This window comes from Miniopterus natalensis, chromosome 1 (assembly GCF_054644295.1).
Source record: "Miniopterus natalensis isolate mMinNat1 chromosome 1, mMinNat1.hap1, whole genome shotgun sequence".
Lineage (NCBI taxonomy): Eukaryota > Metazoa > Chordata > Mammalia > Chiroptera > Miniopteridae > Miniopterus > Miniopterus natalensis.
The window spans coordinates 152,640,487-152,712,575 of NC_142081.1; the positions used below are offsets into that span (position 1 = coordinate 152,640,487).

The 72,089-nt window shown below is 39.8% G+C and overlaps 1 protein-coding gene and 1 non-coding gene across 2 annotated transcripts; both read left to right on the top strand.

Annotated features, from left to right (window-relative positions):
• Nucleotides 1-1,566: 1,566 nt before the first annotated feature.
• On the top strand, nt 1,567-38,529 carry LOC107529729 (broad substrate specificity ATP-binding cassette transporter ABCG2-like). Its single transcript, XM_087816197.1, has 16 exons — nt 1,567-1,727; nt 3,788-4,010; nt 6,837-6,896; nt 7,506-7,620; nt 8,209-8,361; nt 10,636-10,793; nt 17,354-17,505; nt 19,093-19,197; nt 20,774-21,021; nt 25,616-25,698; nt 29,024-29,113; nt 30,674-30,798; nt 32,248-32,402; nt 35,150-35,239; nt 36,098-36,180; nt 38,161-38,529. Exons 2-16 carry the CDS (start codon nt 3,808-3,810, stop codon nt 38,306-38,308), a joined length of 1,968 nt encoding a protein of 655 aa, XP_087672323.1. The 5' UTR covers nt 1,567-1,727; nt 3,788-3,807; the 3' UTR covers nt 38,309-38,529.
• Nucleotides 38,530-46,155: 7,626 nt separating this feature from the next.
• LOC148094445 (U1 spliceosomal RNA) lies at nt 46,156-46,319 on the top strand. The gene has a single exon (XR_015716497.1). It is a non-coding gene; the product is annotated as a U1 spliceosomal RNA (small nuclear RNA).
• The last annotated feature ends 25,770 nt before the right edge of the window (nt 46,320-72,089 follow it).

Consider the following 72,089-nt stretch of genomic DNA (forward strand, 5'->3'; position numbering starts at 1 on the left):
GCTTTACTAACAGTTGTTTGAAATACAACGTTCATTTGGCCTAGTCCAAAGGTTATTTTGCCCAGTTTAAACATCCCAAAGGTTCAAGGAGCAAGACATGCAAGGCGTTTCCTCTCCAATGGCTGCTCTAGTTCTATTTTAAAATGGCTCCACTTAGGCCAACTCTTCACAGTTATAAATGGAATCTCATTTTATTGTTGCTTTACTGAAGACAATACAGTTTCATTATATATATATACATATATATACATATATGTATGTACACACACACACACTACATATGTGTAACATTATTTTAATCCTCCCCCGAGGATATGTTTTTATTTATTTGAGAGGGAGAGAGGAAGGGAGAGGGAAAAAGAGAGAAACATCAATGTGAGAAACATTGATCAGTTGCCTCCAGCACACACCCAGACCAGGCCCGGGACTGAGGCTGCAACCAAGGCACGTGCCCTTGGCTGAAATCAAACCCAGGACCATCCAGTCTGCGGGCCAAAGCCCAGCCACGGAGCCAGGTGGCTAGGGCCGGATATTATAATTTTTGTTTGTAAATGCAAACCTGAAACTATCTAGATGCAAGCACTAATTTCCGGGAGTAGATACAGCAGGTGGATTTTGGCACAGCCACACGCACTCATAAAGCCTGATAACCAGCGCTTGTCCTGAATCTTGCAAATCCCTTTCCAACTTTTCCCTAAGATCAGTGTCTTGCAAAGAAGTGTTTATTACAGGACTATGAAGACTGCATTTAAACTGTTTTCAGTAATACTTTCATTCAAAAAATTTTCTTTCCAACCCCCACCTGCCCCATAGATTTCGCTCCTGTTTTCCTGGGCCTGGGGCGCAGGAACCTAATTTCTGAGAAGCGCGTTAAACAGAGGCCGCCACTGGCTCTGGACCGGCACCAGGAGAACAGCCTTGGCGCCAGCGACCCCCGGTGCTTGGGCGCGGGCCACCTGCGGTGACCAAATCCACCCAGGGCGGACGAGGTGTTGGTGAGCTGGGGTGCAGTCCTGTGATTACAGGGCTCGTCCCCAAATGTCCATTTCCTAGGAGCCCTGAACAGAGTTTTCGGCTTGTCCCTGAGTGTTGCGTGACCCGGACCCACGGGGGGTGGCGGCGGCTCCCGCGCGGAGCTCGGTGCTCGCTCGACCAGGGACCGGGGCTCGCTCGTAGCTTCTGGCGGCCAGGGGGCGGCGCCACGCCTCCCGCCCTCCCGCGGGCGCGGACCCCGAGCGGGACCCGGGGGAGGGGCTGCCCCGCGTCTCTCCGCCCCGCGTCTCTCCGCCCCGGGCCGGGCCGTGCGTTATAAAGCCGCGTCCCGCGCCGCGCGCTCTCTCGCAGCCCCGCTAGCGGACCGCTGCCCATCGCCCCGACCCTGACGGCGACTGCGACCGCGACCCCGGGCCGGCACCTCGCCGGGTGTCCCCACACGCGTGAGCGCTGGGCCCGCGGGGAGCGCGCGGCGCGTTTGGCGGGCTGTCCGCGGGGCCGTGGGCGTTGGTACCGGGACGCCGCCTCCTGCGGGCTTTTCGGTCCCGAGTCCCGGTTACAGACCGAGTCCCGAGCGCGCAGCAGGGAAGGGGGAGCCCAGGATCCTCCCGCAGAGACTGGGAGACGCAGGAAGGAGGCCCCTGGACAGGAGCCGGGAGATTTGGAGAAGCTTCACGTCGGAAGGCACAGTACAAATGCTCGCCGTCCTTGTGAAGTAGGACCTGCTTCCTTAGGTAGGTGGGGAAGGGCTGGCGGACTCACCTCCGCGCTCATAGGGCTGATTTTAGTGCCTGCCGCCGACCACATGGACCTGAGACCCGAGCCCTTGACCTGCTGAGTGAGTGGTGACTGCCCTTTGGGACGCCTGTGGCTTGGACGGTCGGTGGGTGTTGGGAGTACATTTGGTAGAAAATAGAAAACTGTTCAGTTGAGATGACTAGGTTCTAGTTAGTTCCTCCGAGTTTAATTTGATACTGAATATGAAAGACTTAAGCATAATACCCTCCAGAGATCCATCCAAGTTGTTGCAGATGGAAAGGTTTCATTCTTTTTTATTGCTGAGTAATATTCCCTTGTATGCATGGACCTCCTCCCTCTCTTCCCCCTTCCTCCACCTTCCCTTCCTCCCCCTCCTCCTCCTTTTTATTGATTTTAGCCCTATCTGATTTGCTCAGTGGTTAGAGCATCCCCTGGAGAACTTGTAGGGCTCCTGGGTTCGATTGTGACCAAGGGCATGTACCTGGGTTGCAGGCTCGACCCACCCGCGGTGCTGGAGGCAACCAATTGATGTTTACTCTCTCTTTCTCTCCCTTCCACACTTTCTGTAAAGCAATGAAAAAAATGTCCTCAGGTGAGGATTTTTAAAACAATTGATTTTAGAGGGAGAGAGAGAGAGAGACATCGATTTGTCGTTCCATTTATTTTTTAAAAATATTTTTTATTCATTTTTAGAGAAAGAGGGAGGGAGAAGGAGAGAGAGAGAGAAACATTGATGTGAGCTGCTGCCTCCGGCGTCCCCCAACTGATGATCAGATGGGATACCCTGGCATGTGCCCTGACCAGAATCGAACTGGCACCTTTCTCTGCAGGGGAGGACACCCAAGCAACTGAGCCACACTGTCCGGGGCTGTTCTGCTTATTTATGCATTCATTGGTTGATTCTTGTGTGTGCCCTGCCTGGGGGTGAACCCACAACCTTAGCATAGCATGGCCAGGCTCTAACCACTGAGAACCTAGCCAGGGCTGGTTTGATTTTCTTAATCGTTTTTATACTTAATTCTAAATCTTCCTGGAATTTAAATATGTTCACCCATTAAGTAATGTGCCATTTCAAACAATTTTGAAGTTTATTTTCTTAGCTGATTGGAGGAGCATTATATGCAGTGATATAAAGCTTGGAGCTATAGATTCAGAGAAATTTCTCTTGTCCTTAATTGCCTGGCTAAGCCTTCTTTTGAAATGCCTATGTGATAGATTTTAAAATTACAGCCCCCCAAATATAAAAAACAATAATAGGAGGTGAAGGTGATCATGTAGTCTCTCCCTGATCTTGAATCATATAATAATATTCTTTTCAAGCTAAACAGGTATAACTCCCTCTCATCTTTTTCCTGTTTCATAAGTTTTGAGTAATTTTCATACACTATTCACTTATTAGATATGTAATTGATATCTAGTTGGAGTTTATGTATTCGGAGTTGTGTCTGCCTCCCTGATAGGAGTTCCAAGGTTTTTCTTATCACAGTGATATGGACTGTTCATTGGAAATTGAGCTATGTATTTCAGGGCAGTTTAAAATGGACTTGTTTTTAATGTTAATATATCTTATTGAACCCAATAAATCCAAAATCTTTTTACTCAAACATGTAATCAATATAAAAATGATTAATGAGGTATTTTACATTTTTTTAAGATTTAGATCTCTATTCTTTTTACTGTTTTTAATTGAGATATAATTGACATATAACAGTTTCAGGAGTACAACATTAATGACTCAAAGATTGTATATATTGTGAAATGGTCACCACAATAAGCCTAGTTAATGTTCATCATCACACAGTTACAAGTATTTCTTTTCTTGTGCTGAGAACTTTAAAGATCTCTTAGCCACTTTCAAGCAGATAATACAGTGTTGTTAACTATACTTACCATGCTGCACATTACATCCCCAGGACTTACTTCTTTTATAATTGGAAGATTGTAACAAAGCAGACTTGGTTTAAGTATATTATTACCTAGTATTTACAATCTCATTTTCTGGACTATGAACTTACTGTTCCTTTTCCCTCTACAGAAAGGCAGAAGCTCTTCCACATGTCTTCCAGTAATGACCAAGTTTTTATACAAATGTCACAAACAAACACCGATGGCCTCCCCGGGATGATCCCCAAAGACCAGAAGACGTTTACTGAGGGAGCTGTGTTAAGTTTTCGTAACATCTGCTATCGAGTGAAAGTGAAGAGTGGCTCTCTACTTAGTCGGAAAACAGTTGAGAAAGAAATACTGACGAATATCAAGTATGTGCGTGAACTTTTGTTTCAGTAACTTTATTGACAGCAGTGAACTTCACAGGTGTTGCTCTTACAAGTACAGTGGTGCCTGGGTTTTCGAATGTAATCTGTTCTGGAAGACCGTTCGAGTTCTGAAACATTTGAAAACCGAGGGATCCACAGCCGACAGCTGGGCCTCAGGGCCTTGCCCTCAGTGGAAGCCGTGGGGCATGTACGACTTCCGAAGTGTGTTGGGAAACCGAAGCATTTCCTTCAGGGTTTACGGGGTTCCTAACCCGAAATGTTCGTCAGCAGAGACATTCGAAAACAGAGGCACCACTGTACAGGTGCATGGACATTTGTGTACATATCTTTACAGATACATAGACACATACTTTTGTTTGTTTTCCTCAACTGTGAGTGCAATGGTTGGATCACATGTTAGGTATAAGCCTAATTTTTAAAAGAATGGCCAAACTGTTTTTAAAGTGGTTATATCATGTGCATCAACATTTGTTTGAGAAACTGAATAGTTAATGTGTCACTTAGTTTTTCCTGGGCTAAGCCTTCTGGTTTAGTGGAAAGAGGACTGGTTGTGTGACTTACAACTTCCCGATTATGGGGACAGAATTGTAGTCTGTGAGCTTCATTATTCTAGTCTGTGAAATAAAAGATCTGTTACTGTATGTTTTGAGTCAAACACTTTAGGTATGCAATTTATAGCCTTTATGCTCTAGAAGCAAGAGTTAGGAGGTTGAAAAGACAATATACTGTGAAAGTCCTCTGGTTTTCAAATAGACTTGTTTTAATTTAGTGGCCTGTTTATATAGTCGTTTATCATCTGTAACAATTTACCTAATGCTTTCCCACATTATACAGATAGACAGAAACTACTAAATAAAACACTAACTTAGCTTAAGTTATGGAGTGGAAATCCAAAGTGGTCTTTTCTGCTAGTAGCAGCTAACTGCTCCCAAAAGCCTAGGAAATGACCAGTCAGGGAGAAAATTTTTCCATGTGGCTGGGGAAGAAAGGACAGGGACCTGGTATTGATTGAGTGGTGGTGAGATCAGGGTCTGTGTAGAATTGGATAGAACTTTCTTCAGGCAGCGGCACATACAGTCATGCCTACTTCTTTGTTGCTTTCTGGTATTGGTTAAGAAACCCTGACCAGGAAAGTAAGGAGAGGAAGGTAGGCACAAAGCTTTTATCTTTTGCTACATGCCTAGATAAAAGTGGCTGACCTTTTTGAAAGCTAACAATGTTTTTGTGGAACATTACAGTCAAGAAAATGTTGGTCACTTCAGATTTTGTGCTAAGTGGAAGGTAACGAATAATTTGAATATGTGCAGGTTGGATGGATTTCAACTGCATACTGGGTGAGTGTTCATTTACCTTGCTTATGTTTCAGTAGATTAGTAACTCAGGACACTAAAAGTGTCATCTGCTCAAGGCTTCATCATGTTTTTTCTATGATTCATTAGAACATATTCCTGCAGTAGATGAATTCTTTACTTGCATTCTTGGGTTTATAAAACCGGGGTCAATATTTTTTCACATTGTTTTCATTAATTACAGTGGACATATACTATTATATTAGTTTCAGGTGTACAACATGGTGATTAGACATGTATGCCTGTTACTAAGTGCTCACCCCAATAAGTCTCATAGGACTCCTGGGCTGAAGCACTGTGTACAGCTGCACTGTGAAGTTTGTCACTCACCACAGCTGTATAATGCGAGTAGTTGCCCCCGTGAAAGTCATTGTCTGGGAATGAAATAGCCTTCTGCTCTGCACCTTCCAGGGGAATGGGTCCTGTGTCCTCTGGGGAGTAAAGTTGGATTTACCTCCCAATTCCACACAGATGGGCGTGGACGCCGGGGTTTCCAAAGGGCTTCCTCAGGCCTCCATTGCATCAGGCCCCTGTGGCTGCGGTGGGCCCACCCTTTCCTCTCCTTACTCCAGCGCATTCTCCTAACCATTCTAGCAGTTGCCTTCGGGGTGAAATTCAAATTCATGTTTGCATTCTTCCAGGGTCTCAGCACAGTCAACTCTGCCTTAATTTTTTTCCTACCTTCCTCCTCTGTCTGAATATTCTCTACCCACCGTCATCTACGGAATTTGTTTGGAACATGCAGTGTCCATGCCATGTGTGTACGTCCCTAAAGGTCATCCCCAATAGAAAGTGGCGTCTCCCCCGTCGAAACAGAATTTCCCAGGGCATATGTTTTACTTTTACAACTGGAGTAAGAATTTTGTCAGCATTAGGAACTGGTGAGGTTTTCTTTTTAATGCCCAAGGTGTTTTTTTTAGTCATTGAATTTCTACTTCAGATATATTGTTCCTTGGTCTGACTAGATTTGAGTGGTGAGAGCACTAATACTGGTGGTTCTAGAAGCCCATCGACTGCCTAATTATCTAGAACTGGACTGGGCAGCAGATCAGGCGACCTGAAGTAATTCTCAGCAATCACTACTCGAGACCTGCAGTGCACTTTACATTATGTCAGAGAAGTAAGTGTAACAGATGTTTCAGGAGAATCTTTTACTTCAGGGAACCTTGAAAGTTTGTGTGCCCTTTTCCAAAAAGTGTAAGTGGTTTAGAAAATAATTGAAAGGAATTTAGAGAGACCTGAGCCATTTTTCCTATAGGTGCTGACTAGTGATGACATCCTTTGTATACTAGACTTGTATTAATTGACATTTTGGTTTCTCTCTTCCTTTAAAAGTTGGTTTGTGCTTATTTCCTGTCTAATTTCTTCAACTTGCATTGAGTGTACTAAATGCAGACCCTAAATGTTTAGGACTAGTTTTAACCAGAACCAGTAAACCGGCCTGTTTCTGCATTTGCAGTGGGATCATGAGACCCGGCCTCAACGCCATTCTGGGACCCACAGGGGGAGGCAAATCTTCGTGAGTATAACAGAGAATCAGTAAGCTTTCCCCTTGCAGTTTAATGTGCTTTCAAAGCTGGCTTTTACGGGGGCAGGTAGTAGTTGAGTCTTTGCTGCATGTGTGGTCTGGGCCTAGGCGCTATGGATCACATGCAGCCATCCAGCCGTGGTTCTGCCCTGAGGAGCAGGGAGTCTTGTTGGTCAGCTTTACTACCAGGATGTGATCGGTGATTGGCATACAGCTGTCAGCTATGGTTTGAGCTAATGGGGAGGAAATTGAAGGGGATGACAGTGAAAGTGGGAGATGGAGCAGAGTAATCATGGAGTGAGTCTCAGTAAAGGAGCACATTGCCTGTGTTGTGATCCCAGAGGTCAGGCAGAGTGGAGGGCTGTTTGTGAGTTCTATACTGGATCAGCCAACAATGCTTTGTTTTCTTGTTTTTGGGCTTTATTGTAGCACAGAGTTAGAAAAAGGAACTTGGGAATTAAAAAAAAAAAATGTAGTTACAGTTCTACCGTAGAATTTCTTGATCATTTTATTTTCTAACTTGAACAGAATTTGCATTCAGAGTGGCTGAGAGATATAACCTGAGTTGGAGAAAAACACACCATATATGTCCTTTTACAGGTTGTTAGATATCTTAGCTGCAAGGAAAGATCCACAGGGATTATCTGGAGATGTTTTGATAAACGGAGCCCCTCGACCTGCCAATTTCAAGTGTAACTCAGGTTATGTGGTACAAGTAAGTATTGGTCCATTTCCATTTTAGATTTCTCCTCTTTTCTGTGGGCAAGTGCCTTGCTGGAGTTCAGTTTGCTTTCCATTGATTACATGACATGAGCCTAGAACCGGCTTTTTAAAAAATACCAGCTTTTTAAGTCTTCCATAAGATATAGAATAGTGTTAAATGAAAAGGCAGGGAGAATCTAGAAAATGAACCTTATAAGGACAATAATACCAATTCTAGTTGTCATATTTCCAAAAGATGCTACTGTTTTACTTTTCCCCTACCTTTAACTCTCTCCTTCCCTTAGTTTAGAAAAGTTTTTTGACAAATGTTTGTGTAAAGCAGTCTGGAAATGTCTGCTAGTAGTAATCCTAATTACCTGTGTTCTATTTGGGTATACAGTTAGGGAATGAGAATTATTCCTCCAGGCTTTGTAGCTATCTGTATATGGAGTTATTTTTATATTTGTATAACTGTGAGTTCATCATTAACTAGAGCTTCCCCTTGGGTATGTCATTTTTGTGGATTAAGTTGTACATACTGACGACTGATGTTACTTGAAAAGACCTGATATGTCTTGTTAAAATGCCTTTTTGCCTTAAGGATGATGTTGTGATGGGAACGCTGACAGTGGGAGAAAATTTGCAGTTCTCAGCAGCTCTTCGCCTTCCATCAACTATGAGTAATCGTGAAAAAAATGAACGAATAAATTTGGTCATTCAAGAGTTAGGCCTGGCTAAAGTGGCAGATTCCAAGGTAATAGGCCCTCCCCTGGGTGGGTGGTGTTACTCTTATTTGAAAGTTTCTATAATGTGTGTGGTCATAAGTGGCTGCTTTCTGTAACGATGGGAGAAGTGACTAGCTGCATAATATGAAGGTGGAAATTAACCGGGAAAAGAAAATGAAAATGACTGAATCCTGCAGGTGAAGTGTGGCCGTGTGGGCTGGTAGGTAAACGTGCTCTTGCAAACACCAGGCTCCACTTCCCTGTGATGACAGCGCTTGCTCCGCCCCCACACTAATTGTGTTAAGTCCTGTCTCATTCAGTATCTGTTCACTAACTTTCCTGTTTTTGTTTTCTCTTTCCTTTTTTAGCTAGCCTTCCTCTCTTCCTCCAGGGGACTTTGTCCTGTTACTTTGGAGGTATATTTCTGGAATTCATAAATGAGGAAAATCCCACGGCTATTGCTCTATATGTTTCACTTTGCTGTAATTTTGCTTCCAACATTATTTTCAGTCCAATTAGCATTTGCTTCTAATTTGTGTAGCGCCCAAGTTGTTTTCCTATAGCCCTTCTTAGGGCACTTTGTCTCCCACCCCTCCCGCCTCCTCCTCCCTCCCTCCCTCTCTTGTGCCAGTGTAGCTTACAGACTGCCGTGTGCCGGGCTCCCTTGGGTGTTACAGGTAACAGCTGTGGGCAAGAGACACCAAAGTAGCTCCCTGTGTGGTTTGTGCAGGATCAGGAAGGGGAAATGAGATGAGTGAGGGAACGATTTACAGTTGGTGAGTAGACGTGGAAGATTTTCTGGGAAGACATTTGAAGTTTTGGGTGGAGATGAGCTTCTCAGGTTGTCATGGCTCTAGTTTAATTCCCTGGGCTGCCCCTACTCGAAGGTGATGGAGATGGGGTATTCTGCTGGCTGCTGCTTCATATGATGCTTCTGACAGACTTTATGTAAAGTGTATTTTGCTGTATTTTATTTGGAAGAATAAGTTTGAGCTGCTACCATTTACCACTTATTTTCATTTTATGAGTGAGTGGGCTCCCTTTGCTGGGGCTCTGTTTATGTGATTCTGTCTTTCCACTAAGGTGGTTTCCTGCCTCTACCATTAGGCTCTCATTGCCTGGGTTCCTTGCATGGATTTCCAGGGAACATGAGCTGAAGGCAGTTGTTGACTGCCAAGAATTTATTTATCTAATTGATCAAAACAATAGATTGAAGATGTTTTACCTGTTATGAAATTTTAAACATAAGAGACATGTAGGGAGAATGGTCTGATTACTGTAGTAATGACATGACTGCAGTATAATTAATGCAGTGGTATGATTGCGAATAACGTTCACCTAGATTTCCCAGTTGATACTGAGTTATTCAATCCTGGCTTCAGGTTTTTCTTTAAGGAAAGTTATAAATATCATTTTTTGCCTCTGAAAACATATTTTTATTTTACAAAAGAAGGACATTTGTCTACAAGACTACAATATCATTACCAACTAACAAAATTAATAATATTTTAATATTAGCTATATAGAGTCCATATTTTTTCACAGTTTTCCAATAGTTTCAAAATGCCTTTTATAGCTCTATCATTATGGGATCTAATCAAGGGCATGAGTAGCCTTTGACTATTCTCTGTTTGAAGACTCTTACTAGAAGAGCTGTTTCCCGCCTCCTGCTTCCTCTCAAACCTTCCTGCTCCCCCACCACACTCAGTGACACTGACTCGTTGGAAAGACTGAGCCAGTCACTTGTAGAGTGTTCTGCCTTCTGAATCTGCCTGAAAGAAGGGGTCAGGAATTCTGCTGTGAGTAGGGTAGAGACAGGGTCGATTTGGGAGGCCTTACAGTGATTTAGGAGGTGCTAATGTGGATGGTAGAAAGTGCACTTTCTTAGCTGCCAAGGCCCAGCTCTTCTTGTGAGTCCACTTGAGGATTTTTTTGGCGGGAGAGAAATGTAAGTACATTAGAAGACTAATAAATTATAGATGCTTTCACCTATCCCTCTCCTATTATTATCCCTTTTTGGACTGTGATTTCACTGTCAGAGCCCTGTATTTAATCTCTAACTTCTCATTTTAAAACTAAATATTTGACTTGATAAGGAACACATAGAACTGTTTAAAGCATGGGCTTCATATCACGCTTAGCCACATACCAGCTCTAACCTGAGGCTCAGTTTACTTGTCTAAGTAAAGAGAATCCCACCTCTTCTCCCACATACTCATTTATTTGCTCTTCAGAATAAATGAGGATTTGAGATAGAGTGCCTCTTGGTTGTTTTTGTAATCGTGATAACATTTGTGTGTTAGGTTGGAACTCAGTTTATTCGCGGTGTGTCTGGAGGAGAAAGAAAACGGACTAGTATTGGAATGGAGCTTATTACCAATCCATCCATCTTGTTCCTGGATGAGCCCACAACTGGTTTAGACTCAAGCACAGCGAATGCTGTCCTTTCTCTCCTGAAGAGGTAAATGCGATGGGAACATTATTTTATGTTCAGACAATATCTGATGACCTGCTGTGTACCAGGTAGTATTCTTGATGTTTGGGATGCAGACAAACATTTCTCTCTTCTTTTTTGGGGGGAAACAGTCAATTAACAAATATGAGTTTCAAGGAAAATGAAGCAGAGTAAGAGTATAGGGAAGGCTGATGCGGTGGGGTTCAGTGGTGCTGTATCATGTAGTAGGATGCTCAGGGAAGACCTCAGCAATGTGCCCTGTGAGCTGTGAATGAGGTCTGGATGTCTGGGGGAGAGATTACTTTGTGTTTTTTTGGTGTTTTTTTTTTTTTTTTGTGGCTTAGACAATAAGGAAATATATTTATTTTCACATAAAGGTCTAGAGTTTCGGGACTGGTAGGACACCAGGATGCTTATTTGTACTATTTGTATCTTTCATTCTTATCATCGTAAGTCTAGAATGGTTAGTCCGGCTTCTGTCGTCACATCAGCGTTCCAGATGAAAACAGGGTAAAAGGTGGGCATTAGCTCGCTCTTTTTTTTCTTTTTATTGAATTTATTGGGGTGACAGTGGTTAACAAAATTATATAGGTTTCAAGTGCACAATCCCACAACATATCATCTGTATATGCCTCTTAAAAAAGGCATTTGGAAATTTTCATTTGACTCTGTTTATATCCCATTGTGTAAACTTAGGCCCATAGACACATCTAGCTGTAAAGGAGGCTGGAAAGCTGAAGTATTCCAGGTGAGCAGGTATCCAAAAAAATTTGGATGAGGTTAACATTAAGAAGAAGAAGAGAACAGTTAATTGGAGTACAGCTAAGTCTCCACATGAGAACTGCTATTGGTCTTTGAACTTTGGAAAACATGGAAAAATTACTATGGTATCCGTTGATAAGTCTTCATTTTTTGTTGAAGACTGAATCACCACCTTTGAAGACTGGAATCTCAACAACAGCCCAATTACTCAACCATTAAGTGTTTGAAAATTTAAATGCATTAATTTTTGTGTCCTACCCTTTATTTTTTTATATTTAATAAACCTTATTTTATTATCTGATCACTTTATTTATTTATTTATTTATTTATTTAATTGACTTTATTGTTGAGACCATTACAGATGTCCCCCTTTTAACCCCACTGATCCCCTCCACCCCACATCCATCCCACCCCCAGGCCCTCCCCACACCAATGTCCACGACCATAAACATACAAGTTCCCTGATTAATCTCTCCCCACACACACACCCCTCCCCACCTTCCCTCTAAGATCCCTCAGTTTGTTCCAAGCTTCTATGTCTCTGGATCCATGTTGTTCATCAGTTTATTTTGTTTATTCCACATGTAAGTGAGATCATTTGGTACTTCTTCTCTGACTGGCTCCTTTTACTTAGCATAATACTCTCTAGTTCCCTCCATGCTGTGCCAAAGGCAAAAAGGTCCTTCTTCTTCACAACCACATAGTACTCCAGGGTGTAAATGCGCCACAGCTTTTTTATCCACTCATCTACTGATGGGCAGTTGGGCTGTTTCCAAATCTTAGCTATTGTGAATTGTGCTATGAATGTGGGGGTGCATAAGTTCTTTGCAAATGGTGTTTGGGGTTCCTTAGGGTATATTCCCAGAAGTGGGATCACTGGGTCAAATGGCAGGTCAATTTTTAATCTTTTGAGGAAACTCCATCCTGCTTTCCATAGTGACTGCACCAGTCTGCATCCCCACCAGCAGTGTACTAAGGTGCCCTTTTCTCGACACCTTCTCCAGCACTTGTAGTTCGTTGACTTGTTGATAGTAGCCATTCTGACAGGTGTGCAGTGATACCTCATTGTGGTTTTAATTTGCATCGCTCTGATGATTAGTGACATTGAGCATTTTTTCATATGTCTCTTAGCCATTTGTATGTCCTCTTTGGAGAAGTGTCTATTTAGGTCCATTGCCCATTTTTTAATTGGATTGTTTGTCTTTTGTTAAGTTACATAAGTTCCTTATATATTGTGGATATTAACCCTTTATCTGATGTGTCATTGGCAAATATGTTCTCCCATACAGTGGGCTCCGTTTTTACTTTGTCGATGGCTTCCTTTGCTGTGTAGAAGCTTTTTATTTTGATGTAGTCCCATTTGTTTATTTTTTCCTTAGTTTCTTTTGCCCTAGGAGATGTATCAGCAAACATATTGCTACGAGAGATGTCTGAGATTTTACTGCCTGTGTTTTCCTCTAGGATTTTTATGGTTTCATGCCTTACATTTAAGTCTTTTATCCATTTTGAATTTACTTTTGTGTATGGTGTAAGTTGGTGGTCTAGTTTCATTTTTTTGCATGTATCTGTCTAATTTTCCCAACACCATTTATTGAAAAGACTATCTTTATTCCATTGTATGTTCTTGCCTCCTTTATCAAATATTAATTGACCATAATGGTATGGACCAGTTTCTGGGTTCTCTGTCCTGTTCCACTGATCAATATGTCTGTTCTTGTGCCAGTACCAGGCTGTTTTGATTACAGTGGCTTTGTAGTATAACTTGATATCTGGTATTGTGATCCCTCCAACTTTGTTCTTCTTTCTCAGGATTGCCATGGCTATTCGGGGTGTTTTTTGGTTCCATATAAATTTTTGAAGTGTTTTTTCTAGATCAGTGAAATATGCTGTTGGTATTTTAATAGGGATTGCATTGAATTTATAGATTGCTTTGGGTAATATGGACATTTTAATGATGTTAATTCTTCCAATCCATGAACATGGTATACTTTTCCATTTTATATCTTCCTCTATTTTCTTTTTCAGTGTCCTGTAGTTTTCTGAGTAAAGATCTTTCACATCTTTGATTAAGTTTATTCCTAGGTATCTTATTTTTTTAGTTGCAGTGGTAAATGGGATTGTTTTTTTAGTTTCTGTTTCTGAGAGTTCATTATTGGTATATAAAAATGCCATCAATTTCTGGGTGTTAATTTTGTATCATGCTGCCTTGCTGAATTCATTTATTAAATCTAATAGGTTTTTGGTGGAGTCTTTAGGATTCTCTCTGTACAATATCATGTCATCTGCAAATAATGACCGTTTTGTTTCCTCCTTTCCAATTTGGATGCCTTTTATGTTTTCTTCTTGTCTAGTTGCTGTGGCTAGGAGTTCCAGTACTATGTTGAATAAGAGTGGTGAAATTGGACACCCCGTCTTGTTCCTGTTCTTAGGGGAAATGTTTTTAGCTTTTGCCCATTGAGTATGATGTAGGTTTGTCATATATGGCCTTTATTATGTTGAGGTATGGTCCCTCTATTCCCACTTTGCTGAGAGTTTTTATTAGAAATGGGTGTTGGATTTTATTGAATGCTTTTTCTGCATCTATTGATATGATCATGTGATTTTTTTTTTTCAGTTTGTTTATGTGATGTATCACGTTTATTGACTTGTGAATATTGTACCAGCCTTGCACGCCTGGAATAAATCTCACTTGGTCATGGTGTATGATCTTTTTAATATATTGCTGGATCCAATTTGCTAATATTTTGTTGAGGATTTTAGCATCTATGTTCATCAGGGGTACTGGCCTGTAATTTTCTTTCTCTGTAGTGTCTTTATCTGGTTTTGGAATCAGGCTAATGCTGGCCTCATAAAAAGAGTTTGGAAGTGTTCCTTCCTCTTAGGTTTTTTGAAATAGTTTGAGGAGGATAGGTATTAATTCTTCGTTGAGTGTTTGGTAAAGCTCCCCTGTGACGCCATCTGGGCCAGGGCTTTTGTGTGCTTGGAGCCCTTTGATTACTGCTTCAACTTCATTAGCAGTTATCAGCCTATTTAGACTTTCTGACTCTTCCTGATTGAGTTTTGAAAGGTTGTATTTTTTCAGGAATTCATCCATTTCATCCAGGTTGTCCAGCTTGGTGGCATATAGTTGTTCATAGTTTTTTTTTACAATCTTTTGTATTTCTGTTGGGTCAGTTGTTATTTCACCTCTTTCGTCTCTGATTTTGTTTATTTGGGTCCTCTGTCTTTGTTTCTTGTTGAGTCTGGCTAAAGGTTTATCAATCTTGTTTATCTTTTCAAAGAACCAGGTCTTGGTGGTTTCATTGATCTTATGTATTTTTTTTTAGTCTCTATGTCATTTATTTCTGCTCTAATCTTTATTATTTCTTTCCTTTTACTTACTCTGGGCTTTTCTTATTGTTCCCTTTCTAAATTTTTAAGTTGTAGGATTAGAGAGCCTATTAGAAGTTTTTCTTGTTTTTTGAGGTAGGCTTGTAGTGCTATGAACTTCCCTCTCAGGACTGCTTTCATTGTGTCCCATAGATTTGGAGTTGTTGTGTGTTCATTTTCATTTGTTTCCAGGAACTTTTTTATTTCTTTCTTAATCTCTTTGGTAACCCATTCATTGTTTAAAAACATGCTTTTCAGTCTCCATGTGTTTAAATGTGTTTTAGTGTTTTTATTGTAGTTGATTTCTAGTTTCATGCCATCATGATCCAAGAAGATGCTTGATATGATTTCAATCTTCTTGAACTTATAGAGACTTGTTTTGTGTCCTAACATGTGGTCTATCTTTGAGAATATCCCTTGTACACTTGAGAAGAATGTATATTCTGTAGCTTTGGGGTAGAATGTTCTGTAAATGTCGATTAAATCCATCTGATCTAGTGTGTCATTTAGGGTCACTGTTTCCTTGTTGATTTTTTCTCTGGAACACATATCCAGTGAAGTCAATGGGGTGTTAAAGTCCCCGAGTATGATTGTATTGCTGTCGATCTCTTCCTTAAAGTCCTCTAGAAGTTTTTTTTTAATAAATTTAGGTGCTTCTATATTGGATGCATATATGTTTATCAGGGTTATATATCCTCTTGCTGGATTGATCCCTTTAGTATTATGTAATGACCTTTCTTGTCTCTTGTTATGGTCTTCATTTTGAAGTCTATTTTGTCTGATATGAGTATTGCTACCCTAGCTTTTTTTTCATTTCCATTTGCATGGGAAATTTTTTTCCATCTCTTCACTCTCATCCTGTATGAGTCTTTTGTTCTGAGGTGGGTCTCTTGTAGACAGCATATAGTTGCGTCATATTTTCTTATCCATTCAGCCACCCTATGTCTTTTTATTGGGGCATTTAATACATTTACATTTAAGGTTATTATTGAAGGATACTTATCCACTGGCATTTTGTTTCTTTATAGCTGTTTCTCATTCTCTTTATTTCTACTTCTAATTATAGCAGTCCCTTTAACATTTCCTGTAATGGTGGTTTTGTAGTGATAAAGTCTTTTAACCTTTTTTTGTCTGAGAAGTTCTTTATTTCACCATCCAGCTTGATTGATAATCTTCCTGGATAGAGTAGACTTGGTTTCAGATCCTTCTTCTGCATTACCTTGAATACTTCATGCCATTCTCTTCTGGCCTGTAGAGTTTCTGATAAGCCAGATGACAGCCTTATGGGAGTTCCTTTGTAGATAACAGCTTGCTTTTCTCTAGCTTCCTTTAAGATTCTCTCTTTGTCTTGGATTTTTGACATTTTAATTATGATGTGTTTGGGCGTGGGTCTCTTTGGATTCTTCTTGCTTGGCACTCTCTGTGCTTCTAGAACCTGTGTGCTTTTTTCCTTGACCAGGTTAGGGAAGTTTTCTGCCATTATTTCATCAAACAGGTTCTTTAACCCCTGCTTACTTTCAACCTCCTCTGGCACTCCTATAATATGAATATTGTTATGTTTTATGCTGTCCTACAGCTTCCTTAGACTGTCCTCCTGGTTTTTAATTGTTTTTTGTTTTTGAGTCTCTAATTGAGTGATTTTTTTCTACCCTGTCTTCTAATTCACTGATCTGATCCTCAGCTTCCTCTAATCTGTTGTTTATTCCTTCTAATGTATTCTTTATTTCTGCTATGTCGTTCTTCATTTCTGACTGGTCATTTTTCATAGTTTCCAAATCTTTTTTCATACTGTTGAGCATCCTTACAATCAGTATTCTGAACTGTATATCTGAGAGGTTGCTTATCTCTGTTTCATTTGGCTCTTTTTCTGGAGACTTCTCTTGTTCTTTCATTTGGGGCTTGTATTTTGGTCTTCCCATTTTGGCTAAATGTTAGGTAGACCTGCTAGGGTTCTCAGTCTTTTTGGAGGGTCTCTGGTACAGGCCAATGTCAGATGCAGTTTGTGACTGGCCCTGAGTACCCTGTTTGGGGCTATCAACAACTCCAGACTTGAGGTCTCCACTGCTGGAGCTAGATGCATTTGGACAGGGCCAAGATGCACACCAAAGTCTTCTTTTCTAAGGCCCAGGTCCCAAAACAGATCAGGCAAAGACTCAAAGCACCCTGAGGTCTGCCTCAGTCTGCAGACTTGTTAATTTGATTCTCTTAATGAGCCTCAGGCTGTAGAAGCTCCACAAGGTGCGGGAGCTGGTTGTTATCAGTCTCTTAACAAGCTTCAAGCTATAGAAACTCCTCTGGGCAGGGAGAGAGACTCTCCAGCAGGGTGGGGCAATTGCTTCAGGAATAAATGTGCTAAAGGCAGGAATAAAGTTTTTTGCTAAGAAGTGCAAAATTCAGATGTTTAATGACTCATTATTTTCTCACTTTTACCTTAGGATGTCTAAACAGGGACGAACCATCATCTTCTCCATTCATCAACCTCGTTTTTCCATCTTCAAGTTGTTCGATAGCCTCACCTTATTGGCCTCAGGAAGACTAATGTTCCATGGGCCTGCTCAGGAGGCCTTGGGATACTTTGCATCAGCTGGTATGGTTGCCTTTTCATGCAGTGAGATCCTTCATTCATAGAATCCTGAAAGAGGGCAGAGGAGGTAGACGGGATACTGCTTGATCTTTGAGTAGAGAGAACATGGGCTCCACCACTCCAGACCGTCTTCGGTCAGTTTGGTGCTAGAATTTGTCTTCATTTTGCAGCACTGGCTTATTGTTTAGATCACTTTCTTGCCCTGTTTGAATGTGCATGCATACTCTATGTATGCGTAGGACTGTTTCTACTGGCCTGTACTGTTCTTCTCTTAACTCTAGTGCCCTTTTCCTAATAGTTCAATAAATATATTGGCCTTATAATCAGTTATTAGTCTAACTGAACATTTTGAAGGGCCTAATACTGCCCTTCACCTCCACACCTCCTCATTCCCCCAAATAGTTTGTCTTCTTTTTTTAACTGAATTTTTTGTTTGTTTTTTAATTTTAATTATTTATTTATTTTTAAATTTTATTTATTTATGAAATCATTTGTCTTCTTGACCATATAACAGATCAGGCTATGTCATTTTTCCATTGCATGGGTTTGCCTTGATGAGGTTTCATGGAGATGCTGATTCATTTTGTAGTAGCATTTGATTGAAGATTTCATCCTTGAGTGGATATGAGTGACTTACCAGTCAATAGAATGGCTACTCCTGAGTCTGACTTCAATGGGCCAACATTTCTGACAGCTCTGGGCTGCCTGGTTGTATTTCAGATGAAAAGTCCTAATTTTTGAATGACTCATGCAGTCTTTATTTTAGAGATATATAGATATTATTATAGGTGATGCTCCATGACCCCAAATATAATTTTAAATATTTTCTAGCTATCTTTGAAAATTTGTTTTTGTTCATTCTCTATCATTTAACGTACATGTGTCTGAGGAGTCTAGAGAAGATGAATCTAAGAGAAGACTACAGGCCAAATTGAGTTTAAATAATCAGGCACAAGAAGTGAGGGAAGGTAAAGCATTCAGGTGTGTTATGTTGGTCACCTTTTCTTGAGAAAGCTGCTCTGGTGATTTGTTCTCTATGCTGGGATTATAGCAGCATAAGAGATGATAATCCGGACCTGAATTTACTAGGTGGAGAAGCAACCTGTTGCTAAAGTGGGTGCTGGCATTCTGGCAGTCCGTAGGTGAACCCAGAGAATAGGACACACCCCGGGCTGGCTTTGCTGGTTACCTTGCTTTGAGGAGCATTAGTCCTACCTACAGCTTTTTTCTTTTTTCTTTTTCAACTTCTATTTTTCTTGTACCAATATCTATTTTTTTGAATACATACTGCTAAGCACCAGGACATATTGGTATTTGTTTCAGGTCTCATGAATTACATTGGGCAATGCTTTCTGAGAGTTCAAGGTTGGTTTGGAGTATGATTTTTGCCAGGAGATAGAATTGTTGGCATATTGTATGACTAAATACATAAAAAGAAAGAGAAAACTAATGAGGAGAGAAGAGAGAAAGGAGAGAGGGGGAAGCCATTAGATTCTGTCTCTCCCAGCTTCACCTCCCGCATCCCCCGAAAGTGAGTCTTTATTTCCTAAGACCATCGTGTTTGTGTACCTGTGTTTTCTTCTTCTGTAGGTCACCACTGTGAGCCCTATAACAACCCCGCAGACTTCTTCCTGGATGTCATTAATGGAGACTCCTATACTGTGGTATTAAACAGAGAGGAGGAAGGTGATGAAGGTATGTGCATCTGTCCAGAGTCACAGATTATCCCCTAATTGAATTGCCTGAAGTTCAGCAGTGTGGCAGCTGATTAAAATGTAGCTTTGTGAATTTATATAACTAATACCAGTTGTATCTGTTGAGGCCCCGCTTCCTGGTAGACCACCATCTCCTTGTTGGTCCCACACATGGTGGAAGTGGGGAGGGGGCTCCTGGGGCCTCTTTTATAAGGGCACTAACCTCACTCACAAGGGCTCCACCTTCACAATCTAATCACTCCCCGAAGTCCCTACCTTCATATACCATCACATTGGGGATTGGGTTTCAGCATATAAATTTGGGGGGGACATAAGCATTCAGTCTATAGCACCAGTCAGCACAGATTTTGTTCTCCATAAGTGCTGTATTTTTATTTAATTTATAAGTGATCATTTATATGATAGTGACAGTTCTAAGGGGAATTTCCCTTAAAAAATATGCTCATGGTGCCCTTGCCGGTGTATTCAGTGGTTAGAGCATTGGCCCGAGCACCAAAGAGTCTCAGATTCAATTTCCCGTCAAGGGAACGTACCTGGGTTGCAGGTTCAATTCTCAGCCCTGGTTGGGGTCCATACAGGAGGCAACCAGCCAATGTGTCTTTCTCACATTGATGTTTCTCTCTCTTTCCCTCTCTCTCTCATCCCCCCTCCCTCCATCCTTTCCACTGTCTCTAAAAATCAATGGAAAAAAATATCCTCGTGATTCTTTTGAAGATTAAGAAAATAATAATAAAACATAAAATAATAAAAATATGCTCATGGTTTATATAGTGTTTTGAAATAAGAAACAGCAATGTATGCATTTGTACTTAGTAGAAAGCAGGATGAGGTTTTTCTATTAGGAATTACAACTTATGTCCTGGCTGTTGTGGCTCTGTTGGTTGGAGCATCAGGTACTGTACACTGAAAGGTGGCAGGTTGGATTCCCAGTCATGGCACATATGTAGGTTGTGGGTTCAAACCCCTATCAGGGTGCATATGGGAGGCACCAATCAATGTTTCTCTCTCACATTGATGTTTCTCTCTCCCTTTCTCCCTGTATATTTTATTTATTTTTTAAATTTAATCCTTACCTGACGCCATGCTTATTAATTTTAGAGAGAGGGGAATGGAGAAGGAGAGAGAGAGAGACAGTGTGAGAGAGAAACATCTATTGGTTTCCTTTCCATATGTACTCTGACTGGGGATTGAACCTCTAACCCAGGTATGTGCCCTGACTGGGAATTGAACCCTTAACCTTTTTGTTGTACAGGACGACACTCCACCCAACCAAGCCACCCATCTGGGGTCCTATGGTAAGTTTATTTAGAAAGAATCAGGATACAAATATAGTTTGGGAAAGGTCAGTGGGTTTTCTGTATCCATAAGTGCATAGAAGTAGTCAGGACAATTAATTATATTTTTCTGATGTGTAAAGCAATGACAGATGTAATAATTTTCTGTACTCAAGCTTTAGAATTTAGGTGTTAGGGAAGAATCTAAGAAAGAGGTTCCAGAAAAATGGGCGAAATCAATGATTTTGTTAATGTTTCCCTCTGTCCACTTTTATTCCAAAGCCAAGGAGACTGAAGAGCCTTCCAAGAGAGAGAAGCCACTCATAGAAACATTAGCTGAGTTTTATGTCAACTCCACCTTCTACAGAGAAATGAAAGCTGAGTTAGATCAATTCTCAGGAGTTGAGAAAAGGAAGAGCTCAGCCTTCAAGGAGATCGCCTATGCCACCTCCTTCTGTCATCAGGTCAAATGGATTTCCAAGCGTTCCTTCAAAAACTTATTGGGTAATCCCCAGGCCTCTATAGCTCAGGTAACCTGACAAATTCTTGTAATTATGCTGTGAAATACTCATGTGAAATCATTAAATTCTGATACAATCTATTTTAGGATTATGGTTATCTTCTACCCACCCTTCCACTTATTTATCCTCTTTCTATTAGGGATATAGAAATAGTCAATAGAACAAATAAGACACGATTAAATTTTACATATAGGAAAAAAGTTTAAGTTCTTTTGGACTACCTAATGCAGAATTTTTATTGATTTAGACAGGATATAATAGTTCATCTTTTTTTTCTCTTTTTTCATTTTTTAAAAATATATTTTTATTGGTTGCAGAGAGAGGAAGGGAGAAGGAGAGAGCGATAAAACAATAATGAGAGGCATTGATCCGCTGCATCTTGCACACCCCCTCCTGGAGATGGATCCTGCAACTGAGGCATGTGCCCTGCTTGGAAATCAAACCATGACCTAGGTGGACGCCCAACCACTGAGCAGCTGGGACTGGGCTGTAATAGATCATCTTTGAAGAGAAAATACTTTTCAAAAATGGTGAAATACAGGAATCATTTAATCCCATTTGTGGTTTTCTGGTAGCTGCACATGTTCATTTGCTAATTTATTCAACAAGTTCCTATTGATCATTTGCAGCATTTGGGAGCTTGTACATAGCAGTGAACAAAATTGGTAAAAATAAAAATTCTTGCTCTCCTGGAGCATACTTTCTTTTGAGGAGAGACAGCTGTTAAATTAGGGTGTCCCTACTTTGAATTATACACATACTTTGAATTATTTTAAAGGCTGTGTTTATTAAAATACATTTCATTTTCAAAATGGAGCTATCAGCTGTTAAAGTGTGTATATATCTTTGGAGACACCCGGTATATAGTGTGATAGAAGGAGAAATGGGCCATGGAGAAAGTTTAAGCAGGTTAGAGGAGAAAGGAAGAGAGAGAGAAGGGAAGGAAATGGAAAGTGGGGGGGAAAGGAGGGTTGGTTGCATTTTAAATCGGGTGGTCAGGGAGGCCTTCGCTGGATGTCAGTGAGTGACCTGAACCTGGGAGGGGCCACCACTGTCTGCGGGCAGAGCCTGTGTCCCGGGGCTGCTCCTCATCAGGGACCTTCGTGCACTTAGGGCTCTAATCCAGGAGAGCAGTGGGCACCTCAGTCAGTGTGCCGTGGACACAAAGGTAGTGAGCAGACTCCACTTCCCTTAAATAAGGCTGTTCACTGTCACATTAAACTGCTCTTCATTGAGATGAAATAATGCTCTTTCTCCTTTGGGCTGGTCCGTTGATAGTTGTTGATTGTCGCTACTTTGTGATTTTCTGTTATTCTCAAGCTCTCGGTCGTATAAAATCCTAGTATTTCCACTTTGTTTGTGATCATTTCTAAGGATATTAGCCAGTTACTTTTGGGGTGGTTAATGTTATCATCGATCATGGAATTTCTGTTGACTGCTAAAAGATGGTACGTAGTTGGCTCTAATGAACCATTGCTGACTTCCTACCATGAGCACCATAATTTTCATACTTTAGTACTATTGCCCTCTGAGTATTAATACTAAGAGCCTAGATCCCTATCTGAGGTGTTCTCCTAATTGCTCCAGACATGTTTGGCACTTGTTATTTGGCACTTCTGTCAGAACATGAGCACTTTTGTACACTGTCAACCAAGAGTAAATTTCTATACTTTTAGAGTGCATTTGATGTCATTTGGAAACAAGTCTGGTGCATCGGGTCAGCCTGGTTACCCATTGCTCAACAGCGAGACGATGTAATGGGTGGAGTTCATTCTTCAGTGTGATTTATGCATCACCTTTTTTTACTTGGAAAATAACTTCAATATCTCTTGCCCGTAAAAGTGTTTTTTAGGTGTCTTATCCAAGTCACACACATTATAGTTCTGGGCAGAGTGTGATTGGAGTGTGAAACTATTTCTACTACACCACCATTCTGTATCTTTTGGTGCTAGACTCCCTTCAGGTGCAAACCCAAGGCTAGTACCCCCAGGTCACATGTGCAACCTATTTGCTTCCTCAGTGAACACAATTCCAGCAATGATCAGAGCCCTGGCAATCTCATAGAACAAGACAGAACCTTGTATCTCTGAGCATCTGACTGGCGGGGGTGTTACAGCTCTTGCTCAGATTTATGGAATATTAGCTTAGGGTAGGAGTAGGCAAACCTGTTTTATAAAGGGCCAGATAGGGCATATTTTAGGCTTTGCACGCCGTGTGGTCTTTGCGTCATGTAGTCAACTGTCTTTTTAGGGAGAAAGCAATCATATTAATATGTAAAAAAATGTGCATGGCTGTGCTCCAATTAAACTATTCATGGACACTGAAATCAGAATTTCATATAAGTTTCAAATAATCTGTTAGTATTTGAATATCATATAAATTTCTCCCTTTTTTTCAATCATTAAAAAAAAAGGTAAAAATCAGTTATCTTGTAGACTGAAAAATAGGTGAAGTGTCCTGTTTGGCCTGAGGGCCATAGCTTATTGACCACCGTTTTTGGGTTTTTAATCTTGCCTGTATGTCATTTGCTTCTTGAAGTATTTGAATGTTTAGCTATAAAAATGTTTTATGGCTTTCTGCTGATAAATCTTGTATCTGTAGTCTTACAGCTGTACTTAGGTTTGAACTAGTCATTTATATGAGTCAGAATTTGCCTCTGATAATGCATTTTACCAGAGATTGTATTTGGAAGATCTTAGATGGAATAGATTATCTGTATAAGAAGATTTAATGTTCACTGAAAGTGCTATGTGTATTCTGATCAAATCAATTTGGAAAACATTTTTATATATCTTGGAGATTCATTGTTTCTATTAGCATGGTAAACATTTGAGTATGGATTAATTTTTGTAGTGATGGCCATAAACATCCCTCAGAACTCACCTCGAGAAATGTTCGTAAGCACATTTGAACAAAGATGCAATCACATATTTAGGGAATTTTTTGCTTTCTTTTTCTGTTCAGACCGGAAGCCAGATACACAGATACATGGGTAGGGTCCTCTTGTCTACTCCATTGCACAGTGTTTGTCTGTTGTTGTTTTTTTATTTTTATTTTTTTATTTTTAAATATATCTTTATTGATTTCAGAGAGAGGAAAGGAGAGGGAGAGAGAGAGATAGAAACATCAATGATGAGAGAGTCATTGATCAAGCCCGCAACCGGGCATGTGCCCTGACCGGGAATCGAACCCCAATCGCCTGGATCCTAGGTCGACGCTCAACTGCTGAGCCACGCCCGGCTGGGCTGTTGTTGTTTTTTTAATAGAAGAAAGAATAACATAGGTACACCTTGTAAAAGCATAAAAATATTGCAGGATCAATCATTTTACCAATATGTTTGAAAGCTGACTTTGAAAATATTTTTAGAACTTTGAAATCTTTAGGAAACATCCTATGATAATACCAATACTCTGTTAGTTTAAAATACCAAGTTTGCATGCAAAAGAAACAAAGCATGGGGAGTGTCCAGTTTAAAAGTCAGAATATTCTTAACATTGTACTGTGTGAAACACAGACTTGTATACATGTTGATGGAGGCATCATCACTCACTCAGAAGCTTGATCTGTCAATATGAAGCACAGTATTTTCTGAGGGTAATTAAAATATGCAAGCGTAATAGATGTTTTTGTAAAATTGCTTACTGTCTTATTAGCAAAGGAATTTTTAAGGCCATCTCAAATCATGTTTCCAGACTGTGGTTTTCATAAAGCAGCCTTCACAGATCATGGTCCTGCTTTCCAACTTGGTTTGCTCATGTCTAAAGAGCGCTTGACAAGTTACTTCAAATCTGATACCATTGCACAGTTGTAGTACTGAGATTTGTTTTTGTTTTTTTACATCGAAGGTGCAAAGGTACATGGTGGGATGTTTTATTTTTCTTCGATTACTGTTTCTCATATTTTTATATTTAATACAACTTAAAAGTACAATAAATAGAATTTTCTTAAACATTTAATAAATTATATCCTTAACTTTTTGGGTGTGTCTATAAGACACATCAATATTAAAAACAAAATGATGTTACCCCTACTTCCTTATCGTGCAAAATTCAAGTGTTATAAGTTTTATTGTGCTTTTAAAATTGTATTTATTTTTAGTGTTAAGAGTAAAGCTATCCTGCTGTCACTTGACCCTCCTAAAGTATTATAAAATGATGCATGTTCACTCGTACAAAGGTTGAGAGTTCAGGACAGAGCTCTTAGCCACTTGAATTTTATTTTCCTCCCCCAACAACTTTGCTCGATGCCAGCACTGTTCCCCTGCTCTCTGTGGCATCCCCAGGTTAGCAGCCCGAGCTGGACTCTGAACTGGCAGTGCCTGGGCAGCCCCTGGAGGAATCTAGCTTTTCCACTTTGTTCTACTTCTACTTTGTTCTCCTTCAGTCTCCCCAACACACTGATAAATTATTTTTATTTCAATTTAGAAGGCAGTCTAATAGCATACACTGTTTTATATTTTTCCAATATTAATACTTTGGCCAAGCCATTTAAATGATGTATTTCAATAGAGAGATTTGATTATAGCTATCTATATTAAAATAATAAATGGTATGTTAAGTTTTTACCTTTAACTAAAACTCTTTTTTTTTTTTTTTTGAAAAGATAATTGTAACAGTTATCCTGGGACTGGTTATAGGTGCCATTTTCTATGGCCTAAAAAATGACTCTACGGGAATCCAGAATAGGTAAGCACATTTGGACCTTGACTTTAAGAAAGTACTGTTACTTTGTTCAAGGTTATGAACTTTTATTACAAATTTGAATTTCAGACAAGTACAGGACAAAGTGAAGAGCAGGATAAATTAGTGAATTGAAAGCTGCATGGAAATGTTATTTTCTTATATATATGGTGGTAAAATACACAGAACATAACACGTACCCTCCTGTCCAGGTTTAGCTGTGCGCTTCAGTGGCATTAGTGACAGTCACATTGTTGTGCAGTCGCCACCATCCAACTCCAGGACACTTATTCCCAAAGTGAGTCTCTGTGCCCATCGAACAACAGCTCCCTGTCCCCCTTTCCCCAGCCCCTGGAAACCACCGTGATGCTTCCTGGCTCTGAGTTTGACTTCTGTAGGCCCCTCATACACGTGGACCACACAGCATTTGTCCTTGGGTGACTGGCTTGTTTTCCTTAGCATAATGTCTTCAAGGCTCATCCATGTGTAGCATGTGTCATAATGTCTTCCTCTTACAGGCTGAATAATATTCCTTTGTAACATTTTGTTGATTTGTTTTACTCACTACATTTTGTTCACTCCTTTGTCTGTCCATGGAGACATGGGCTGTTTCTGCCTTTTGGCTGTTGTGACTAATGCTGCTGTGAGCATGGGTGTACAGGTAACTATCTGTTTGTGTCTCTGCTTGAAATTCTTTTGGATATACACCTAGAAGTGGAGTTACTGGATCATTTGGTAATTCTATTAATTTTTTTGAGGAACTCCCATCCTGTTTTCCTACAGCAGCATTTCTACCAGCTGTGCACAAGGGTTCAGTTTCTCCCCAACCTGGGCACCACTCACTCTTTTTCATTATAATAGTGAATTGGTATCTCTGTGGTCTTGAATTGTATTTCCCTAGTGATTAGTGATGCTGAGCATCTTTTCATGTGGTTCTTGGCCCTTTGAATGTCTTCTCTGGAGAAATGTCTCTTCAAGTTCTTTGCCCATTTTTAATTGGATATTGTTGAGCTGTAAGAGTTCTTTAATATTTTCAATATTAACCACTTATCAGATACAAATTAACATATTTTCTGCCATTCTGTGGGTTGTCTTTTCACTCTGTTGAAAGTGTTCTTTGGTAGACATAGTCCAGTTTATCTATTTTTTTCTTTTATTCCCTGTGAGTTAATTTCCTTTCTATTTTTTTTATTTGTTTGCAATGGGGAAGTAGATGGGATTCAGAATTTTCAAACTGTTACATGGCCTACTAGCTTGAAAAGAATTAGAATATATTAAAATTCTTTAACAAGAAGTACTTAGTATTATAAAATAAATTTTTATAATTTAAAAAGAATTTCAATATCTACTAGTTTTAAATCCTTATGAACGTTATTGTTCTGTTAAATGTAAGACAATAAATTGAGCTGAATGTTGCCATATTCCATGTTTCAGAAATTAGCTAATACTTTGATATTAGGCTTTTTTTTGGTATCTATCAAGGTGTGTATCTGCTTGTATACCGTGCCTGGCTATTTTTCAGTTATTCATTATTGTATAAATATTTACTTTTTTTTCTTAAAAATTTTTTTATTTGCTTCTCTCTTTTTTAAACATTTACTTTTAATACAGCCTGTTGCCTACATTTTTAAATTAATTTTTTATTCTTATTATTTGTGTTAAAAACAATTCCTTAGTGTGTATGGGCCCTTTGTTTTTTGGGTTGTACACTCAGGGTTACATTTTTTAAAATGCTCTCTTAATTTTGTCATTTAAATAATGCACAACTTCATCTCTTTTGGTTTCTACTCACATCCTCAATTTCAATTAAATGGTTTGGTTGTGCAGGGAAACCCAACACTGCTACGGGGATGTTTTCATAAAATTTATACTTCTATCAAAGTACAGATGAAATGAGTACTTTCCTTTTTAAACCTTAATTATTTTATTGATAGAGAAGCATTAATAGTCTTCCTTTTTTATATGTGCACAAATTAATTTTTCCTTTATAAGCATGATTTGCTTTTTTTTTTTAATATATCTTTATTGATTTCAGAGAGAGGAAGGGAGAGGGATAGAGAGAGAAACATCAATGATGAGAGAGCCATTAATCAGCTGCCCCCCGCACACCCCTCACTGGGGATCGAGTCCACAACCTGGAATGTGCCCTGACCAGGAATTGAACCCCAATCGCCTGGATCCTAGGTCAACGCTCAATCGCCGAGCCACGGCCAGTTGGGCTGCTTTCATTTTTTAAGAAAACTTTCCTCTGTTTCACATGTAGTCAAGGGGTTCTGGTTGCCTTTTTCTTTTTTTTAGTATGTTTTATTGATTTTTATAGAGAGAGGAGGGAGAGGGATAGGGAGATAGAAACATCGGTGAGAGAGAAACATCATTAATCAGCTGCCTCCTGCATGCCCCTACTGGGATCAATCCTGCCACCCAGGAATGTGCCCTCACTGAGAATCAAACTCTGACCACTTGGTTCCTGGGTTGACGCTCAACCACTGAGCCACACCCGGCCGGGTGATTGGCTTTCATTTTGAGTACATTGGAAACCATGTTGGCAGTGGGATGTCCAGGAAAATATGAAGGTTCTTCTGATGACTGTGTGGTGAATATATATAATTAGGTATCAATAATTATACTTTGTCTCCTCATGTCTTAATTTCTTTTTAACTCAACTTTGACAAAGTGGTTAATAAAACTTAAACTTTTGCAGGTTTTATTTGGGTGTTTCTCTGTTCATACATTGGGAATGGTACTTGTGTTCTTGTTAGTTAAAATTAAAGTTAGTAGCATTTTTATGACCTGTGTAATCATCACCTTGGCTTTTGTAACAAAGAACCACAGACTGGGTGGGTTACACAACGGAAATTTATTTCTTACAACTCTGAAGATTTGGGTGCCAACATGTTTGGTTTTGATGAAAATATGTCTTCTGCCTTCCTGCTGTGTCCTTGAATAGCACAGAGAGAGCTTTGATGTCTCTCACTTTTCTTCTAAGGGCACTAATTCCCTCATGAGCCTCCCCACCCCCATTAAAACTTAATTCCCTTCTAATGATGCCACCTCTAAATATCACTTTGAGGGGGAGGGTTACAACATAGGGAGAGCACAATTCAATCCATGGCAACACAGGACTGTGAATTTCAAACTGTGCTCTATGGAGTCCCAGGAGCACCACTGTGGAGAGACCTGTGGGGACTCACATTTCCCTTCCCTCACTATTTTAACCTGAACAGTTGTTTAATGTCCTAAGATATCATTTGAGGAAAGAGTTTAGCAGGTAGGAATTGATCTAAGAATGTTTAATTGACTGCAGTATTTTGTTCCCCTTCTCTCATCACAGAGCTGGGGTGCTCTTCTTCCTGACGACCAACCAGTGTTTCAGCAGTATGTCATCCGTGGAGCTCTTCGTGGTTGAGAAGAAGCTGTTTATGTGAGTACGTCTCTGTTCTGGGAAGGGGGCTGTCCAATGTCAGGGCTGTTGGTCATACTGGTCACATGCAGAATTGGGCCACGGATTGGTTTCTGGGGATCACCAGTGCTCATTGAGAAAAAGCAGCCAGGGCCTGGGAAGGGAGTCATGAGCATGTGGGGCCTGAGACCAAGGGAAAAGGGAGTTTCAGGATTAGGGCATACACATTTACCTTGCACTCTGGATGTACTGATCCCTGCGATTTCCCCGTATGTGGTAGTGAGGGCTGTGTTTGCACTCTCCCCTACTTAAAAAAATTAATAATTAAAGATTAGGGCATAGGGGGGATAATGGTGATGGGAAAAATGATATAAAATTTTAAAAATTAAAAAAAGCCATATTAAAAACCACAAAAACATAAAAAATACATATCATAAAAAACATTAAAAAAAATTAGGGCATGGTCAGTAAAGGCAAATGGAACAGAAAATGCAAGAAATAGAGGCTGAAAAGGATCTTTTGTTTAAGCAAATAAAAAGTCATGATGTCCTTCATTAGAAAAGTTTGAGGGGCTCCACTGAGAGAAAGTAGTTAAATTGTAAATGGAAGATGGGAAGGGAAAGTTGACAAAGAATATAGACCAAGCCTAGCCCTCAATGGAAGGGAGAATGGAAAGAGCCAGAAGGTAGCTGGTTTGTTTCTTGTGTTTTTCTTTTCTTTTTTAAGTCTTTTTATTGATTTTTAGAGAGAAAGGAGGGAGAGTAAGAGAGAACATCAATGTGAGAGTGAAACATCTGTCAGCTGCTTATTTCATAGTCCCTAGCTGGAAAGGAGCCCGCAACCCTGGGCATGTGTCCTGACTGAACATTGAACCAGCAGCCTTTTGGTGCATGGGGACAACACTCAGGCAACTGAGCCACACCGGCCAGAGCTGTTTCTTGTGTTTTTTCAAAGTTGGAAGAGATCTGCCCATATTTACGTGCTGGGGGAAAGGAATCATCAGAGAGGGAAAGAATGAAGGTGTTGGTGGAAGAGTCTGGAATTGCACGAGGAGGATGTCGGGAAGAGGAGGGACCGAGGTCTTCACTGGGGAGAGAACAGGATTTGGTGGCTGACAGGGGTGTATGGTTGGGAGGCACAGTCACTGAAGGCAGAAGTGCCATGTTGTTTTTCATGCCGAGAATGGAAGGAGTGAGAAGGCTCAGTTATCTGGAGCTGCAGTGGGGGGCGTGCAGAATAGTGGCACCACCTTCTTCCTAATCAGCAGTGGGGAGAAAGCAAAGCCTGTGTGACCACTGAGATCGGCCACCTGGAGTGGGGGGTTCTGAGGCAGAGTGGGCAGCACCAGGAGAGAATCTGTAATGAGACGAGGGGTCATCGCACAGAGCTCTTGGGAATGACGTCTCGGGGAAGCGTGCACCTGAGATGGTGCCTGATGATGGGTGAAGGTGGCGGGGCAACCTGGAGGATGTGAGGAGCTGTAGTTGTTTAGACCCCTGCTGGCAGCAGAATGGCTTAATCACCTGCTCTGTGCCTTCTTAAACTAATGTGGGATGCATGGCATGAACTTTTGTTTTTCAGCCATGAATATATCAGTGGATACTACAGAGTGTCATCTTATTTCTTTGGGAAGCTGCTATCTGATATACTACCAATGAGGATGTTACCAAGTATCATATTTACTTGTATAATATACTTCTTGTTAGGTAAGCAATATGACAAAAACTATGGGCCTGTAGTCTTGGATGTGAGGGGAAGCTATTTTTTTTGTCCAGCAAGCATGTTTTTGGTTCCCAAAACCCTAGACCAAGCCGCGTCATAAGGAAGCATCTACCTATTGTGCACACTCTGAAATAACTGTCCTCTGAGGACATTTTTGTTGACTTTTCCCAAAGTTAGTTTGGGAAAACTATACACCTATGTATAAAACTATATTTTACTAAGTGATGGTATGTGTCATATATAGACATGGAAAGAATTAATAAAATATTTGAGATTGTACTAGAGGAGCTGGAGTAGGGTATTTATTACCTATCTATTTATATTCATATATAATGAAAGAATGAGACTTTGGGACTTATTGGTTTACTAAAAATACTTTTTTAATATATGTGGACAAATTCATTTGTGCATCATGTTTAGGTTTCTCTCCAGACTCAGTGCTTTGGAATTTCCATATATTTCACTAGTATATACACACACACTCTCACACACCAGAAATGTATATATTTTTGATAAAACACTATGGAGAAGATCCACTGATTGAGTTTAAGCCTCCATTTTACAAATAAGGGGTGCATCATAAAGAATTAGCCATAGAACCTGGGTCCTCAGCTCCTGACTGGTGTTCTTATGGCTGCTCCAAAACCTCCAGAGTGTATGACCCATAATAAGTGCCCGTTATAGTTTACACGGTAGTTCTGTGAACTTCATTTGACCCCATCCTCAAGCCCAAGCTCTATGGTACGTTGTCTCAGAGCCTTGGTTCTGGAAACACTTTCTCAGACAGTGAAACTCCTGGGAGGTCATGTCACCCTGATCTCCCAGTGTCTTCACTGACACAGTTACAGCGAACAGTGAGGGATGTGGCGATGTCTGGGGGAAGCATGTGCTCTCGACACGTTTCCTTCTTAGAGAGAAGGCAGTAGAATTCTGGCCAGTGTGTTGCCTCCAGCCCTCCATCTCAGGCACTCAGAAATTGGTAATAATCACACAACAGGGAGCATGGGGGTTACATGAAAAAGTGCTTATGCAGTTGTACAAAAAAGAAAGCTGTGCCTTGCCGGCATGGCTGAGCATTGAGCATCGACCTATGATCCAGGAGATCTTGGGTCAATTCCCGGTCAGTGTAAATGCCCAGGTTTCGGGCTAGATCCCCAGCAGGGTCGTGCAGAAGGCAGCCGATGACTCTCTCATCTTTGATGTTTCTATCTCTCTCTCCCTTCCTCTCTTTGAAGTCAATAAAGATATATTTTAAAAAATCTATGATATTTTTATACAGTTATATGGGGGGGCAATAAAATTGGTGAGTAGGGGTTGCTCAATAGAGGATGAATTTTTTAAATCTCATATTCATTTCTCAAAATATTTGCACAATAAACAATCCCCAGTACACAGTGACCTGGCAGTTGGATTAACCCCATTTTCTTCCTAAGGATTGAAACCGGTGGTGGAGGCCTTCTTCATCATGATGTTCACCCTGATGATGGTGGCTTACACGGCCAGCTCCATGACAATGGCCATAGCAGCAGGTCAGAGTGTGGTATCCGTAGCAACACTTCTCACGACCGTGTCTTTTGTGTTTATGATGGTGAGTCGGAACTGTGCTTCTCTGAGAAGTAATTATTTCCTCTGTTCCTTCTGCAGATTTACCTGTCTTAGACAACTTGTTCTGGGGATTTTGTCAATGAGAATCTTAGCTTTAAGGAAGCCATATCTTAAAATATAACTTATATTACCGATCATACCAGCTTTTTCTCGACCTTACCTAGCCTTTTTTTGTACTGTTCTAATATAATTGCTATAACTTTAGTTAGCATGTTATACAAATGAGATTTTAAATGATGCTTCTTGGTGACATACAGTGAAACCTTGATGACTGGGAACTTTAAAACAGAAAAATTTTATTTTAAAATATTTTTAAAAATATGTTTTTATTGATTTTTAGATAGAGAGGAAGGAAGAGGGATATAGAGATAGAAACATCAATGAAAGAGCAACATCATCAATCAGCTGTCTCCTGGACACCCCCTATTGGGGATCAAGCCAAAAACTTTGGCATGTACATTCACTGGAAATTGAACAGTGACCTTTTGGTTCTTAGGTCGATGCTTAACCACTGAGCCACACCAGCTAGGCAAAAACTGAAAAATTTGACTGGAAGATTCCCTCATAAAAATGCCAGGTTCGCCCTGTGTTGAGCTCAGTGGTTAGAGCATCGCTCATACACCAAAAGGTTATGGGTTTGCTCCTGGGAGGCAACCGGTTGATGTGTCACTCTCACATCAATGTTTCTCTCTCTCCCATCCACTCTCTCTGAAAAGCAATGGAAAAAATATCCTCGGGTGTGGATTAACAACAACAACAAAAAAAGTCAGAGTCATTGTCTGACTTCTGCCCTGGTGTTAGAGAACTGCTGGCTTATTTCCCCAGCAGGTGGGATGTTTCTTTTTTGGATTAGATACTTTATCTGTTGTTTTGCTTTTGTTTTTTATAATCCTCACCAGAGGATATTTTTTTCCATTGATTTTTTAGACAGAGTAGAAGGGAGGGAGAGAGAGAGAGACAGAAACATCTGTTTGAGAGACACACATCAGTTGGTTGTCTCCTGCACCCAACTGAGGCCAGGGAAGGAATGTGCAATCCCCGTACATGCCCTTGACCAGGAATTGAAAACTCCACCCTTTGGTGCACAGGCCAACTCTCTAACCACTGAACAATACCAGCCAGGGCTGGATCAAATACTTTCCAAGGGAAAATCTAAGTCTCATGAGAAACAGAACAGTGGGTGGCATGGGTAGTCTAACTTGATTCCTCCTACATTTTGAAAAGGAGTGTTTTAAAATAGTGAAATATTCCAAAGTCCACACAGTCCTAGGTCCCCTCCTTTCTGAGTTCTTTTTTTTTTTTAATATATCTTTATTGATTTCAGAGAGAAGAAAGGAGGGGGGGAGAGAGAGAGGCAGAAACATCAATGATGAGAGAGTCATTGATCAAGCCCGCAACCAGGCCTGTGCCCTGACCAGGAATCGAACCCCGATCGCCTGGATCCCAGGTTGACGCTCAACTGCTGAGCCACACCTGGCCGGGCCTTTCTGAGTTCTTGACATTTGCTTATATCAGTATATTTCTGATTACCTGTTTTAAAAATGGTTACTTAATCCTATTCTTATACGCCCTTAATTTTGCATGCATATAGATGAATGAACAGGTAAAAGGAACCAGTTAGCACATTTGCCCATAATATGTCAAGTAAACAGGAATGCTAGCCTGTTTACTTACTACACATGTCCTTTCTGCTAGAGTAGGAGTCGATGTCTTTAAAAGTTTATAAATAGCATACTCTTGCCATTGAAAACTACCAATCTAAACATCATTGGGAATGTGGAAAACCTTGCACATATTTCCAGTGTCATCCAATAAATAAAATGTCCTTCAATATATAAAAATGTTTTGTTTGATATATTAGATGCTATGATTTATTATTTAATGGTTTATACAAAGACATTTTAAAACCACATGTAACATTGTCACCCCAATAAATTTAATAAAAAACACACATATGTAAAACCATATTTTACTGAGAGATGTTCCATATTATGCACTTTGTTAGATCAAGTTGAAAAATATGTGTTCCCACCAGCATCGTTGTCCTTGTTAAGCCCATCCCAGCATGGGAAGTGCCAATTAGGAGAAGTTTTGTATGAACCTCTCCTTATGTAGCCATCTCTTGCTGGAGTGGTCCTCCTGGGGTCTCCATGGCAGTACCGCTTTTTGATAGCCTGAAATGAAGGCATTGATTATATTTTATGATGCACTTCACATTATGTTGTACTGGTTCTAGACTTTGAGTTACTTTAAGTTTCCATTCTAATCCCCAAATTATTCCTAAGGTCATTTGGAGATAGAATGCAAACCCTTGAAGATCAAAAGCTTCCTGTGTTAAGGAAGTATAGAGGCACATGAGGTGCTCAGGATATGTGCTGGTGTGTCTTTTGGTGGGAACATATAGTGGTTGCGTCTTTAGAACAGTCAGGACTATGGACCTTCCATTGTGTGCAGTTACAGAGAAAGTAAAAGCCTTGACAATTACTAATCTTCTAATTAAATGAAATACAAATACACTGCCATTCCTTTAAAACCACAAACAGCCTCAGCTCAGAGGGGAATACACATGCAAAGAGGATATGGTGTTTAGAGAAGTGAGAGGAATTTCAAGAACACATTGGCCTCAGCAGAAATGTTTGCAAGGTTGTAGGGGAGTTAAGGAGGGTAAGCTTTAGAATTCTTCATGAAACCAGGCCACCAGTTCTGATTGTTGGGATTTGCTCTTTGTAGATTTTTTCAGGGCTGTTGGTCAACCTCAGAACCATAGTGCCTTGGCTCTCATGGCTTCAGTACTTGAGCATTCTTCGGTATGGCTATGCGGTAAGTTGTCCTCTTCTGTCCATGGGACTAGTCTATTTTTCCTAAGCTAGGAATATCAGATTAAAGCCTGACCACCTCATGTTGCCGGACATGAGCTGTGGAGGTCTCTTAGGAATTTTAGGAGCAGTGAAAGAGAGTTTCCTTTTAAGCCTTGGGTCACCTTGATGATCACCTGGCTTTCCACAGTCACCCTGGGGTTTGAGGGAGGTGAAGGGAGATAACTCATAGTGAAGCAGGAAGATTGACCAACTGATGTACAAAATGTAGTTGCTTTTCAATTCAATAAGGAAATTCATGAGAGGATGGGAGCCTAGAGTACATGTTTTATATTGAAAAGGAAATTAGAAGGAAAACCAAGACCGTATAATATTCACAGGTACTATTAGCTTTAGAATCTAATCAACTATAAAGAAAACTGTCTGTGTCTTAATATAGTATATTGAAGTTTCCTGTTCCCAAGAATTATAACTGATTTTTATTTAAAAAACAAGAACCATATTAAATATGTTACCATAAATTGACAATTGTCATTGAGTACCACAGTATTATTTTAATGATAGTGTTTTGGGGTTTTAACACTGGGCAGAGAAGGATGACAGTGCTATGTGGTAATGTAGACAGAGCTCTCTTGGCAAAATATTTTCTTTGTTAGAACCCCAAATCCTATCCCTAGTACTCTTGATTGCCAGGAAAAATCATTTTAGTTGCTCTGGTGTTGCAGAGACTATGAATGTGAGGCTTGTTTTTTTTTTCCAGAGATAATAATAAAGATTAAACCAACAGGATGATCTCATGATAACTCTTTGGAAACTTTGAAACTAAAACTATTTACCTTGCCCACTCCACCTTGCGTTATAGGCTTTGCAGCACAATGAATTTTTGGGACAGAACTTCTGCCCGGGACTCAATGTCACAGCAAACAATACCTGCAGCTTTGCAATGTAAGTTTACATTCAGTGTCATAAATGGGCTTGCTTACTGTGTGGTGTGATGGGAGAAAGGCCACTGGGCTGAGCTGTTGTGAGTCCTTTCAGGGACACTGGCTTCTCTGAGACTAAGTTTTCTTATCTGTAAAGTGCATTGTTGTCCATTAATGCATATGAAAGTACAGTACAACTCCTAGATATTCTACTCTAGTCAAAATTGTATTTAAGTTGGGGAAGTATTTATGTGATGTTTGTTTTAACAAATCCTTTTGCTGTTTTGACTGTGGCTGTGAGATTTGATTTTCAGGACACAAAATGAGCTGTTTTTATTTGTTAGCAAGGCCTTACACTGATGCACTGTCTAAATCATGTGATGTGTATAGTCCATAAACTTATGGCTTCCTGTGAGTCGAACCCATGGCAAAGAGTATGAGCTGAAAGGGCAGCAGATTTGGAAAAGGAGTGAACATTTTTCTTCCACGGCCCTGGCGCTTGTCTCTTCCTCCTACATTTAGGAGACATCATGACATCAAAGTCTGCACAGTTTTTGTTTTCATTTTTTAAACTGACTTGTAATACTGCCTGTATCCTTTAGAGAAAGGAACACATCTTTCAGTAAGCTGAGAAGGAAATCTCATTTTTTGCTTAATGTCAGTAAAACAGAAATACAGATTTTAATAAAATTAGAGGATTTGTTTTAAAAATTAAATGACACTCTCCTATTTGATGATTGTTAATGGTTTGATTTTGATACATTAATGGAAGAAAAGAGAACACTGGTATCCTAAATCTCATGACCATTTATTTACAACAGAAATAATACTGCATAACAACACAAATTGCGATTTTGAAGTACAATTGGTTCTTGAACACAGGTTAGAACTGCATGGGTCTGCTTATACTGGGACTTTATTTTTAAATAAATACTGTGAATGTATTTTCTCTTATGATTTTCTTATTAATATTTTTGTTTCTCTAGCTTATGTTATTGTAAGAATGCAGTGTAAAATACATATAACATACAAACTATGTGTTAATCGACTTTCTCTGGTCAGCAGTAGGCTATTGGTAAATTTTGGGCGAATCAAAAGTTACATGTGGATTATTGACTGTGTAGGAGTCCCTGCGTTAACCTCCCCCCCACCCCACGCTGTTCAAGGGTCAACTGTGTTGCCAGGAAACCTCTAAGAAGGGAAGATTTCTTTATCTTGACCACTACCCCTCTTTTTTGATCCAGGTATGACATTGTTTTGGAACTGCTAAATTCCAAGAGTCATACAACAGTAGTACCAGACAATAATTGTGGCTGTGCCCAGTATTTTTAGTAGCAGGTGCTGATCTAACCCGGGGCAGGGCTCCTCCATCCTGCTCCACTCCAGCTGCCATGGAGGCCTCACCTGGTGACTGGGCCTCTGGCGAGGTCTTGTGGCCGAGCGTCTGCCCTGCTCATTCCGGTCTTGGCGCCGGAGCTGACAGACTGCGACTGTGAGGAAGCCCTTCCTCACCCCTTTTTCTGGTTTTGGGATTCTTAGCTTGCTTTCTTTTCATGGCTGATTTGTGGGTAATGAGTTCTATGAAGAGCTTGGATCAGTTCTGTAAGGGCCTAGATGTGACCTGTGAAAGCGGAGGTTTTCCCCTTCAGGAATAAGTGAAAATTTGCTTGATAACATTTCTGCCCTTTGAATTGAGCAGCTTCGTAGATTTGGAGCCAAATGAATCTGGAGAGGAGAGGAGAGGATAGTAACTTGGTTCAAAGTGCGAGTCTGGGAACTTGGCTAAATTCCTTAAGCTTTTGTCTCTTTGTCTTTTAAATGTGTACAGTGTCCACCCCATTGAGTTGTTTTAGGGATTGACTAAACTTATATGCAGGTTGCTTAGTGTGGTATCAAGCAGACTTGTAAGTACTCATTGACTTCTTTGAGGAAGAGCGAATGTATTGAGTAAAATTGGACAGATGCTAAGAATGTATTTGTGTTTTTTTCTGTTGAATTTCAGATGTACTGGAGAAGAATTTTTGAGAGACCAGGGCATTGACCTCTCACCTTGGGGCCTGTGGAAGAATCACGTAGCCTTGGCATGCATGACTGTTATCTTCCTTACAATTGCCTACCTAAAATTGTTATTCCTTAAAAAATTTTCTTAAATTCTTCTCTAATTTACATGATTTATCTACATATTCAAAAGGGAACAACTTAGCCCTGGCTGGGTAGCTCAGTTGGTTAGAGTGTCACTCCGATACGCCAAGGTTGTGGGTTTGATCCCCAGTCAGGGCATATAACAAGAGTCAACCAATGAATGCATGACTGAAGGGAACAACAAATTGATGTGTGTGTGTCTCTCTCAAATCAATCAATGAAAAATTTTAAAAATAAAATAAAAAGGAAACATCTTGATTTAAATAGTCAATAAAGTATTTTTTGTCTTTTAATTTGCCATCATATTATTGTTCAGCCAGAATTATTTTCAACAGAAACCTTCTTAGAAATCACAATGAACTGAATTATGAAAAAACCCAAGCCATAAACTAGTGCTATTATGTACTGTTTGTTAGCTCATCTAGTGAGAAGGTACCCACACAGAGAAATCCAATTTAATCAAAAAAAAAATTGAATCCCTGAAACACACTACAAGTCACTAATATCTGTTAGCAGTTTCCTCATGTTTAAAATGAGTAAGTGTGCCAGTTGCCTTCCAGCTTCAATATGAAATGAATCTATGATCTGCCCACATTTAATAAATAAATAACAAATGTGTTGATGCTGTGGTGGAAATATGAAATCTAAACTCTGTTGGAAAAACCCAGTGTTATTTATTGGGTGAAAAAGCTATTATGATGGAAAAGCTTGGATAATTCTTCTAAGGTTAATAGAACTTACTGAGATATTTCTGTAGTGGAATTAGAATATCTCAGGGGTCTTGGCTGCGCCTTTGGACTGTAGGTGCAGAGAGCCAGGACCTGGTGACTTTCCCTTCCTGGGGCAGTTCAGTGGTTATGGGCAGGAGATCACCTGGGAGCTTTGCTCAAATACAGGTGTCTGGGCCCTGCGAGCCCTGACGCATCAGCATCTCCAGGGCACCTCCATAAGGAACTGTCATGCCAGGATGTGGTAGCTTCCAAGAGCCTTCCCAGTTCTGGATATTTTAGCCTTATGACATAATAACTGATATAAGTGGCCCTATGTAGGTTTTCTTATTCCCTCATATACATCTCACTTATTTACACATCATTTTTCATTCTAACCTTTACCAGTAATAGGGAATTGTTTTTTAACTTATTTTTTATTAAAGGGTAATGTAGGGAAATGTATAGTTCGATAAATTATCATGCAAAGAACACCCCATGCAACCACCAACCAGATCAAGAAGTAGAAATTACAGTGCATGGATTCCTCCTTCATGCCCTCCCAATCACTATTTCCCCACTTCTTTCTGAATTATTTTTGAAATGAAGCTCATATAGTTCCCTCTGTTGCTATTATCAGAACTTCACAGCTTCAGCCTAGTAGTCATTTGGTTAGATGTTGTCCTGATAGACACCAAGGTTGTTGGTTTGATCCCTGGTCAGGGCACGTACAAGAAGCAACCAATGAATGTATTAATAAGTGGAACAATGAATCGATGTTCGTTTCTCTCTCTCAAAGTCAATAAATTAAAAAAACTTCTAAAGAATTTAAAGCAGACTACTTCAAAAAGAACATCACTACAGCTCAGTTTTGTGTTCCTGCATGCATAGATACATTTTTAATGAAGTCCCCCTTCCCCTTTTAATAAACTGTTAATTTTGGAATGATTTTAGATTTACAGAAACATTGCAAAAGTAGCGTGGAAAGTTCCCATAAACACTTTGCCCAGCTTCTCTTGATGTTAGCATTTTATGTACCATGGGACATGCCAAAATTAAGAATTTAATATTGTTGTGTTAGTGTTAAGCTATGCACTTTATTCAGATTTCACCACTTTCCTACTAATATTCTTTTTTCTTTGATCCTCACCTGAAGATATTTTTTTATTGCTTTTCAGAGAGTGGAAGGAAGAAAGAGAGAGAGAAACTACCATGTGAGAGAGAAACACAGATTGGTTGCTTCCCTCATGCCCCCTGGCTGGGGTGGGGGACCGAGCCTGCAGCCAAGGTGTGTGCTCTTGGCCAGAATCAAACCCGAGACCCTTCAGCCCCAGGGCCCGCGTTCTACCGCTGAGTCAAACCCCCTACGGCTCTACTAATACTCTTTTGCTCCAAGATCCGGTTCAGGAGCCACATTGCATTTAATCATCCCTTTTTAAAGCAAATCCTTTTCAGTATTATAGGAATTAAGTGAGCTGAGGATCACCAGAGTGTCCGCCCCTGTGACTGGTCCTTTGGGAATGTCATTTAGCATCAGCAGGAGCCCTGCCATGTTGTTGCAACATCAGTCCAGGGTCATAGCTTTAAATTTTTATCTTTGAACGTTAAGGAACATTTTTCTTCTTTTAAATGACATTTGATTAATGCATCATTTTTAAAACACATTATTACTCTCTTTTACTTGATTATTGTATAACCATTAGGGTTAATCAGTTTTTTTCTGTTCTTGGTACAACTCCTTCTTTTTACATAACCCTGGCTTACCCACAGCTTTTTGTTAATACGGTTCCTCACACAATTAGAAATATATTACACAGAGAGGTGTGATATATATTTCATATATGTATGCATGTGATATATATATATAGATATCTATACTTCATACACGAAAAATACTTAAAAGGCAAAATAGCCAAAAATATTACTAGTACCCACTTTTAAAATTAATAGGAATTTAAATATATCATACTTATCCTCCCTTTGTATTACAATTATCTTTTTATATAATCCTGTTTTTAATTATGTTTAGAGTCTTGCCCCTAAGAAATTGCTGCCTATTTTTATTAATTTGTTGTTGATGGATTTTAAATTTACCCTTTTTTAGAAATAGCTAATTTCATCATCTTTGAATATTTTTGTATTCAATTTATACCAGTGTTAACAAAAATTCCAAAAATATTTAAAAGAGAATTTTATTCCTATATGATTTGTGAGGGACAAAACCCCCTTTATGAACTGAAGACATGTTCAGAATGGACAGGCTACAGCAGGGTTTATTAAGGCAGAAGTTGCAAGGAGCTGATAATAGGTGGGCTGCTAGGGGAAACCTGACGAAAAACTTACATCATTGGTTTCTGATTGGTGGGGTAACTGGATTTTCAAGGGTTGACCGACACAGTTGTCAGCAAGTGAGGCTGTGAGATGAGAATAATGGGTTATATACGATCAAACATTCATCAAGTCCTAGCTGCAGCCTCTGCCTGTAGAACAACAACAAAAAAATGTCTTAGGTCACACATTTGTAGTCCAGGCAGTATTATTAAACAAGGACACAACAAGTACAATTGATCAAATAGCACAATCAGCAGAAAGGGGCTGCTCGATCTGCAGGCAGTTTTGAAGCCTAAAAGGGCAAAGTTAAGCTCTGTAGCCAGCTTCAGAATTCACGCTGAAAAATATTCAAACCATGGGCCACACGTTATAATATTAAAGCTCTTCTAAGCCCTCACCAGTTATTTCTTAGTACAATGAATGAAACCAGCCAGTTAGGTCAAATGATCCCGTTAGTCTATTGCTTATGGACAAATTGTCACTGAAACCAGATGGTAGAAAACTTAGATTGTAATCCTATATATCCTATAAACTCTTCAGAGCGTTTCTAGATTGCTAAGGTTTGAAAGCAACAAAACTTCTCAAGAGACAAATGGATAAAAACGAGAAGACTTGCCCTGACGTTCAGAGTTGGAGATGGTGACAGCATGGTGAGTCTCAGCGGAAACTTCCATGCTCTTCACACTATGTGATCTCTTCATGGAAGAATTAAGCCACACCGTAACCGGTGTTAGAAAGGCAAAGTCCTTGGGTACCTTCTTGTGCACGGGTAGCCAAAACAAAAACCAAACAGGGATGTTATTCAAGAGCTGTTCTTATTGTGCTGTTAACATTCTCAGCTCATTACTCTGATTCTGGTGTTCACGAGTCACACGTGTCCCGAACACCCATTTAAAAAAATATATTGAGAAAGACATATTAAGATGGCGGCGTAAGTAACAGCTGCACCCACCGCCTCCCGGAACCACATCAAAATGACAACTAAATGCAGAACCACCATCACTCAGAGCCTCCTGAAGTCTGGCTGAACAGAAGCCCCACAGCCAGGGAGCTGAAGAAGCACAGAGAAGGTAGGAGGGGCGGAGACTCAGCTGCGGGCCCACACCCGGTGCTGCCCTTTAAACCGGGGAGGGAACCTCAGTGGTGGGGGTTTCCCGGAGGAGCGAGGGGTCCCAGCCCCACAGCAGCCCCCAGCCCAGGGCTCCAGGCCCGGGAAGAGACGTCCCCACAACTCCGGGCTGTGAAACCAGCGGGGACTGTCCCTGAGGGTCGCGGAGGCTGCGGGAGCCCCGGCAGCTCCTCTAAAGGGCCCGGCACGGACTCACTCGGACGCTCCCTCTGAGCCCAGCGCCGGGAGCAGCCTGAAAGGACCCGGGACACTCGGGAGGAACTAACCTGCCTGAGATCCGGGCGAGAAGTGGAGGGCGGCTTCCTCCCAGGCAGAAGGGCTGGCGGAGGCCATGGCTCCTTGGCGAGTCCTCCCCGCACACAGCCGGCAGGCAGGCGCCATGTTTGAATCGCCAGCACCTGACTCCACCTTTGGCCCCGCCCCGTGATTCCCGGAGGCCCTGCCCCTCCCCACCTGCAGCTCATCCAGGCCATTTCCAGGGGCTTTTCTATGCAAAGTGGCCTCTCGAGCCCCATGCTTAGGACTTTCCTAAAATCTCTCAAACAAGCAACAGCAGGCCCCATATGGCTTGATAAGTGGCCCCAGCCTGGCACTAGCGGCAGCTGCATTGGCTCATAGCTTGGCCTCTCCTGGGCACCTCCAAGCCCAGCACAAGTAGCAGCCAGCTAAGGTTTGCTGAGTAGCTCATGCTGGGGGGCCCTGGGCAAGGCACTGGCAGAGGCTGACTTTGCACCTCCAGGGAGGCCCCAGAGACAGTGCACCTGGTGGTCAGACTCCACCACGCTGGATTACAACCCTACCACACCCACCAGTGACACTCAAGGGGCGCACTTGGTGAACACCAAAGCCCCACTGAAGTAAATCCTGCTCCATAGGGGTGTCTCCAGCACAGCAGCTCTCTGGCTATAGTTGCAACTGGTCCTCACAGCCGATTGGACAGGGGATCAATTCCTCCCAGGGACGCCAACAGCAACCAAGGCTCAACTACAACAGGACAGTGCACACAGCCCACACAGGGGAGCACCTAGAAGGCCCAGCTCAGGTGACTGGGAGGCTGAGCCACTGGACCCTACAGGACACTTACTACACAAAGCCACTCCACAAATTCCAGGAGACATAGCAGCTCTACCTAATACATAGAAACAAACACCAGGAAGCAGCCAAAATGTGGAGGCAAAGAAACATGTCACAAAGGAAAAAATAGAAGAAATCTCTAGAAGAGGAACTAAATAAAATAGATCTAAGCAAGCTAACAGACACTGAGTTCAGAATGTTGTTTATAAGGATCTTTAAGCATACTATTAGGGAAATAACTGAGAAAATCGATAACATAAAGTACCAATTTGAAATGAAGGCTACAGGAACTGAAATGAAGAATAATTTATAGTCAACAGTAGAGTAGAGGACACTGAGAATCAAATCAGCAATTTGTAACATGAGGAAACAAAAAGCACCCAACCAGAAGAGCAAAAAGAAAAAAGAATCCAGAAATATGAAGACAGTATAAGGAGCCTCTGGGACAACTTCAAGAGGCCCAACATTCGTATTATTGGGGTGCCAGAAGGGGAAGAAAGAGAAAACCTATTTGAAAAAATAATTACAGAAAACTTCCCCTACCTGGTGAAAGAAATAGACTTACAAGTCTGGGAGCACAGAGGGTCCCAAACAAGGGGAACCCAAAGAGGCCCACAGCAAGACACAGCATAATTAAAATGTCAAAGGTTAAAGACAGAGAATCTTAAAAGCAGCGAGAGAGAAGGAGTTACCTACAAGGAAGCACCCATACAACTGTCAGCTGATTTCTCAACAGAAACCTTGCAGGCCAGAGGGGAGTGGCAAGAAATATTCAAAGTGATGAAAACATAGAACTACAACCAAGATTGCTCTACCCAGCAAAGCTATCATTTAGAATTGAAGGTCAGATAAAGAGCTTCACAGATAAGAAAAAGCTAAAGGAGTTCATCACCACCAGACCAGCACTACAGGAAAAGTTGAAGGGCCTTCTTTAAGAAGCAGCTAATGAACAAAAGAATCTGATGAACTAAATAGATCCAGAGTCTTTGACACAGGCAACAGATGATCATATTTCAGAGGAAAGAGGGAAGGGGGGTGGAGGGTGGTAAGAGATTGCATGTATGCATGCAAAGAAGTTATATGTATGTATGCATAACCCATAGACACAGTCAATAACGGGGCGAAGGCCTGGGGAGGGGGTGGGAGTGAAGTGGAGGGGGTCAATTGGGGGGAAAAATGGGACACCTGTAATACTCTAAACAATAAAGATAAATTAAAAATATATATATATTGAAACTGTATTGGTTTCCACAGTTGAATAAGGGGTTATGCCTTGAAAAAGACAGCTTTTACTCTTTCTGTTACCGCTCAAAATCTTGATCATTTTTGCTTTGATGTGTCGACCTGCAACCCTGGGAGAGAGAGCTGAATAAACTTCTACCCACTTTATGAAATATATAAAATTATAATTATGCATTAGAGCTCACGGGCCCTACTAACCTTTATTTAAACAATTAATCATTCCACTCAAAAAAATGGCCTCTAGCCCTGACTGGGTAGCTCAGTTGGTTAGAGCATCATCCCAATAGGCCAAGGTTGTGGGTTTGATGCCTGGTCAGGACACATACAAGAATCAACAAATGAATGCATAAATAAATGGAAATACAAATGGATGTTTCCTTTTCTCTCTCTCTTTCTCTCTCTCCTGCTCCCCTTTCTTCTTTCTCTCTCTCAAATCAATCAATCAAAAAATTTTTTAAAAAGCAGCACAGTCAGGTTTCATTGAAAGTTGAAAATATAGAACAAGACAGTGGGTGGAAGTGCTTGTCACAGGAACATTTAAATGGAAATGTACTTTCCCAACTGGAAGAAGTTTTCTGCTATCTTCCCACTGGTTGCCAAGAGATTTCATAAGTAGAAGTGGAAATGATAGATTCTGCTCATGTTTTCCTTAACAACACAATAGATGAGGGGTATGTTTATGGGCTGAAGCATTTAATTACTGGTCTGCAGTGTATTTTAAACAATTGAATCCTTTGCTGCAGTCTTTTTAAGGGGTGGGGCAATTATTGGGAAGAGCAGCAGTCAATATCTCTGCACTGATAATACTATGTAAAATATTTGTATTGTGAGTGTACATTTTATTTGTATTTATACTTTTGGCAGAAGGGTTAACTTCTTTTTATAATCTTAATCAGGAAAATTAATTATTTGTTTGTTAGAAAACTATGGAGAATAAAGGAACTTTAGAATGTTAAAAAAAAAAAAAAAGTGTGCTGTTTGAGCCCTGGCCAGTGTGGCTCAGTTCACTGAAAGGTCATCAGTTCAATTCCTGGTCAGGACACATGCCCAGGTTGCAAGCTGGATCCCCAGTTGGGGTGGGTTCAAGAGGCAGCCAATCAATGTTTTTCTGTTTCTGTCTCCCTCCCCCTTCATCTTTCTCTCTCTCAAATCAATAAAAAGCAATCAATTTTTAAAAAGTTTGCTGTTTGAAAAATAAAAATTTAAAAGTGTATTAGTCTCCAGATATGTTGGGATTTTCCAGTTATCTTCATTTTATTGATTTTTAGTTTAATCCATTGTGGTGTGAGAACATACATTGTATGATTTCTATTCTTTTATATTTGTTAAGATGAATAAAAAATTTTTTTAAAATAATAGATTTGTTAAGATAATACTTACCTGGCAGGGGAGATAGCATGATCATGAAGGTGGTTTTCCCAGGGTCAGGCTCACCCATTTCACTCCAGCTGTGTTGACCCCTACAAGTTCCCCAAATGTGGGAAATTTGACTGCATAATTTGTGGTAGTGGGTGACTGCTTTTCTGCTCTCCTCTCATCGCCCAAATAAAGGAATTCATAAATTTGTTAAGATGCTTTCTCTGACCCAGAATGTGGTCTGTCCTGGTGAGCTTGAGGAGAATGTATAATCTGCTGTTGGAAGAAATGGTTTATAGGCACCAATTATATCCAGTTGATTGATGGTGCTATTGTGTTCAACTATGTTCTGACTTATTTTCTCTCTGGAGGATGTTTCCATTGCTGATAAAGGAGTGTTAAAGTCTTCACTTCTAATTGTTGATTCATTTATTTCTTTTTGTAGTTCTATAAATTTTGCCATATGTATTTTGATGTGCTTTTGTTGGGTACATACACACTAAAGGTTGTTGTGTCTTCATGGAAAATTGACCTTTTGATCATTACGTTATGTCCCTCTTCATCCCTAATAATTTTAGTCAATGAAAACAAAGTATTTTTAATGGGCACAAACATGTGAAAAGGGTTTTTTGTAGTTGCAAAGATCTCTGAAATAAATTTATTTTTGTATCTGTTTCAGTTGTAGTGTATCAAGAAAAATCTTATTCCTAGGCAAGTAGTCCAAAATAGTTTCAGGTTTTTGAATTGTTTTGTTCGTCTGATAACTTTATGATATTCTCTGATTAAACAGAGATGACAAGAGAAGATTTATTCTGAGATACGTATAAAAATAGCACAAATGAACACCAGCTTCCAATATGTTAAAGTTTGGTAGAGAGCACATGAAAGGGCACAAAATATTTTGGTAATATTTCTTAAATGTTTAAAAGAAATAAGTAAATACTTCCTATATTTAGAATGAACATGTTGTTTATTGGCCTTTTAAAAAGCTGCTTTATTGAAAATCATTTACCATAAATTAAAAAATATATATTTTTATTGATTTCAGAAAGAGGAAGGGAGAGGGAGAGATAGATAGAAACATCAGTGACAGAGCGTCATGATTCATTGATCGGCTGCCTCCTGCATGTCCCGCTGGGGATCGAACCCGCAACCCGGGCACGTGCCCTAACTGTGAAATGAACAGCAATCTGCTGGATTACAGGCCGATGCTCAAGTGCTGAGCCACGCCCGCCATGGACCATTCAATGAATTTTAGCAAATTCAGAGCTGTGTAACCGTGACTAATCTTATTTTAAACCTTTCTGTCACCTCAAAAAGCTCCCTGCAAACTTATGCTTGCGGGTGCCAGCTGTGCCCCTTCACCGCCTCCCCCCTATTTCCTAGCCTTCCAGCTGAGAGGAGTAGATGGTCTCCTGGAAGCTGCGTAAAATTATTCGTGGTCTGTGCTCCTGTAAAAAGTGTCTGATTTTAGCTACAGACCTGGAAGCCTTGGGTCTTGGACTCCGTGCCTGTGGCAGAAGCACGGGGCTCTGCTGGGCTGGGAAGGAGCAGTGTCCCAGGACAGCGCTCCTAGGCGGTGGGTCAGAATGCGGGGCGCATTCCTGTCCCAGGGTGGGTTCCGCGAGTAAGCCCTGGTCCTTTCGCCAGGGCGCCCTGATTCTGAATTTATCTGTCGGTGATGTTTCTTTACCTGAGATAATTGAGTTCATAGTGTCACCTTGTGGCCATTCTGCGTCATTACATCCTGGGTTTCTTGCTCTGGCTCAAAGCTTTTCGTTTACCTTTGCGCCTGATCTTTTTCCGCTGTGAAGATAAGAGAGCATCGCTGCTTCTGCCCCCCTCTGGGGTGTTTCTAGGCGACTGGAAACTTTTGCCCAAATGTTTGGATTCAGGGATCCCAACAGAAGAACACACTTCCAGTTCCTGGGTCAGAAGGGACATTTCTGGCTCCTGGGGAAGGTGCACAGAAGGGCTTGGTCACCCCGGTATCCGAAATACCAGGGGGGTACTCGGGCCCCTCTGAGTGTAGTTACCCACCCACTGGGGAGGGGCACTCAAGAAGCAGCACTATGGAGGGAAACAAATTCCTACTCTTGATTGGTTGAGAGCAATTTAAGTTATGGGAAATAAAAACTCAGAAACTCTCCCTGCCCTTCTCCACAAAACATGGGCTCGTGCTATTATAAATAAGAAGTATGGGGCTGAATCATGTACATTTATATCTAAATGGGTTAACCCGAGGAAAGATGACATGTGTCTATGAATGGGGCACTTTTGATTGGGAAAACTTGGTCTTTCATGATTTGAATTAGGAATTAGAATGGAAGTTTATTTTGGTACTCTGAAGGTAGAGGCAAGTTGCAGAGTCTAAAATAGCTTTCCCACAAGATTCTCTTCTAAAATGACTGAAATCTGTTATACATTAAAACAAAGAAACATAGCAATGGACCTAAATAGACACTTCTCCAAAGAAGACATGGTTAAGAGATACAAATGGCTAAGAGATATATGAAAAAGTGCTCAACATCGCTAATCATCAGAGAGATGCAAATTAAAAGCACAATGAAATATCACTTCACACCTGTCAGAATGGCTGCTACCAACAAATCAACAAATGACACGTGCTGGTGAGGATGTGGAGAAAGGGGAACCCTAGCGCACTGCTGGAGGGAATGCAGATTGGGGCAGCCACTATGGAAAGCAGTATGGAATTTCCTCAAAAGATTAAAAATTGACTTGCCATTTGACCCAGTGATCCCACTTCTGGGAATATATCCTAAGGAACCCCAAACACCAATCGCAAAAAACTTATGCATCCCTATGTTCATAGCAGCACAATTCACAATAGCTAAGATTTGGAAACAGCCCAAGTGCCCATCAGTAGATGAGTGGATAAAAAAGCTGTGGTACATTTACACCATGGAGTACTATGCAGCTGTGAAGAGGAAAGACCTTTTTGCCTTTGGCACAGCATGGAGGGGACTAGAGAGTATTACGCTAAGTGAAATGAGCCAGTCAGAGAAGGACAAATACCACATGATCTCACTTATATGTGGAATATAATAAACAAAATAAACTGATGAACAAAGTGGATACAGTAACCTAGAAGCTTGGAACAAACTGAAGGATCTCAGAGGGAAGGCGAGGAGGGGTGTGAGTGGGGAGATATTAATCTGGGAACTTGTGTGTTTATGGGCATGGCCCATGGCCAGGGACATTGGTGTGGGGAGAGCCTGGAGGTGGGATGGATGTGGGGTGGAGGGGATCAGTGGGGTTAAAAGGGGGGCATCTGTAATGGTCTCAACAATAAAGATAAAGAAACATTAAAATAAATAAATAAATAAATAAATAAATAAATAAATAAATAAATAAATAAATAAAGCAAGCTTTGGGAAGCCCCTAAGAGACTTTCCCTAATGCTACCCCTCTCCCCCCTTTAAACACATTTATCCAACCCTCCCCCTTGCCCTAGAACATTTTCCTCCTCCTGACCCACTCTCCTAATTCTCCACAGCCATTTCCTGACTCACCTGAGCCCATCTTAATGAATCTTTTAAAAATTAAAGTCCAAGCATCACACTTAATCCTACCAGGACCTCCCCTTGCCGAGTAAGAAGTTGCCCTTGCAGCTGGGGTTTGAATCAATGAATTCACAGCACAGGCTGCCCCAGAACACCCCACCCCCACCTCACCCCACCAACAATAGAAACCTGTTATAATTTATGCCCCTTGATCTAAGGCAGAATTAAGGCCTATCACTAAGGGGATCCAAGATCATGGCAGATTAGGGGAAGCTACACTAACCTCCTTCCAGAACCAAACAAAAATTACAGCTAAATTATAGAGAAATCATCTGAATAACCAACTGAAGACCAGCTGAAGAGAAGCCTTATAACCAAGAATTTACAGAAGAAGCCACATTGAGACTGGTAGGCGTGTGAAGGCTTGAGAGGTCTGGCCCTGCTCCCATGGGTGGCAGCTAAGGTTCTGGAGGGATATCTCAGCTGTGGGTGGTTTCCCCCTGAAAAGCGTGGGGTCTAAACCCCAAGCTGGTCTCTCTAGTCCAGAGCACCAGAGCTGGGAAAGGCTATCACATTACATCTGGTTGTGAAAAGCAGCAGGGGTTTTGTCTGCCAGGGAGAGGCAGCTAGAGACACAGGCACCCTCTTAAAGGCAAATGCACAAAATTTTGTTTGCAGCCATGCACCTTGGCTCAGGCAGAGGAAGGGCAGAACAGACTAGAATCACATGAGGTGAGTCTGGGTTTGGAAGCTCTGGGGAGATGACTGAAGGGTCAGCAGCCAAGATTCCTGTGCTGAGTCATTCACCCATACCATAGAAGCCATATTTCTCAGTCAGGGAACTTTCCTCTACAAGGCATCAGCTTGGAGGAAAGCAACAGCCCCACCCTCTGGATTCCCTCTCACCTCACCAGGTGGAGCTTGTGCATTGCTGAGGAATACAACTAGAGGCCCTTTCAGTGACTGAGCTTAACAGGTAACCTGCAGACAGAGGTGAATCTCTGGGTGCCTGAAGACTTTTGCTGACCTGCCCTCAGGCCTGGTGCTGGTAAAAGCTGGCCTTGGCGCACAGCTTGATCCTTTCTGTACAACCCAGGCCCAGCAGAGGCAGCCACAAACTGTGGATCACTGATGGCTCCAAACAGGTTGCCCAGGGTTAGTCACAGGCAGCGTCAGAAATTGGCCTGCACCAGAATCCCTCATAAGAGGCTCAGAACCAGTACACCCAGTGGTCAGCTTCAGACAACAGAGCAGGATCTAGTACAGGTCACAAGCAGCATATTCAAAGGGAGATCTTGGCAGACACCCAACCTTCCTGAGGCAAATTCTGCTTCATATGATCGGCACCTGGACAGCAGCTTACATGCCTTGTTGAGGGCTGAGCCTCATAGTCAGCCAGCCTGAAGGTTGACATCCCACGCACAAACAGGCCAATAGCAATTAAGACTCAATTACAACAGAAGGGCCAACGTAACCCACACAAGGGACATTCTTAGAGCACCCAGCTCAGGTGATGACTGAGACTGTGCCACTGAGTCCCACAGGACATTTACTACATAAAGCCACCCTATTGGGAGTCATAGATCTACCTAATACATAGAAACAAACAAAAAGCAGCCAAAATGAGGAGACAAAGAAACATGCTGCAAATGAAAAACAGGAGAAATCTCCAAAAGGGAGCTAAATGAAATGGAGGCAAGCAATTTATCAGATATAGAGTTCAAAGTAATGATTATAGGGATGCTCAACAGCGTGAAAAAGGACATAGAAACCATAAAAAAGGACCAGTCAGAAATGAAGAATGCAATATATGAAATACAAAATACACTGGAAGGAATAAACAGCAGGTTGGATGAAGCTGAGGATCAAATCAGCAGTTTGGAAGACAAGGTAAGAAAACAATACACCCAATCAGAAAAGCAAAAAGAAGAAAGAATTTTTTTTTTTTTAATGAGGACTTTTGGGAAAACATGAGCTATAGCAACATCTGCATCATAGGGGTACCAGAAAGAGAAGAGAGAGAGTAGTGATTGAGAACCTATTAAAGAAATAATGACCTAAAAAGGGAAGATCTGTAATATTTTCAACAATAAAGATAAATTTTTTAAAAACTAAAAAAAGAAAAGAAAAGAAATAATGACCTAAAACTTTCTTAACCTGGTGAAGGAAAAAGACACACAAGTCCAGGAAGTACAGAGAGCCCCAAACAAGATGGACCTGAAGAGGCCCACTCCAAGACACATCATAATTAAAATAGCAAAGGTTAAAGACAAAGAGAGAATCTTTTTAAAAAAAATACATTTTTGTTGATTCCAGAGAAGAAAGGAGAGGGAGAGAGAGATAGAAACATCAAAGATGAGAGAGTCATTGATCAGCTGCCTCTTGCACTCCCTCTACTGGGAATAGAGCCCACAACCCAGGCATGTGCCCTGACCGGGAATCGAACCTCTTGGTTCATGGGTCTATGCTCAATCACTGAGCCACCCAGCTGGGCAAGAGAATCTTAGGAGCCACAAAAGAAAGGCAGTTAGTTACCTACAAGGGAGCTCCCATAAGACTGTCAGCTGATTTCTCAACAGAAACTGCAGGCCAGGAGGGATTGGCACAAAATATTCAAAGTGACGAAAAGCAAGGACCTATAACCAAGGTTACTTTGCGCAGCCAGGCTATCATTTAAAACTGAAGGAGAAATAAAAAGCTTCCCAGACAAGAGAAATCTAAAGGAGTTTGTTATCACCAAACCAGTATTATAAGGAATGTTAAAGGGTTTGCTTTAAGAAAAAGAAGAAGAAAAAGCAAAAGAAAACAAACCAGAGGAACACAGTAAAAAGAATAGAATGGCAATAAATATGTACCTGTCAATCATCACTTTAAATGTAAATGGCTTAAATGTTCCAAACAAAAGACACAGGGTAGCTGAATGGATAAGAAAAAGGGACCCATATATATGTTGTCCTAAAAAAACTCACCCCAGGAAGAAAGATACACAGACTAAGTAAAGGGATGGAAAAAGATATTTCATGCAAATGGAAAGGATAAAAAAGCTGAGATAGCAATGCTTATATCTGACAAAATAGACTTTAAATCAAAGGTTATAATAAGAGACAAAGAAGGATACTACATAATAATAAAGGGAGCAATTCAATAAAAGGATATAACCCTTGTAAACATTTATGCATCCAACATAGGAGCACCTAAATATGTAAAGCAAATCTTGATGGACATAAGGGAGAGATTGACAGTAATATAGTCCTAGTAGGGGATTTTAAAACCCCATGGACATCAATGAATAGATCTTGCAGACAGAAAATCAATAATGGAATGGTGACCTTAAATGACATACTAAAATGGATTTAATTGATATCTTCAGAGCATTTTACCCCAAAGCATCAGAATATACATTCTTTTCAAGTGCACATGGAACATTTTCTAGGATAGATCACATGTTAAGACACAAAACAAGCCTCAATAAATTTAACAAGATTGGAATCATATCAAGCATCTTCTCAGACTATAATGATATGAAACTATCACAGGAAGAAAACTGAAAAGCACATAAATACATGGAGGCTAAATAAGATGCTCCTAAACAATGAATGGGCTAACAATGAGATCAAGGAAGAAATCAAAGATACCTTAAAAAAAATGAAAATGAGAACACAACTCAAAATCTATGGGACACAGGGAAAGCAGTCCAAAGAGGGAAATTCATAGCATAACAAGCTTATCTCAAGAAACAAGGAAAAACACACAAATAAATAATCTAACTTTATAGGTAATGGAATTTGGATAAAGCAAAACCCCAAGTGAATAGAAGGAAGGAATAATACAGATCAGCGCAGAAATAAATGAAATAGAGCCTTAAAGAAATACAAAATATCAATGAAACCAAGAGCTGGTTCTTTGAAAAAATAAACAAGATTGATAAACCTTTACCCAGAATCATCAAAAAAAAAAAAAAAAAAAAAGAGCACCTGAGCCCAAATAAGTCAGGAATGAAAGAGAAGTAACAACTGACATCAAAGAAATACAAAGGATTGTAAGAAAATATGAACAACTATATGCCAAAAAATTAGACAATCTGGAAGAAATAGTTTTTGTTTTAAACTCTGTAATGGCTTATATATTGGTTTGATTTTCTTTTTCTTTTCTTTAAAGATTTTTTATTCATTTTTAGAGGAAGGGGGAGAGAGAAACATTGATGTGAAAGCCACACATTGATTGGCTGCCTCTGGCATGTTCCCTACCAGGGATTGAGCCTGCAACCTGGGCATGTGCCTCACTGGGAATGGAACCAGCAAACCTTTCAGTGCACAGGAAGACACCCAACCAACTGAGCAACACTGGCCAGGGCTGGTTTGATTGTCTTAATTACTTTTATACTTAATTCTAAATCTTCCTGCAATTTAAATATGTTCACCCATTAAGTATGTGCCATCTCAAACAATTTTGAAGTTTGTCTTAGCTGATTGAAGGAGCATTATAAGCAGTGATATAAAGCCTTGCGCTATAAATTCAGAAACATTTCTCTTGTCCTAAACTGCCCAGCTAAGCCTTTTTTTTTTTTTTAATACCTATGTCATAAATTCCAAAACTACCACCCAAAAATAAAAAGCAATAATAGTGAGTGAAGGTGATCATGTAGTCTGACCCTGATCTTGAATTTTATCATGATATTCTTTTCAAGCTAGGCAGGTTAAATTCCCACTCATATTTTTCTTGTTTCATGAGTTTTGGGTAACTTTTACACTCTTTGTATTTACTTATTCGATATGTAATTGATATCTAATTGGAGTTTGTGTATTCTGAGTTGTGTCTGCCTCCGTGATAGGAGTTCCAAGGTTTTTCTTGCCACAGTGATATGGGCTGTTCATTGGGAATAGGACTATTTATTGCAGAAAGTTTAAAATTGGCTTGTTTTTTTAAATGCTAATAATATATCTTATTGAAAAAATACAAAATATGTTTAGTCAAACTTGTAATCAATATAAAAATGACTAATGAGTTATTCTACATTTTTTTAAAGATTTAGATCTCTATTCTTTTTATTGTTTTTAGTTGAAATATAATTGACATATAACATTAGTCTCAGGTGCAGAACATAATGATTCAGTGATTATATATATTGTGAAAGGATCACCACAATAAGTCTAGTTAACATCCATCACCACACAGTTACAAGTTTTTCTTGTGCTGAGAACTTTAAAGATCTACTCTTAGCCACTTTCAAGCAGATAATACAGTGTTGTTAACTATACTTACCATGCTGCAAACTACATCCGCAGGACTTATTTCTTTTATAACTGGAAGTTTGTATCAAAATGGACTGCTTTTAAACATACTGTTGTGTTTTGTTTACAACTTCATTTATTCAACTGTCAATTTACTATTGCTTTTTCCTCTACAGAAAGGCAGAAGCTCTTCCACATGTCTCCCAGTAATGACCAAGTTTTTATCCCAATGTCACAAGCAAACACTGATGGCCTTCCCGGGATGACCCCCAAAGACCAGAAGACGTTTACTGAGGGAGCTGTGTTAAGTTTTCATAACATCTGCTATCGAGTGAAAGTGAAGAGTGGCTCTCTACTTAACTGGAAAACAGTTGAGAAAGAAGTACTGATGAATGTCAGGTATGTGCATGAACTTTTGTTTCAGTAGCTTTATTGACAGCAGTGAACTTCACAGGTGTTGCTATTCCAAGTACAGGTGCATGGACATTTGTGTACATGTCTGTATAGGTACTTTTGTTTGTTTACCTCAACTGTGAGTGCAATGGTTGGATCACATGTTAAATATGAGCTTAATTTTTAAAAGAATGGCCAAACTGTTTTTAAAGTGGTTGTATCATGTGCATCAACATTTGTTTGAGAAACTGAATAATTAATGTGTCACTTAGTTTTTCCTGGGCTAAGCCTTCTGGTTTAGTGGAAAGAGGCCTGGTTGTGTGATTTACAACTTCTCAACTGTGGAGATAGAATTGTAACCTGTGAGCTTCATTATTCTAGCCTGTGAACTATAAGATCACTCCCTGTACTTTATGAGCCAGACACGTTAGGTATTATGCACTTATATCCTTTATGTTCTAAATGCAGAGTCAGGGGGTTGAAAAAACAAGGTATTGTGAAAGTCCTTTGGTTTTCTAAAAGACTTGTTTTAAATGAGTGGCTTGTTTATATAGTTGTTTATCATCTGTAACAATTTACCTAATGCTTCCCCACATTAGACAGACAGACAGAAACTATTTAAATACAAGAAAACACTAACTTAGCTTAAGTTATAAAGTGGAAGTCCAACGTAAGAGAATTCAGGATCCAAATCAATACAAAACTGTGATTTTCATTCTCTTCTTCCATTTCATTCTCCTCTTTCATCACTTGGCGCTGGAGTGGGCAGTAGAGCGAGGAGGGAAATGAGAATAGAACCTACTTGGGACCACATATCTCTATTCTTTCACAGATGACAGCCACTAGGATTGTTCATGTTCTGAATTCTAGAGAAGTGAGCCTGATTCTTCTCTGTGCAGTGGGGAGGGCATCTAGGTCTCTCAGACAGCATGGCCTATGTGTTTTGTTTAGTTAATTTGTTTGTTTGCTAGGGGAAATTATTATTCCTGGATGCAACAAGCACTTTTTTTTTTTAGCTCTGTGAGCCTGGAGGAGTGGTTGTAAGAGCTCTTGGGCCAGGTATGGCCTCTAACCTATATAGAATCAGACGCTTCTCATGTGTGCTTGATGCATTCTGTGGATTGTGGTCTTTTCTGTCAGTAGCAGCCAACTGCTCCCAAAAGGCTAGGAAATGACCAGTCAGGGAGAAAAGTTTTGTATGTGGCTGGGGAAGAAAGGGCAGGGACCTGGGATTGATTGGGTGGTGGTGAGATCAGGGTCTGTGTAGAATTGGATAGAACTTTCTTCAGGCAGCGGCACATACAGTCCTGCCTACTTCCGTGTTGCTTTCTGGTATTGGTTAAGAAACCCTGACCAGGAAAGTAAGGAGAGGAAGGTAGGCACAAAGCTTTTATCTTTTGCTACATGCCTAGATAGAAGTACCTGACCTTTCTGAAAGCTGACAAGGTTTTTGTGGAACATTGTAGTCAAGAAAATGTTGGTCACTTTAAGTTTTGTGTTAAGTGGAAGGTAACAAATAATTTGAATATGTGCATTTTGGATGGATTTCAACTGCATACTGGGTGAGTGTTCATTTACCTTGCTTATGTTTCAGTAGATTAGTAACTCAGGACACTCAAAGTGTCATCTGCTCAAGGCTTCATCACGTTTTGATGGGTCAGTGGTATGCACTCCAGCAATGTATGAGTTATCATTATGTTTATTCCTGCATTCCTAAGAGCTGTGCTGAATCATTTTGTAATATTTTTTTATTTGTCAATTATAGTTGACACACACTGTTATATTAGTCTCAGGTGCACAACATAGTGATTACACATTCATCACCTTGCTAAGTGGTCACCCCAATAAGTCTCATAGGACACCAGAGTTTTCTTGCTTACTCATATTTCTGGTTTAGGCATCCATGAGGAAGGTCATCCCTTTCATTCCATGTAGCATTTCTAATTATTCTCTCACGTGCTAGGGTTTACTGAAGAGCATTTCTGGATGGGAGAAAGGTTGTTCTCATTTGTCTTATTTTTGACTTGTGTTTGATAGCACCACCACCACTCAAATTAGTAATTATATTTTATAAACACCGATGAGAATCATGATTTTTATTTTTGCTCTGGACATTTGTATCCTCATTTGTAGAACTAAGTAACTAGGACTTGATGTCTTCTGTGGGGAAAAGAAGAGAAAACAAAATCTGACTATGAGAATTTAGAAAGGTGAGATATGCCTACCTTATGGAAAGTCATTCTGCTATGCTTAGTTTCTGTCCATACCTGGCATTTTAGCTTTTCCTCATCAATGCTGAAGGTCTATGGGGGGAAAATGGTCTGTTTTAGTAGTCATGTGGATATCCTGTAATCTTCGAGGAAATTCATTATCTATTTGGAGATTTCTTAAGTTAATAATTTATTTTGAAAAAATTTCAAACTTGTGAGAACATAACCCTTTTACCCACCTTTTAACATTTCACTGCATTTGCCAGTCATTTTATCTCTTGAAATAACCCATTGTCCTTAGCATTTTTTCTGAACCACTTGAGAGCAAGCTGTCCATATTGTGCTCTATTATCCCTACCTCCTCCAGTGTATATTTTTCAGAAATAAGAACCCTCTCCTATGTAACCACCCAGTCATTGTCTGGGAGCAGCCCAGGGGATGCAAAGCCTCACAAAAAGTACAGCGGTGGGTCCTAAGGGGCCGTTGGTCCCCATGCTCTTCAGATAGTTGACTGACCACCACATCGTGTCTCCTTAGTCTCATCCAACCTGGTAGGCATTTTCCTGTCTCCCTCCAGGTGATATTGACTTTGATCAACTGGTCATGTTGGTGCCTGCCAGTCTTCACCACAGTGTTCCCATTTCCCCCTATGTAAATCATAAATAGTATAAGCAGAATTACCCCAACATTATTCTAAAACTTTATTTTACCCTCTAAGCTCCGATTGATATCTCCTGACTGAATCAGCAGTAACTATCACTACGATAGTTAACAAAGTGTGATTTTCTGCTTTCATCCATCTGTTTCATATGGACTAGTTGTGTTCTACTAAACGGAAAACGCTTCAGTCATAATCTCTTCATTCATTTATTTATATCAGTGTAGACTCACAGGTTTACATTTTATATAGTAGCATTCAATAGTAATGCATTATCATTATTTATTTTAATATTCCCATTGTTCCAGTTTGGTCAGTGGGAGACTTTCAAGTTGTCTTTTTTTTTCAGCTCATTATCTCATTTTTTGAGTATTTTGTTGGCACAGCAGACATTCCAGACTCACTGTGTACTTGCCCTGCCTCAGACCTGAATGAGCTGATATTCCCTGTAGAGGAATTTTGTATTTACTAAGAAAGATCTGGGTGTTTGGAATGTTCATTGGTATTGGGATGGCATAGCTCCTAGGCCTTCTCAGTGGACAGACCTAGGGAACATATATGAATGTATACATGTCTGCAAACATCTAAAGCTTTTATGTCTTTCTGTGTATACAGATCAAAACCCATGACCTCCAATTCCAATCTAATTCCCTAGAGTTATTTCCACATTTGTAAAGCATCTTCTGAAAAAGTGAAAAACCCGACTCTCGTTATTCTAATGTTCTTACTGATTTCCTCAATCAGTTTTCTTATTTCTTAATATAAGCAATCACCACACCCTCCAGCTGTCTCCTCTCTTTCTCCCACCTCCTTTTGCAGCCTGTGATCTTGGGTGCTGGCCTTTGCTGCACCTCCACCCAGCACTCCCATCACCTTTGCACAAAGAAGGAAGGTAAAGTCTAATAGAAGTGACAGATGCATTATTTGAACATGATATAAGTAGGAGTGTAATTTTTCTTTCCAGTCAGCTTATGCCTATTTCCCATAAGCTTTATTCTACTTCTTATCATTTGTTTTTATTGCAAATATTTGTTTTTCCTATAAGTAATTATCATGTATAAAAAAGTAGGAACTTAGTTTTTTCAACAAATTTTAAATGCCTACCTAGTGCCTAGGGACATGAGCCATTTTTCTTGTAGGTTCTGACTAGTGATGACATACTTTTTTTTCTTTCATAGGTTTCAGGGATACAATTTTATAATACATCTTCTGTATATTGTATTGTGTGTTCACCATCCTAAGTCTAGTCTCCTTCCATCAGCATTTATCTTCCTTTTACCCTCTCCCACCTCCCCACACACCCTGATGACATCTTTGTACACTAGACTTTTATTGACAACTTGTTTTTGTTTTTTAAGGTTGGTTTGTGCTTGTTTTCTAATATCTGAAACTTTCAATGAGTGTACTAAATGCAGACTCTAAATGTTTAGAACTAGTTTTAACCAGAACCAGTAAAATAGTCTATTTCTGCATTTGCAGTGGGATCATGAGACCCGGCCTCAATGCCACTCTGGGACACACAGGGGGAGGCAAATCTCCATGAGTGTAACAGAGAGTGTCAGTTTTTTGCAGTTTTTTGTTTGTTTGTTTTTTAACCCTCACTCAAGGATATTTTCCCATTGTTTTTCAGAGAGAGTGGAAGGGAGAGGGGTTAGAGAGAGAGAAACATTGATATGAGAGAGACACATCAATTGGTTGCCTCCCACATGGACCCTGACTGGAGCTGAGCCTGCAACCTAGGTAAGTGCCCTTGACCAAAATCGAACCCAGGACCTCTAACCACTGAACCAAATCCACTAGGGCCCCCTTGCTGTTTTAATGTGCTTTCAAAAATCACTTTTACGAGGGCAGGTATTAGTTGAATCTTTGCTGCATGACTGGTCTGGTTCCAGGTGCTATGGATCACATGCAGTCATGCCAGCTGTGGTTCTGCCCTGAGGAGCAGGAAGTCCTATTAGGTCAGCTTTACTACCAGGATGTGGTAGATGATTGCCATACAGCTGTCAGCTATGATTTTCAATAATACAGGGTGGGGGGAGGGGTATGACATTGAAAGTGGGGAGATGGAGGGGAATCATAAATGCAGTGAGTCTCAGGAAAGGAGCATATTTGCCTGTGTTGGTACTTCAAAGGTCAGACAGCTTGGAGGGCAGTTAGAGAGGTCTGTTGGGTCAGGCGACAGTCCCTTGCTGTCATCTTTTTGGCTTTATTGTAGCATTCAGTAAATAAATAAATAAATAAAATAGGAAGGTGAGAATTTTTTAAAAATAGGTAATTTTAGTTAAGCCGTGGAATTTCTTTTAATTTTTAAAAATTTATGTATTGAATTTGGAGAGAGAGAGGAAGAGGGAGAGAGAGGAAGGGAGAGAGAGAAAGAGAAACATCAATGATGAGGGTAATTGATTGGCTTCTTCCTGCTCACCCCCTACACGGGGTTGATCCCACAACCTGCGCATGTGCCCTCACTGGGAATTAAACCAAGACCTCCTGAATCATAGGTTGACTCTGAACCACTGAGCCACACAGGCTGGGCTGGGTCATGTTTTCTTATCCGTTCAGCTACCCTATATCTTTTGTTTGGAGCACTTAATCCATTTACATCTAAGGCTATTATTGATAGGCACTTATGTATTGCTATTTTTGTTCTTTATACGTATGTTTCTCTCTCTACTTCTTATTACAGCAGTCCCTTTTTCATTTTCTGCAGTGCTGGTTTGGTGGTGATAAACTTCTTTAGCCCTTTTTTGTCTGGAAGCTCTTTATTTCACCATCTATGGTGAATGATAGCCTTGCCGGATAGAGTAGTCTTGGTTTCAGATCCTTGCTTTGCTTTCCCTTCTGGCCTGTAGAGTTTATGATGAGAAATCAGCTGATAGCCTGATGGGAGCTTCTTTGTAGGTAATAGATTGCCTTTCTCTTGCTATCTCTCTTTGTCTTGAATTTTTGACATTTTAATTATGATATGTCTGGGTGCCAGCCTCTTTGGATTCTTCTTGCTTGGGACTCTCCATGCCTCCTGAACTTGTGTGACTTTTCCCTTGACCAGGTTAGGGAACTTTTCTTCAAATTGATTCTCTAACCCTTGCTGAGTTTCTCCACCTCCTGGAACTCCTATTATGCAAATATTCTTACGTTTCATGTTGTCCCACAGCTTCCTTAAATCGTCCTCCTGTTTTTTAATTGTTTTATTTTTTTGGCTCTCTAATTGAGTGATATTTTCTACCCTGTCTTTGGTAAAGAATTTGGGTGGGAGTAAAAGAGAAAAGGGAAACTAATGAGAGGTTTATGCTACTAAACTACTGAAACAAAACATTCTACAAATATAATCTCCTAAATTTGTTGGGGGGCATTAATGGATATTTTCTCACGTTGAGGGCAGCTCACAGAATACTGCAGTTGATAAGATCATTTGAGCCAAACACAATAGTACAGTAGTACTGCACCTATATTCATGCTGTGATCTTGACTTCTAAGATTTCTTTACAAATTTTGCTTAACTTTAAATAGCCTGGGAAGCTCTAAAAAATCCCTCCAAGTCCAGGCAAACCAAAACAATTAAATCAGAATCTTTCCCAAGAGATTCCAACATGCAGACAGATTGAGAACCTTCTCAACCCTCAACGTGCATATGAATCACCTAGGAATCTTGATAAAAATCCAGACTCTGACTTTGTACATCTAGGGTTCCATAGAAGATTCTGCATTTCTAACCATCTTCCAGGTGAGGCCATGCTGCTCCTCCTTAGTCCCTTGAATAGAAAGGAAGAGATTAGACAGATAGTCTAGATTATCAGCTATCTAATCACTTTGCCCTGCCTGTTGTACCTTCCTTATTGCCTCTCTTGTTTCCTCTTCTGTACTTTCTGAAACCTTAGCATACCAGAAGAAACTAAAAATAAAAATAATGAGGTCTTGAAATAGCCTAAAAATACAATACTTAAAAAAAAAAAAAAAAAGGTGTGCACTCACTCTCTCTTGAGCCCCACCCTTTTCCTACCCCTTCTTTCCCCAGGATGAGATCTCTTTCTGGAGCATGTCTATGCTTTTCCCTGCTCTCCTTTCCCTTGGAATGTTTTCTTTGCCTCTTTCTTTCTCCTAAGCTCTAAGGGCTCTTCCTTTGTCCCTGTAACTTGTTTCCTGAGCCCATGCAGCCCAGCTGGCTCACTTCTTCCAGGGCTCACTTCTTTTATCTTTGTGACTTCTAAATATATTTTTGCTTGAAAATATATTTTAAAAAACAGTTCATATGGCAGGTATGTCCTGCCAAACAACCCAGCCTAAGCTCTCTGGACTAATAATATAAGGATGTTTGACATTTTATTTGCAAAATCTCACTTTAACTCATGTATGCAATAATCTTTCTCTCAATTTTCACTGTCTTGTACCTTCTCAACTTGAACCTCATACTTTATATGGTGTTGCTGCATATTTTAAGGAGGACTCTGCTCAAAACCATGACAATGTCACCAAATAGCCTTATTTTATTAAGAATATCAAGAGAAACTATTTGTTCTATGGATCATATTTTGTCATGATATGCTATTTTCTACCATATTTTAGGGTCCATACTTGTGATATATTAAGAAAATCTGTTAATTTTCCTCTAAGCAGACACGTATGATATTTCCTAGCATAATAGACTTCATAAAATGTTGTTGGTTTTTTGTTCTTTTAATAATAATAATAATAATGATAGTAATAATAATAGCTAACTTTTATTGTGTGCTTACCAACTGCTGGAAACGTCTCTAAACACTTTACATAGTTGAACTTATTTTGTCCTTCCAGTAACCTAGGAGATAGATGCCCCCTTTTTGACAGATGAGGAAACCAAGAACTTGGCCCAGGTGACAAACTATGAGGTAGTAGAAGTAGGATCTGAAGCTTGGCAGCCTTGCTGTATTATTTGTGTCACACTGGTTCTAGCATTGTTGTTTGTATGTACAAGTCTCTTGATTAAATTCTGGTTTATATATTTCCCTTTAAATAGACATAGGTTTTGGAGCAGTTTTAGGTTCACAGCAAAATTGAGCAGAGTGTACAGAGACTTCCCACATACCCCTTGTCTCCACAAATGCATAGCCCTTTCTCACTGTCAACATACCCTTCCAGACAGGTAGATTTCTTACAATTGATAAACATACGCTGACACATTATTTTCATCCAAATTCTGTAGTTTGAATTAGGGTTAACTCTCAGTGTTGTGCATTCTAAGGATTTTGACAAATGTATAATGACATGTATTCACCATACTTGTGTCTCATACACAATAGTTTCACTGCCCTAAAAATCTTCTGTGGCAACCTCTAATCTTTTAACTGTCTGCATAGTTTTGCCTTTTCTTGGATGTCATAGAGTTGAAATCATACAGTATGTAGCCTTTCCAGATTGGCTTCTTTCACTTGGTAACATGAATTTAAGTTTCTATCATGTCTTTTCATGGCTTGATAGCTCATTCCTTTTTAATGAAGAATAATATTCCATTGTCTGGATGTACCACAGTTTATTTATCCTTTCACCTACACTCAGAGTGGTGACTTTGAAGGTTCTTACGTGTCTGACTGGAATTTGAAGTCTGATTGCCTGGTTTGAAATGCCAATTTCTGTCCTCTGGAAAGCACCATTTTTTGTTTGTTTCTATGTTTGAATTAGTTCTCAAGTGATTAACTGCTGCTCAAGCAGAAGTAATTGGTGCTTCACAAGTAGTACTGAGGTAAGACCAATCTAGTTAAGAGGCTGGGCCTCACCTACATGGGTTCAGAAACTGGATCTTTTCAGTGTTCTGTACTGATGGGGCTCAAAGTTGCTGATTCATAATAACTAAACTCACAGAAAATTGAGGTATGAATCAGAATGATAATTAATTGATTTTCCTATGGGACATTCCTTTCTGTGATCAAGTTACTTGAGTTTCCTAAGTAGGCACTTCCAGATATCAAAATAAATAAAAGTGGATACACTTAAGAGTTTTTTCATCCAAGTAGTGGAAAATGCTTGTGTAAACTGTCTCTACCCAAAACAGAGTAAAACCTCTTTAGGGAGTGGAAATTTCATATTGCCCACATTCTGTGTTAAAAAATGTGGTCAAGTATTCTCAACTGTAATAATTGTGACTAATGGTAATAAAGACACATTTATGGGATGCGTCTTCTATGCCAGGAACTATGCTAAAACCTTAATCCTCACAGGATCTTTGGAAATAATGATGATTAGACTTTGGTAGGTTAGGAAAGTTAAATGATTTAGTCAAGATTGCCCACTCATTTAGTTAAAACCAAGATGCAGGATTCAAATGCAGAGCTCTCTGGGCTGACCATACACCGTATGGATTCTCAGCAATTCATGGACTGTTTTGTGTTTTTTTTCCAGTTTCTATATAGACCAAACTTTTTGTGTTGACACATTCTTTATTCTGATAAGTTATTGTAAAACTAGTTATACATTTAGCTTTGGCCAGCTAATAAAGATGATTGTGAAAAGTCTTCCATGAAATGTTATAACCTAGGATATTTTAAACATATATAAGAAATGTAGAGAATATTGTAATAAATAGTTATATGCCCACTATGAGGATTTTTAACCATGAGCATCACTGTATCCTCTACAAAGGGATTCTTTAAAAATATAAATCAATCAGGGTGCTTTCTTCTCAAAATCCTCTGATGGCTTCCCACATCTAAATAAAAGCTCAAAGTACCAATGAGCCACTAAGCTCTACCCCATCTGGCTCCTTGGTAGCCCTCATTCCATCAACTACCATTCCCCTCCCATTGCTGATACTGCAGACACACTTACCTTGCTATGTATTGCGTTGAAGATGCCAAGCACGTCCTGTCTCAGAGCCTTTGTGCCTACCACTTCCCCTATCTGCACCACTCTGATTTCTGTATATTCATTAGGTTTAAGTTTAATTGGAGGACAGTGGCTTCAACAATATAACATTTATGTCTCACGTATAAGAAATCTAGAGGTAGGCATTCCAGAGATAGTGTAATGAGAGCCCACATTCCTTCTGTCTTGTTGCTTTGCCATATGAGGCTCCCGTTCTCAAAGGAGTCATCTCAGTCCACAGCAGCCACAGGAACTCCACTCATCATGTTTGGATTCCAGCCAACAGGAAAGAGGAAGAAGGAAAGAGCACCCTGTTGTGTTTCTGTGAAACGTTGGGGAAGGAAGAAATAGAACACCTCATTTAAAAAAAACTTTTTTTTTAAAAAGTTAAACCGTTGCTGTCTAAATAAAATCACACTTACCTTCACAGGAGCTTTTAAGGTGTTCTTTTGAACTGAACTTGTTTCTAATTATTCTTCTAGTTAAAATGTAGTCGAGCTTGATTTTTTTGTACCACCTGTGGCCCAGGGTCATTCAGATTTCTTTTGTGTTAGCAACAGAAACCTTTTTAAAAATTAAAATTAAATTTATACAAAAATATATTTATTGTTTATATGTTAAAATTTATAGTGTTTATTTATTAGGAAGTTAGTCCATAAAAACAAAGTATTTTTGGTGTGCACAAAAATGTTATGAAAAGGGTTTGTTATAATTGCACAAAGCTTCTGAAATAAATTTATTTCTGCATTTGTTTTAGTTGTACAGTATTGAGAAAAATCTAATTCACAGACTGGTAGAAATGGTGTCAGGTTTTTGTATTGTTTTTTTCATGTGACAATTTTATGATTTTCTCTGATTAAACAGAGATGACAAGAGAAGATTTATTCTGAGATACATATAAAAGTAGCACAAGTGAACACTGAGGCTTCCAATATGTTAAAGTTTGGTAGAGAGCACATGAAAGTGCACAATATGTTTTTGTATGATTTCTTTAATGTTTTTAATAAATAAATAAATAAATAAATAAATAAATAAATAAATAAATAAATATTTCTCTCTATATTTAGAATGAACACCTCGTTTATTGGCTTTTTAAAAAACTGTTTCATTTAAATTTATTTCCCATAAATTTTAAATGTACCATTCAATGAATCTTAGTAAATCCATAGAGTTGTGTGAACCTTACTAATACAATTTTAGAACTTTCCAGTCACCTCAAGAAGCTTTCTGCAACCCTATGCTCACTGGTGCCAGTTGTACCCCCTCCACCCCATCCCCCTTATTTCCTGGCCTTCCAGCTGAGAAGCTGGTGAGTTAGGGTCTGTATAAAAATATCCGTGGTCTGTGTTCCTGTAAAAAGTGTCTGAATGTAGCTACAGAACTTGCAAAATGTAAAAATGAAAAGTGATTTTGGCCCAGCCAGAGTAGCTCAGTTGGTTGAACATTGCACAGTGCACCCAAGGGTTGCCACTTTGATTCCTGGTCAGGGCACATACCTGGGTTTTGAGTTCCATTCCTGGTTGGGGCAAGTACAGAAGGCAACAGATCAATGTTTCTCTCTCTCTCTCTCTCTCCCCCTCCCTCCCTCCCATCCTCTCTCTAAGCATGTCCTTGTGAGGGGTTTAAAAACAAAAGTGATTTTGTCTTTGGGAGGCCTGTGACCTGGTTAATTTTATGAACTTTGTAATAAGCTGGAATGTTTCTATGGTATTAGAGGACAGTTCTTTTGATGTGCAAAGTTTTCACTGTATAATTATATTTTATTGATTGGCAAGTTGCAGATGACATTCTTAATGGTCTTGGATGCCCATCAAAAGAGAGACTTATTCCTGTTTTTAAGGGAAATGGTTTTAGTTTTTGACCATTGATTGTGATGTTGGCTGTAGGTCTGTCATATATGGCCTTTATTATGTTGAGGTATGATACCTCTATTCCCACTTTGCTGAGAGTTTTTATCAGAAATGGGTGCTGCTAGACTTTGTAAAATGTTTTTTCTGCATCTATTGATATGATCATATGATTTTTGTCCTTCATTTTGTTTATGTGATGTACCACATTTATTGATTTGAGGATGTTGTACCAGCCTTGCATTCCCGGAATAAATCCCACTTGGTTGGGGTGTATGATCTTTTTAATGTATCGCTGGATCTGGTTTGCTAGTATTTTGTTGAGGATTTTAGCATCTATGTTCACCAGGGATGTTGGCCTGTAATTTTCTTTCTTGGTAGGGTCTTTATCTGGTTTTGGGATTAGGATGATGCTGGCCTCATAAAAGAGTTTGGGAGTTTTCCCTCCTCTTGAATTTTCTGGAATAGCTTGAATAGAATAGGTGTTAATTATTCTTTGAATGTTTCATAAAACTTGCCTGTAAATCCATCTGGTCTAGGACTTTTGTTTGCTGGGAGTTTTTTGATTACTGCTTCAATTTCATTAGTTGTTATCGGCCTATTCAGGTTTTCTGCCTCTTCCTGATTCAGCTTTGGAAGGTTGTATGCTTCTAAGAATTTGTCCATTTCCCCCATGTTGTCCAGTTTGTTGACATATAGTTGCTCATAGTATTTTCTTACAATCCTTTGTATTTCTGTTGGGTCAGTTGTTATATCTCCTCTTTCATTTCTGATTTTATTTATCTGGGTCCTCTCTCTTTGTTTCTTGGTGAGTCTGGCTAAAGGTGCATCAATCTTATTTACCTTTTCAAAGAACCAGGTCGTGGTTTCATTGATTTTTTTGTATTTTTTTTTTAGTCTCTAGGTCATTAATTTCTGCTCTGATTTTTATTATTTCCTTCCTTCTGCTTCCTCGGGGCTTTGCTTGCTGTTAGCATTCTAGTTCTTTTAGTTGTTGTGTTAAATGGTTAGTAGAGCTTTTTCTTGTTTCTTAGGGTAGTCCTGTAGCGCCATGAACTTTCCTCTCAAGACTGCTTTCCCATAGGTGTTGGGTTGTCTGTTCATTTTTGTTTTTTTCCAGGAAATGTTTGATTCTTTCTTGATCTCATTGGTAACCCATTCATTGTTTAATAACATGCTATTTAGCCTCCATGTGTTTGCATATTTTTGAGTTTTTTTTTATAGTGGTTGATTTCTAGTTTCATGGCATTGTGATCTCATAGGGTAAGAGAAACAAAAGAAAAAATAAGCAAATGGGACTACATCAAACTAAAAAGCTTCTGCACAGCAAAAGAAAACAGCCTCAAAATACAAACGAACCCACGGTCTGGGAAAACATATATGCCAAGGATATATCTGATAAGGGGCTAATTTCCAAAGTGTACAAAGAACTCATACTACTCAGCAAGAGGAAGACAATCCAATTAAAAAGTGGGCAAAGGTCCTGAATAGACATTTCTCCAAAGAGGACATACAAATGGCCAAGAGACACATGAGAAAATGCTCAACGATGCTAATCATCAGAGAGATGCAAATTAAAACCACAATGAGGTATCACTTCACACTTGTCAGAATGGCTCCATCAACAAATCAACAAAAGACACATGTTGGCGAGGGTGTGGAGAAAGGGGAACCCTGGTGCACTGCTGGTGGGAATGCAGACTGGTGCAGCCACTATGGAAAACAGTATGGAGATTCTTCAAAAAATTAAAAATGGAACTGCCTTTTGACCCAGTGATCCCACTTCTAGGAATATATCCTGAGAATTCTGAAACAGTAATCAGAAAGAATATATGCACCCTATGTTCATAGCAGCACAGTTTACAATAGCTAAGATCTGGAAACAGCTCAAATGCCCATCAGTGGATGAGTGAATAAAAAAGCTGTGGGACATTTAAATCATGGATTACTATGCAGCTATGAAGAAGAAGGATCTCATACCGTTTGGGACAGTATGGAGGGACCTGGAGAGTATTATGCTAAGTGAAATAAGCCAGGCAGAAAAAGACAAACATCACATGATCTCACTTCTAGGTGGAATCTAAAGAACTTAATAAATCGATGAACAGAATAGATTCAATGACACGGGAGCATGGATCAGACTGACAAATCTCAGAGGGAAGGAGGGGATTGGGTGGGTGGGTGGGTAGAATTAACCAAAGAATTTATATGCATATATGCATAACCCAAGAGCACAGACAATGGTGTGGTGAGGGACTGGGGAGGGGGGTCGAAGTGGTCAATGGGGAGAAAAAGGGACATCTGTGATATTTTGAACAATATAAAAAAAAAGAAAAAAAAGAAGAAGAGGGACTTAAAATACCCAGCAAGCCCTGGTGGGGTAGCTCTGTTGGTTAGAGCATCATCCCAATATGCCAAGGTTGAAGGCTTGATCTCCGGTCAGGGCACATACAAGAAACAACCAATGAATAAGTGGAACAACAAATCAAGTTTTCCTTCTCTCTCCCTTCTTCTCCCTCTCTAAAAAAAATAATCAATAAATTAAAAAAAAAAAAAAAGCAAAATGAGGGTATCCTTGCTAGTTGTGATACCTGAAATGATGTAAGTCGGTTCACATACAGAATCCCATGTGTAGTCAAAGAACAACTGCTATCTTCCACAAACTCTAATACCCTTTGTTTCTGAGACAGCACTTGCTGCTTTCAAACTGCTGTAAAAGTTGTCTTGAGTCTTTCAGTAAAAGAGGCAACACTACATAGGACTTTTCCCCACCTGCTTTTGACAGATTGACTTCATGGATTTAAAACTCCCTTTTCTGGAGCTGATAAGGTGACAATGCTCCTTTGAAAAAAATGCAGGTGAGACCTATCCTGTAGGTCCTTTAAGAAAGTATAGACCAAACAGGCCCTGTGGGTAAGTAGTAGACCTCATTGATCAAGTGTTTGATGACAACAGGCAATGGTTACTTGAAGTTATGTTAAAGTCTATTCTTATAGTAGGTTGAAAAGAAGTGATATAAAGGATGGGTGGTATAAAAGCCTGGTGAGGATATAGAGGCTTCTTCATTGACTATCAAATGAGGGAGCACCGCCAGTTGTACTTGAGGGCCAGGGGTGGAGATAGTATAGTTCTGCATGACTCACCCCATGTTGCAAGCCTCACTGGCCTGACCACATTGCTTAAACAGGAGGAAGACCAAGAGGAAAAGCGCCTTTCATAGACCTGTTCTGATCTTGCTGAGAACTTAATGCATTCAGTACCACCTGTGAGAAACAAACAGGCCTAGGGCAAGGGTTGAGGCCCTTCATTCTCTAGCTGGAACTGGAGGATTTTATGCATTGGTTAAAGTGTGCTGGGAATTTGATGGCACTTAAAGTTGTTGAACCTGTCTAGAATGCTCCATTGGTACAGTCGAAATTTACTTTGGACGTGGAAACAAATCTTAAATTGGACATTGGACTGATGCAAGCGTATGGGTGGACTCTTTAGAGCCAATATACTTAATGTAACTGAATTATTTCTGAATGCATTATAGTAAGAGTTGTTTAAAAAAATTTATCGTGCCTATTTGTAGTCATTTTCCTTTCCCACCCCCAAACCCCAGACAAATCTAATTTCTGACTCTATAGCTTTGCCTTCTCTAGGAACTTCATTAAATAAAATCCTGCTTTCTTTTTGTCTGGTTTCTTTCACTTAACATGCTTTTGAGGTTCATCCATCTTGTAGCATAAAACATTCATTTTTATCCCAGAACAGTATTTTATTGTATGGATATACTAGATTTTATTTATCTATTCACCAGTTGATGTATATTTGTATTGCTTCCAATTTTTGGCTATTATGAATAAGGCTACTGCAAACATTTCTTACAGGCCTTTTTGTGAATATGTTATTATTCTCTTGGATAGATTCCTAGGAGTGAATTTGCTGAGTCATATGGTAAATTAATGTTTAACTTTTTAAGAAATTGCCAAACTGTTTTCCAAAGTAATTGTACCACTTTACATTCCCATCAGCAATGTATGAGGATTCCAGCTTCTCCACATCCTCTCACCAACTCTTGTATTTGTCTTTTTTATTATAGCTATTCTAGGTGGTGTGAAGTGGTATCTCATTGTGATTTTATTTTGTTAACATTTTTAAAAAATTGATTTTAGAGAGAGGAAGGGAGAGAGAGAGAAACATCAATCATTGCTTCCCACACATGCCCCAACTGGGGATTGAACCTGCAACCTGAGTATGTGCCCTGACCAGGAATCCAACCTGCCACCTTTTGGTGCATGGGACCAACCAACTGAGCCACACTGGCCAGGGCTCACTGTGATTTTAATCTGTACTTCCCTAATGATTAAAGATGTTGAACATCTTTTCATGAGGTTATTAATTATTCATGTATCTTTGGTGAAATATCTATTCAAATCTTTTGACCAGTTTTAAATGTTGTATTTATCTTCTTGGTATTGACTTGAAAGGGTTCTTTATGTATTCTGGATACAAATTGTTTCTCTATCCTATAAATTTTTAAAAACGCATGTGCAATATTTGCATTTTTAATTTTAATTCTAGAATGAAACCAAAATGTATCAATGTTATTTACTTATTGGGGGAAAAAATTCATGCTGTAGATACAAATTGTTTATCAGGTATATGATTTGCAAATATTTTCTCTCAGTCTGTGGTTTATCTTTTCATTTTTAAAATAGTTACCATGTAGGATAACAATATTTATGTAATAAGTTTGTGGAGTCCTTGAAGCCTCTCTTTGGTAACCTAGGATTATCAGACTACAATCTGAAGCCCTCTACTAGTGAGCATTTCATTGGTGTTTGAGCAAGTCATCTTCAGCAGGATCGTAGACAGTGGAGTTGAAAGGGAACTTACAATTACATTACCAAATGCCCTTCCAACTTTGCAAATGAACTCCTACCTATTTGAATGACTTACTTGCAATGCCTGTATGCAAGGCCTGATGGAGCACTGGAGGCCAGCCTTAGATTTGAGGACAAGCAAAAACATCAGGGGTCATGAGTTCAGTTAAGGCAGAAGCATAAAGTGAAAAAGTCAGTATTTCCTGATAAGATGAGGTTTTCTGGCTCATGATATAGAAATTTAGGCATCAAAGAGAAGTAAGGAAGAACTCTGAACTCTATAGAAACCACGCTTTAATAATAGAAATCCACGTCAATGCCTATGGTCTTAAATAATAACAAAGGAAAAAAACCTCATGGTGTTACATTGTATTATGTTTAATATATA

Bases quoted from the DNA above. Each gene is read 5' to 3' on its own strand.
- LOC107529729 (XM_087816197.1), top strand. From the start codon at position 3,808: ATGTCTTCCAGTAATGACCAAGTTTTTATACAAATGTCACAAACAAAC. The intron at 10,794-17,353 runs GTAAATGCGATG...CTTTTACCTTAG, and splicing joins GTCCTTTCTCTCCTGAAGAG to GATGTCTAAACAGGGACGAA. The intron at 17,506-19,092 runs GTATGGTTGCCT...CTTCTTCTGTAG, and splicing joins GGGATACTTTGCATCAGCTG to GTCACCACTGTGAGCCCTAT.